Consider the following 63,942-nt stretch of genomic DNA (forward strand, 5'->3'; position numbering starts at 1 on the left):
TTTTCTCACAGCTCTGAAGGCTGGAAGTCCGAGATCAAGGCGTCAGTCGCGTTGGTTCCTTCTGAGGGCTGAGAATCTGTTCCATGCCTTTCTCCTAGCTTCTGGTGGTTTGCTGGCAGTCTGATATTCCTTGGCTTTTGCTGCATCACTCTGATCTCTGCCTTAATCTTCACATGGCGTTCTCCCTGTGTGTGTCTCTGTGCCCAAATTTCCCTTTTTATAAAGACACCAGTCATACTGCATTAGGGGCTCACCCCACTCCGGTATGACCTCCTCTTACATCTGCAATGACCCTATTTCCAAATAAGATCACGTTCTGAGGTCCTAGGGATTAGGACTTCGACGTGTGAATTTTGAGGGGACACAATTCAACCCATAACAGATGTTTAGCATGAGAAAGAAAGGAAAGGAGGGAGAGAGAGAGGGAGCAGCCCCCAACATTCAGAAGCTATCCTGGCACTCACAGCTATGTTATTCTCTTATTAGACATAAACAATCTCACAGAATACTAACCTCAGACAAGGTTATTCTGAGACCATGCTAAAATGAGACAAAGCAAAGCCACTTTATAATGTTATCTAAGCACAGACAAAAACAAGTTCACTCTGCCACCCACAAGATACCAAATATTCCCCTCTTTTGGTTAAAATGAGTGACTGCTACTCCTCTATCAATTTCAGCTTTATCCTTACTCTAGTCTTCCCTCCCCATAGATTTAAAGGTTTACTGAGATACCCAATCAAAATTTCCCTCACAAAAAAAAAAAAAAAAAAAGAGAGGGGCTTCCCTGGTGGCACAGTGGTTGAGAGTCCGCCTGACGATGCAGGGGACGCAGGTTCATGCCCCGGTCCGGGAAGATCCCACATGCCGCCGAGCGGCTAGGCCCGTGAGCCATGGCCGCTGAGCCTGCACGTCCGGAGCCTGTGCTCTGCAACGGGAGAGGCCACAACAGTGAGAGGCCCGCGTACCGCAAAAAAAAAAAAAAATTTCCCTCACTTTCTGACAGCCTCCAATCTAGAGTGAGCCCCCACTTCCTTAGACCCTCCCCCAAACCACTCAACTGAAGCCCAGATTCTGTGATCCGTTCTTTCGAACACCCTCTTACCAAGATGTCCCATGGTTCCCCACGTTCTTCTTCACTGCAATGAGTAATAAGCCCAACTTGTTTAACTACAGGTATGTTCCTGGTGGTGGGGGTCTTTGGCTAAAGAGCACTGACAAGCATCACCCCTGATCTCCACTCACTAGATGCCAATAGCACCTCTGCCCTCCCAGCCTTGACAACCAAAACTGTGCCTAGATATTGCCACATATTCCCTGGGGACTAGGGTGTGATGTGTTTGAGCAGTTAGGGGTCTTTTTCTGAGGTTTGTGTTCTCTGAGAGATGTTTGGATCTGTGTCTCAGGATGGGAAGTCTCTGGTCTGTCTCAGGGTCTCTGCCCCAATGTTTGAAAGCTCTGAGCTTTTTGGGGTGCTGTGTCGGGAATGAGTGACCTCATCATGTACCAAAATCCAGACATGAGGTGTTTGTGGCACCCCCACCATCCCTGGCCATTTCATAAAGGCAGTGAGAGGTGGGGGTCACGTGATTGGTTGTGAGCTCCTTCACATGGATTCATAGCAAGCCCAGCTTCCTCGTCTGGATCATGAAGTATAGGTGGTCGGCTTCCTTCAGAACCTGTCTTGCCCTTTGTTCTGGAGGTCACAGGGTCTCCTTTGACACTCTTTGTGGAGATCGTATTATAGGGAGGTATTTGTTGTGTCTCCTGACATCAGCCCCAGAGTGGAGACCCCTGTCTCTCAGGACGGACATTGCTCATATGGATGTTGGGGTCCATCTCCCCTCAGGCCTTGTTCACACCTAGTACTACCAGTTCACACCCAGTACACATAGGTTTTGGAGCCTGGTAGACCTTATTTCAGAGTCTGGAACCCCCAAGTCCTGGTTGGATGGTAGGAGAGTCTAATTTTTTGATCATCTTTCTAAACCTTAATTTGCTGAGGTTTTACAAGACTTCTCTGAGTCAATAGGACAATGTACAATCCACGCACCTACAGTCCCCTGACTTCTGAAAGCAGAATTCAGGGGTCAGGGGAGGGATGCAATCCAGGTAAGTGCCATCTCTGGCCAGGGGCCAATGTGGGTCTGAGATTGTCTCAGTTGGAATGTAGGAGTAACGTGCACATATCATTTACTATAAATGTATGTTGGGTTCAAGAAAGAGTAGACACTCTCCAGAATTGTGTCTCCATCTCTACGAAATCCACAATTTTACTTCAGCTGTTCTCTTGAGAACAGACATAATAGGCTGTATACCATGAGGCAAGGGTACACAGTGAGGAAAAAACATTGTTCCTTTTGTGAAAACTGTAAGTCTGGTTATAAGAGAGACAGGTTTGTGCATTTATTCAAGAGGCAGGGGCTGAGGGGGAGGGTGCAGAGGCTCAGTGAGTCAAAGAAGCCTGAAGAGAAATTTTAAAAATAGTTTGAATGAAATGAAAATGATAATAAAATTTACCAATTTGTGGATGCAGCAAAGCAGTGTTTACTTAGAGGGAAGTTTAAAAGGCATTTTGGCTTCTGCCTTGCTCTTTCTTGGATCTCTTGCTCTAGTGGAAGCCAGCCACCATGTTGTGAGGACACTCAAGCAGCCCCTTGGGGAGACACCTGTACCACAGAACTGAAGCACCTCAGCCAAAAGCCAGCACTAACTCACCAGCCATGTGAGTGATCCAACATGGAAGTGGAGCTTCTGGCCCCACTCCAGCCTTCAGATGACTGTAGCCCAAGAGACCAAAGCCAGAATGATGCAGCTAAGCTGCTCTGAGTTCCTGACTCCCCAAAACTGTGTGAGATAATTAATGTTTACCATTGTTTTAAGCTGCTAAATTTTGGGGTAACTTGTGGTGTTTCTGAGCTCTTTGAGAGTCTCTGTTCAGGGTTCCAGTTTCCTGAGTTTTTTGTAACCTGTATCCATATCTGCATGTTTTAAACATTCTGTGTTTCACATTTTTAGGTCTCTGATCTCTTTGGGTTCTCTCTCTGTGTTTTAGATCTCTGAACTATTTGAGGATCTACGTCCAAAATTAAGGGAGTTCTGGGCTGTTTTTCTGTTCATGTCTAGAATGTGATCATAACTATTTGGGATCCTTAATCCCAGGGTATGGCGTCTCTAAAATACTTTGTACTTGGGTCCAGGATTTGAAGTCTCTGAGCCCTCTAGCAGTCTGTTCTGGATATGAGGGCACTGAGGTGTTTGGGAGTCTGTGTCTCAGGTTTCACAGCCTTGAACTCTTTGAAGGACTGTGTACAGGTTTTGTTTCTTCTTTGAGTTATATGGATTTTTATGTCCTAGAAAGCGATATCACCAAGGTGACTAGAGGCTGCATCCAGGGCACTGGGTGTCAGAGCTGTTTGGGCCACTGAGTTCCTGGATATGAAGTTTCTGTGGTGTTTGAGGGTCTGTGTCCAGATACTGATATTACTGATTTTGAGGGCAGGGGGAATCTGTGTCCTAGGGCTTCAGCTCTCTAAACGGTTTATGGGTGTTATAAGGTTCCTATGCTGTTTGTGGATGTACGTCCCAAATGTGTGGGATCCCGGACATGACTGTGACTGAATGTTGCAGTATATGACGTCTCTGTTCATGGGTATATATACCAGGGTGTGAGGTATCTGAGCTCTTTGAGTGTGTGTCTCAGGTTATGATGTCTCTCTGATCTGTTTGGGTGTTTGTTTCCCAGGATGAGAGATTTCTGATTTGGTTGTGGGTGTATATTCCAGGATGTGAGTTCTCTGATCTATTTGGATGTATATGTCCAGGGCATGAGGTTTTTGCTCTGTTGTGGGTGTATGTCCAATGGTATAAGGTTTCTGATCTGCTTGAGGGTATATATCTCAGGGTATGAGACCTCTGATCTGTTTGTCATTGTATGTCACAGGATGTGAGATCTCTCTTCTTGGGTGTATGTCAAATGTATAAAGTCTCTGATCTGTTTTTGGGGTTTATGCCCTTGGATGTTAGAGCTCTGATCTCTTTGTGGGTATATGTGCCTGTGTGTGAGCTCTCTGATCTGTTTGTGGTATATGTCCCAAGATATGAGGTCTCTGAGCTCTTTGTGGATATATTTCCCTGGTTGTTATATTTCTGAGCTTTTTTGGTTGTGGTTTTCTGGGGGTATAAGTACTCTGATCTGTTGGTTAAGTGTGTGTTGCAGGATATGAGGACTATTCTATCTGAGGGTGTATGTCCCAGAGTGTGAGGTCTCTGCTGTGTTTGTGGGTGTGGGTGTGAGGTCTCTAAAGTGTTTGTGGGTATAGTTCCCCATATGTAAGTTCCTTGAACTCTTTGTGGGTGTATGTCCCACAATGTGAAATCTGTCATCTATTTCTGGGTATATGTCCCAGAATGAGGTCTCAGATCTCTCTGTCCCTGTATATGTCTCAGTATGTGAGGTCTCTCTTCATGGGTATATGTCAAGGATATGAGCTCTCTGATACTTTTGTGTTCATATGTCCCAGGGAATGAGGTCTCTGACCTGTGTTTTTTTTGGGGGGGGGTTGCATAATGTGAGTTCTCAAGTATGTTTGTGGCTGTATGACCTATGATGTAGGTGTCTGACCTCTTTGGGCATGTGTGTCCCATGGTGAAAAGTCTCTGAGCTCCTTGTTGGTATATATCCCAAGGTGTGAGGTCTCTGGTCTGTTGGGTGGTATATTTCCTAGAATGTAAGGTCTCTGATCTGTTTTGTTGCTGTACACTACTATGTAAGTCTGTCTTCCTTGGTGTATGTCAAGGTCTGTTGGTGGGTGTATTTCCCAGAGCATGAGGACTCTGATCTGTTTCTGGGTGTATGTCCCACAGTAAGAAAGTCCCTGATCTGTTTGTCCATATAAGTCTCTGTATGTAAGGTCTCTGATCTTTTCATAGCCATATCAAGAGTTTGAAGTCTTTCATCTCTTATGGTTATAATTCCGAGGTGTGATGTCTGTGTTGTGTTTGTGGCTTTATGTCTTGGAATTTTAGGTATCTGTGTTGTTTCTGCAATATCCCAGGATGTGAGGTCTCCAATCTCTTTGTGTGTGTAGGTCTCAGTTGTGAGGTCCTGATCTATTTGTGGGTATATTCACCAGAATGGGAGAGCTCTGATATGTTTGTGGATGTCTGTCGCAGAGTGAGAGGTCACTGATTTGTTTGTGCATATAGGTCCCGGGATCTGAGATCTGTGATCTTCTTGTCACTATAATTACCAGTATGTGAGGTATTGTTCATGGGTGTATGTCAAAAATGTAAGTCCTCTGATATGTTTGTGGGTTGAATGAACCTGGTTGTAAGGTTTCTTTTTCTTGTGGGTTATGTCTCAGTGTGTGAGGCTTATGAGGTCTTTTTGGGTATAGGTCCCATGGTGTGAGGTCTCTGATCAGTTTGGGGGATTATTTACTGGTTTATGACCTTCTGATGGTTATGACCTTTTTTGTCATTGTATGTTCCAGGATGTGAGGTCGGTGACTGTTTGTCATTGTATGTTCCTATATGTGAGGTCTCTTACATGGGTGTGTGTAAAAAAATGTTGTCTTTGACCTATTTGTGGTTGTGAGTCCTTGGGTGTAAGGTTGCTGATTTATGGGTTTAATTCCTAGAGTTTGACATTGCCAACTTGTTCGCAAGTATATGTCCCATCATGTGATGTCTCTTATCTTTTCAGGGGTGTATATCCCTTGACGTGAGGCTGTCATCTATTCCTCAATGTATTTCCCCAATGAGAGAGGTAAGGTCTCTCACCTGTGTAAGGGTGTATGTCCTGTGATGTGAGGCCCCTAATTTATTTGTAGGTGTATTCCCAGGATATGAGCTGTCTCCTCTCTTTTGAGTGATATATTCCAATTTGAGAGGACTCTGCTTCGTTTCTGAATGTTTTCCCCAGTATGTGGGGTCTCTGATCTGTTTTTGGTGGATACTGCAGGATTTGAGTTCTCTGGTATATTATGTATGTATGTCCCAGGTTGTGAGGTTCCTAATCTCTTTGTGGGTGTACATCACAGAATGGGGGTCTCTGATTGTTTGTGTGTGTTTATCAAGGGTGTAAGGCCTGATCTGATTGTGCATTTATGTCCCAGGATGTAAGAACCCCAGCTGTTTGTAGGCATTTGTCCCAGGATGTGAGGTCTCTGATCTGTTTGAGTATGTTTGTCCAGGGGTGAGATTTCTAATCTGTTTTAGGGTACATATCCCAGGATGTAAGGTCTCAGATCTCATTGTGGGCCTAATTCCCAGGATTTAAGGTCTCTGATCATTTGTGTGTTTCTCTACTTTTTTTTTTTTTTTTTTTTTGCGGTACGCGGGCCTCTCACTGTTGTGGCCTCCCCTGTTGCGGAGCACAGGCTCCGGACGCGCAGGCTCAGCGTCAATGGCTCACGGGCCCAGCCGCTCCGCGGCATGTGGGATCTTCCCGGACCGGGGCATGAACCCATGTCCCCTGCATTGGCAGGCGGACTCTCAACCACTGCGCCACCAGGGAAGCCCTCTCTACTTTTTAATGGGTGTACATCTCACGCTGTGAGTTCTCTGATCTGCTAGGAGGATTATTTCCCAAGATTTGAGATTTCTGATTTGTTTTTGGGTACATACCATAGCATATGAAGTCTTAGATCTCTTAGGGTGTGTACGTCCAGAGAATGTAAGGTTTGTGACCTCTCTGTGGTTGTGTTTCATGGTATGAAGTCCCTTCTCTGTTCATTCCTATGTTCCAGTATGTGATGTCTGCTCACGAATTTTTTCGGGGTTGTGGGTGTTCTGGTCTGTTTGTTTTATATTCCAGGATTTGAAGTCTCTCATCTGCTTGGTGATGAATGTCCCAGAGTGAGGTGTCTGAGCTCTTTGTGTGTGTATGTCCCAGGGAGGGAGGGCCATGATGGGTTTGTGGGTATATATTGTGAAGTTTCTGATCTGTTTAGAAGTGAATTCCAGCAAGTGATATATCTGAACTCTTTATGAGTGTATGTACCAGGCTTTGAGGACTCTCACATGTTTGTTAGTATATGTGCTGGTGTGAGAACGCTAATCTATTTCTGGGTGTACTACCCCGCACGTGAGGTCTCTGAACTGTTTTTAGGCTTATGTTGCAGGATTTGAGGTCTGTGATTTCTTATTTATTTATTTATTTATTATTTTTGGCTGCATTGGGTCTTCGTTGCTGCACGTGGGCTTTCTCTAGTTGCGGCGAGCAGGGGCTACTCTTCGTTGTGGTGTGTGGGTTTCTCATTGCGGTGGCTTCTCTTGTTGCAGAGCACGGGCTGTAGTGCATGGGCTTCAGTAGTTGCAGCACGTGGGCTCAGTAGTTGCGGCGCATGGGCTCTAGAGCGCAGGCTCAGTAGTTGCGGTGCACAGGCTTACTTGTTCCACGGCACGTGGGATCTTCCCGGACCAGGGCTCGAACCCGTGTCCCCTGCATTGGCAGGCGGATTCTTAACCACTGCGCCACCAGGGAAGTCCCTGTAATTTCTTTATGCCTATATTTTCCAGGTTTTTAGGTCCCTGATCTGTTTGTGGGTGTGTATTTCAGGTGTGAGCTCCCTGATTAGTTTGTGGATGTGTGTATCCCAAGGTATGAGTCTATGCATGTATGTCTCTGTTCAGTTGAAGACTGGCCCTCAGCGATATCCATGTCTCAATCCCTGGAGCCTGTGACTATGCTAACTTTCTGGCAGAAGGGACTTTGCCGATGCAGTTACGTTAATCACTTTAATGCTGGGAGTTTATCCTGGATTTTCCAGGTGGGCCCAGTGTAATCACTAAGGTCCTTACGTGTGGGAGGCAGGATGGTGAGAGTCAGAAATAACACTGTGACAATGCAAGCTGTCAAAGAAGGTGATGTCATGATGGAAGCAGAGTCAGAGAAGGAGATATGACACCTGAAGCAGAGAGCAAAGAGATAAGAGAGACATTTGAAGATGAAACACTGCTGGCTTTGAAGATGGAGGAAGGGGCCATGAGCCAAAGACTGCAGACAGCCTCTAAAACTGGAAAATGCAAGGAAGTGCATTCTCTCTTGGAGCCTCCTGGAGGAAGGTAGCTCTGCCAACAACTTGATTTTATCTCTGTAAGACTCAGTTTTGGGTCTCTGACCTATAGAGTTGTAAGATAATAAATTAGTGTTGTTTTACAACACTAAGATTGTAGTAATTTGTTACAGCACTGATAGGAAATGAGCACAGTGTCCCGGGTTGTGATGTCTCTATCTGGTTGTAAGTGCACATCCCAGGATGATAACTCCATCATCTGTGAATGTGCGTCTGATGGTGTGAGGGTGTGTGTCCCCAAATTTGTGGTCTCTGAGCTGTTTGTTGGTTTATGTCTCAGAATGTGAGGTCTCTAATCTGTATGTGTCCTAGGATGCTAGGTCTCTGAGCTGATTCAGGGTGTATGTCCAGTATATGAGGTCTTTTTTTGGCCTTGTGGCTTGTGGGATCTTAGTTCCCCAGATCAGGGATTGAACCCAGGTCCATGGCAGTGAAAGCACTGAGACCTAACCACTGGACTGCTGGGGAACTCCCATAGTATATGAGGTCTTTAAGATGTCTGTGGTTTGCATTCCAGGTTATTAGGTCTCTGGTGTGTTTTGGAGGTATTTCTGATGATAGTGAACTTTCTGCTTTCCTTGGTGGTACATCTACCAGAATATGAGGTCTCTAATCTGTTTAGTTATGAATATCCAAGTTGTGAGGTTTCAAAGAGCTCACTGTGAGTGTACGTCCCTTGGCCCGAATCCTCTGATCTCTTGTGAATACTTGTCCTTGTCTATGAGCTCTCTGATCTCTTTGCAGGTATATGTCACAAGATATTCGTTCTGTGATCTATTTCTGGCTCTTTTTCATAGCATGTCTGGTCTCTGACGTACTTGTGTGAGTGTACGTTGCAGGATTTGAGATCTCTGATCTAGTTGTGGGTGTCTGGTTGTATACGGTCTCTGATGTGTTCTGGAGTATATCCCGTGATGTCCCCTGTTCTGTTTGTTGGTATATTTCTCAGAGTGTGAAATCTCTGGTTTTTTTTTTTTTTTTTTTTTTGGCGGTACGCGGGCCTCTCACTGTTGTGGCCTCTCCCGCTGCGGAGCACAGCCTCCGGACGCGCAGGCTCAGCGGCCATGGCTTACGGGCCCAGCCGCTCCGCGGCACGTGGGATCTTCCCGGACCGGGGCACGAACCCGTGTCCCCTGCATCGGCAGGCGGACTCTCAACCACTGTGCCACCAGGGAAGCCCCTCTCTGATCTTTTTGAAGGCATAGGTTGCAGGGTTTCAGGTCTGTGGTCTCTTTGTGTTACATGTCCAGGTTGTGAGGTTTCTAATCTGTTTGTTGAGGTGTATCCCGGGATGTGAACTCTCTGATCTTTGTGTGTGTGTCAGGAGGGGGCGGGGTGGTATATGTCTAATGGTGTGAAGATTCAGATCTGTTTTCTGGTAAATGAACCAGGTTAGAACGACTCTGGTGTGTTTGAGGATGTTTTCCCAGGATGTGCGTTCTCTGATCTGTTTCTGAATACAGGTCCTAGGACGTGAGGTCTCAGAGCCCTTTGTGGATGTACATCCCAGGCGTGAGTTCCCTGAGCTGTTGGAGGTTGTATACCGCAGGGTGTTAGATCTCTGATGCTTTTGGTGTTATTTGCAAGCGTATGAGATTTCTGATTTATATGCTCAAACATATAACAGGATGAGAGGTTTATTATGTGTTAAAGTGTGCATATCCAAGGTATGAGGTTTCCAAGCTCTTTTTGGATGTATATCTCAGGGTTGAGGTCTCTGATCTGTTTGCAGGTATGTGCCCTAGGATTTGAGCTCTCTCATCTCCTTGTCAGTATATTCTCCAAGATGTCAAGTATCTTTAATTACTTATATGAGCTCATTACTTTATATGAGCTCTCTAACATGTTGTAGGTTCTTATTGCTGGGTTTGAGGTCTCTGAGCCATTTTTGGTTGTATTTCTCAGATGAGGTCTTTGATCCATTTGTGTGTGTATCACAGTATGTAAAGTTTTTTTTTTCTGGTCTCTTTTGTGTGTTAGTCAAGGGTGTGAGGTCTGTCTGTTTGTGGGTATGTGTCCCACAATGTACATCTCTCTGCTCTCTTTAGATATATGTCTGAGGGTAGAAGGTCTCTGATTACTTTCTAGATGTGTGACTCCGGATGAGGGATGTGAGCTATTTCTGGTGCATGCCCCAGGATTTTAGCTTTTCGAGCTTTTTGGAGGTGTGTGTTTTGTGATGTGAGGTCTCTAATTGTGTGTGTATGTCTCTGCTCTGCCGACTTAAGGCCTCCTAAAGATGTCGTAATCCTTGTCTCATGTTCTCATCCTTGGAAACTGTGAAGATGTGACCTTACGTGTTAAAAGGTACTTTGCAGATGTGATTAAATTAAGCATATTGAGATGGGGAGATTTTCTTAGGTTTTCTAGGTGGGTCCAATGTAATCCAATGAAATGAGGGCGACAGGATGGTTATTGTCAGGAACACAATGTAATGACATGGGCCAGGTCAGATACAGTGATCTTATGATGGAGATGTTTGTGGGTATGTGTCCCAGCTTGTGAAGTCCTTGAGCTGTTGTTGGGAGTATATTCTAGGATGTGACATTTCTAATTGTTTGTGCATATATGTCTGTAGTTGGGCAAATAATAGGTCCCAGCAAAGGGCATGTGACCAGGGAGCCCTAATCGGGGAGGAGATATGATGATGGAAGCAGAGTCAGAGATCAGTGAGATTTGAAGATGAAGTGATTATGGCTTTGCAGGTGTAGGAAGGGGCCAGGGACCAAGAATGCAGGCAGTTCTGGAAACTGGAAAAGGCAAGAAAATGGATTCTCCCTAGAGTCTCCAGAAGGAAGACAGCTGTGTTTGCACCTTACTTTAGGACTGTAAGACCCATTTTGGGGTTTCTGACCTACACAAATGTAATATAATAAGTAAATTTGTGTTTTTTCATGATACTAAGATTGTGGTGATTTGTTAGAACAGCAGTAAGAAACAAATACGGTGTCCCGGGTTGCAGTGTCTCTATCTGGCTGTCCGAGGATGTGAACTCCACAGTGTTTGTGAGTGTGTGTCTGATGGTGGGGGTCTCTGAACTGTGTGTGGCTGTGTGAACCAGGGCGAGAGATCTCTGACCTGTTTGAGAGTGTGTGTCCCCCTAAAATTGTGGGCTCTGAGGTTTCTGTGGGTGTACATCCCAGGACATGCGGGCTCTGGTCTGTTTGTGAGTGCATGTCCCAGGATATGAGGTCTCTGCACTGATTATTTTTTAACTTTTTCTTTTATATTGGAGTATAGTTGATGAACAGTGTTGTGTTAGTTTCAGATGTACAGCAAAGTGATTCAGTTATACATATATATGTACCTATTATTTTCCAAATTCTTTTCCCATTTAGGTTGTTCCATAATATTGAGCAGAGTTCCCTGTGCTATACAGTAGGTCTTTGTTGGTTATCCATTTTAAATATAGTACTGTGTACATGTCAATCCCACACTCACTAACTATCCCACCCCCCCACCCTTCCCCCCTGGTAACCATAAGTTTGCTCTCTAAGTCTGTCTGCACTGTTTTTGTGTGTACGTGTATGAGGTCTCTGAGATGTCTGTGAGTTATGTCTAGGTTGGTAGGTCTTGGATGTTTCACAGGTATTTCTGAAATAGGAGATTTCTGATTCATTTGGTGATGTATGTATATACATATATAGATACACATATATACATATACATATATATAAATACATATGTATATGCATATATACATACCAGGGTGAGCGGTCTCTGATCTGTTTCGGTGTGTATATCCAGGTGTGAGGTTTGAAGCTCATTATGGCTGTATTTCATAGGGCTTGAGGTCTCTGATCTTTCTGTGGGTCTGTGTCCCAAGACATGAACCCTTGGAACTCTTTGTGGGTGTTCTGTGAAGATGTCAGGTATACAGTCAGCCTCGAGGTGTTTTTCCTAGAATGTGAGGTCTCTTCTTTGATTGTGGGTGTGTGTTGCAGGACTTGAGATCTCTGATCTGTTTGTGGGTGTATGCCTTGGGATACAAGGTCTCTCTTCTGTGTGTGGGCGCATTTCTCAGATGAGGTCTCTGTTCTCTTTTTGCCTTTCTATCTCAGTATTTGTTTCTGATCTCTTTGTGTGTGTTTGTCAAGGATGTGAGATGTCTTCTATTTGTGGTTATATGTACCAGTTTGTGAGGTCCCTACCCTGTTTGTGGGTAGATGACACAGAACGTGTGCCTCACTTCTTTTTTGGATGTATGGCCAAGGTTGGGAGGTGTCTGACCTACTTGGAATTGTATGGCATGGAATGTGAGGTCTTTGAGCTACTTATGCGCATACATCTCAGGATGGGGTGTTTTTAATTGCTTGTGGAAGTATATCTGGGGTTGGTGGAATAAAGGTCCCTGAAAGCTGTCCATGTCCTAATCTCTGGAACAAGTTAAAAAGTCCTTTGTAGATGTGATTAAGTAATCATCTTGAGATGGAGGAGATTATCCTGAATTTTCCAGGTGAGCACAGTGTCATCACAAGGGTGCTTATAGGAGAGAGACAGAGCGGTCAGTCAGAGAAGCAGATGTGATGACAGAAATAGAAATCAGAGAGAGAGATTTGAAGATGAAAACGCTGCTGGCTTGAAAGTTGGAGGAAGGGGCCACGAGCTAAGAAACGCAGGCAGCTTCAGGTACTGGAAAAGGCAAGGAAACAGCTTCTCCCCGAGAGCCTCCAGGAGCAATGAAGCTCTGCCCACAACTTGAGTTTAGCCCACTGAAACCCATTTTTTGGCTTCTGACCTGTGGAAACGTAAGGTAATGAACTGGTGGTGTTTTATGATACTAAGATTGTGACTTGTTACAACAGCGATAGGAAATGAACAGTGTGCCGGGTTGTGACGTCTCTATCTGGTTGTCGGTGCACATGCCAGGATGTGAACTCCATGATCTGTTTGTGAGTGTGTGTCTGATGGTGGGAGGTCTCTGATCTGTGTGCGGGTGTATGAACCATGTTGAAAGGTCTTTGAATGTTTGAGGATGTGTGTCCCAGAACTTGTGGTCTTGTAGCTGTTTGTGGGGATATGTCTCAGAATGTGAGGTCTCCACACATTCTTTGTGTGTGCGTGTCCTAGGATGTGAGGTGTCTGAGCTGCTCTGGGGAGCACATTCCAGTATGTGAGGTCTCTGATCTGTTTCTGGTGTTTTCTTACCCTGAAAGATCTCTGACTTGATTGTGATTGTGGGTTGCAGGACTTGAGGTCTCTGATCCATTTGTGGGTCTCAGGTATCTATGACCTCAACATTGTGGAATATATCCCAGGATGTGAACTTTCTGATTTGTTTCTTATATATGACCCAGGGCTTGAGGTTTCTGATCTATTTGTGGGTATGCATTGCAGAGTTTGAAGTCTGTGGTCTTTTTGTGACTTTATGTGCAGGTTGTGAGGTCTCTAATCTGTGTGTGGATGCATATCCCAGGATTTCAGCTCCCTGATCTGTTTGATGGTGTATATCACATGGTGTGAGGCCTCTGAACTATTTGTTTGAGGTCTCTGATCTGTTTGTGGCTACATGTCCGGGTGGTGAGGTCTGTAATCCCTTTGTTGGTCTGTGTCCCAGGATGTGAATGCCCTGATCTGTTTGTGGGTAGCATCTGATGGTGTGAAATGTCTGATGTGTTCACTGGCCAGTGAACCAGAGTGTGAAGTCTCCAACCTGTAGGAGGGTGTTCTCCCAGGATCTGAGTTCTCTAGTCCATTTGCTTTTGGCTTGTCCTAGGAAGTGTTCGGTCTCTGAACTCTTTATGAATGTTCATCCCAAGGATGTGAGTTCTCTGAGCTCTTGGGGTGTGCACGTTCCAGGTTGTCAGATCTCTGAAATTTGGGGAGGATACTTCCAAGCTTATGAGATTTCTGGTTTGTTTGCTGATATATGTGTGAATCTGTGTCTATATATCTATATCTATGTCTATATCTGTATACTTACCTGATCTGAAGGTGTGTATGTCCAGGCTGTGAGGTTACTGAGCTCTCGGTGGGTCATTTCCCTTGTTTTGAAACCTCTGACCTGTTTGGGAGGATGTCCCAAAATACAAGCTCTCTGACCTTTTAATGGGCATATGTTGTAAGATCTCAGGTCTATGATTGGTTTCTGGTTCTTTTCTTCCTAGCATATGAGGTCTCTGACTTGATGGCGGGTGTATATTGCAGGATTTGAGATCTCTGATTTGGTTGTTGGTATCTATCTCAGGTTGTGAGGTCCCTGATCTGTTTGTGAGTGTTTATCACAGTATGTGAGTGCCTGATCTCTTTGTGTGGGTTTATCCAAGGTGTGAGGTCTGTTCAGTTTGCTGCTCTTTGTGGGTTTATGTCTAAGAATGTGTTTCTCTCTGCAATTTGTGTGTGTATGTCCCAGATGGTGAGTTTAATTCCAAGTGATTGAGGACTCTGAGCACTTTTGGGGTATGTGTTCCAAAATGTATGTCTCTCTGTTCTTTTTGGAGGAATATGACAGGGTGGGAGGTGTCTCATCTATTTGGAAGTGTATGACTCAGAGCGTGAGCTCTGTGAGCTGTTTGTGCATGTATGTCTTTGGTGTCTGAATAACAGCCCCCCGCCAAGAGGTCCACTTCCTAAGCCCTGGAAACTATGATTATGTTAATTTACATGGAAAAGGGGACTTTGCAGGTATGATTAATTTAGGCACCCTGAGATGAGGAGGTTATCCCAGATTACCTGGGTAGGCCCAGTGTAATCACAAGTGTCCTTATATGAGGGAAGCATGAAGGCAAGAGTCAGAGAACACAATGTCATGACAGAAGTGGAGTCAGAAAAGGTGACGTGATGACATAAGCAGAGATCAAAGAGAGATGGAGATAGAGATAGATGAATACAAAGAGAGAGACATTTGAAGATGAAACACTGCTGACTTTGAAGATGGAGGAAGGGGCCATGAGCTCGGGAATGCAGGCGGCCTATAGGAACTGGATTCTCGCTTAGGAACTCTAGAAGGAGGCCAGCTCTGCTGACACCTTGACTTTTACTTTGTAAGACTCCTTGCCAGTCTTCTGATCTGCAGAAATGTAAGATAACATATTTGTGTTGTTTTATGACAACAAGATTATGGTGATTTGTTACAGCACCAAGTCCTGAGGAGATAAAAGGCCTGCACCTTCAAGAAATGGAATAGAAGGCTTCCCTGGTGGTGCAGTGGTTGAGAGTCCGCCTGCCAGTGCAGGGGACACGGGTTCGTGCCCCGGTCCGGGAAGATCCCACATGCCGCGGAGCGGCTGGGCCCGTGAGCCATGGCCACTGAGCCTGCGCGTCCGGAGCCTGTGCTCCGCAACGGGAGAGGCCATGACAGTGAGAGGCCCGCGTACCGCAAAAAAAAAAAAAAAAAAAGAAAGCAAAAGAAATGGAATAGGGAATTTTCTGGTGGTCCAGTGGTTAGGACTCCGCGCTTTCACTGTCGAGGGCCTGGGCTCAATCCCTGGTCGGGGAACTAAGATCCCACAAGCCTCATAGTGCAGCCAAAAAATTGAAAAAAAAAGAAGTGGAATAAATGTGGCCTTCTTTTCAGAAAGAAGAAAGGAAGGAAGGGAAGGAAGGGAGGAGAGAGAGAGAGAGAGAAAGAGGGAAAGAAAGAGGGAAGGGAGGAAGGGAGGGAGGAAGGAAGGAGACGAACACAATGTCCCAGGTTGTGATGTCTCTATCTGGTTGTCAGTGCACATTCCAGGATGTGAACTCCACCATCTGTGGGTTTGTGTCTGCTGGTTGGGAGGTCTCTGATTTGTGTGCAGGTGTTTGAACCAGGATGTGAGGTCTCTGATCTCTTTGATGTTGTGTGTCCCAGAATTTGTGGGCACAGCTGTTTTGGGGCATATGTCCTAGGAGAGAAGGTCTCTGATCTGAGTTTGACCTGAGTTTGTGTACAGGTCCCAAGATGTGAGTTCTCTGAACTGTTGAGGTGTGCATGCTCAGGGTGTAAGGATTCTGAGCTCTTTGTGGGTACATTTCCCTTTGCTTGAAACCCCAGATCTGTTTCTAGGTCTAGGTCCCATTATATGAGGCTTCCTGATCTGTTTGTCTCAGTCTCATGATGTGAGGCCTCTGGTATGTTTGCTGGTGAGTGAAGCCAGGTGTATATGCCATGATGGGAATTCCCTCATCTGTTTGTGGGTACTTGTCTCTTGTCTGATAGTGTGAAGTATCTGATCTTTTTTGTTGTTGTTTTGTTTGGCTGTGCTGGGTCTTCGTTGCTGTGCATGGGCTTTCACTCATTGTGGTGAGCGGGCACTACTCTTTGTTGTGATGTGTGGGCTTCTCATTGCGGTGGTTTCTCTTGTTGCGGAGCACGGGCTCTAGGTGCGCGGGCTTCAGTAGTTGCGGCTCGCGGGCTCTAGAGCACAGGCTCAGTAGTTGTGGTGCACGGGCTTAGTTTCTCCGCGGCATGTGGGATCTTCCTGGACCAGGGCTCGAACCTGTGTCCCCTGCACTGGCAGGTGGATTCTTAACCACTGCGCCACCAGGGAAGTCCCTGAAGTGTCTGATCTTTTCACTGGGGAATGAACAAGGGTATGAGGTCTCTGATGTGTCTGAGGGTGTTTTCCCAGGAGGTGAGTTCTCTGATCTGTTTCTCAATGCATGTCACAGGATGTGAGGTCTCTGATGTTTTGTGAATGTACATCCCAGAGTGTGAGGTCTCTGAGCTGTTTGTGGGTGTTTATTCCAGGTTGTAAGATGTCTGATGCCTTACGGGGATATTTTAAGCATTTTTTACTTGTCTGTTGGCATATATGTTGTGAAGTGAAATTCTTACCTTTTAAAGTCTATGTATATCAGTATTGATATAGATATAGATAGATCGATAGAGATAGAGATAGATATATTCCAGGATGTGAGATTTCTAAGCTCATTCTGGGTGCGTATTTCAGGATGTGGGCCTCTGATCTGTTTGTGGGTGCATGTCCCATGTTGACAGCTCTCCGGTGTGCTTCTGGGTTTATTTCCGTGCACTTGTTTCTGGGAGGATCTCTGTTTGTGGGTGTGTATCCCAGGATCTGAGTTCTCCGATCTCCTTGAGCCTGTGTGCCCCAAGATTTCCGGTGTCTGTATTTATCTGGGTGCATTTACCAGCACGTGAGGTCTGTAACCTGTTTGTCAGTTCATGTTGCAAGATTGGAGGTCTCTGGTGTGGTTTGGGTTGTATTTCTCAGATCGGGTCTTTGATCTGTTTGTGCGTGTATGTCACATGTGAGTGTATCATCTCCTTGGGTGTGTTTGTAAAAGGGTACATGAGGTCTGTTCTATTTGGGGTTATATGTCCCAGTTTGTGAGGTCCCTGATCTGTTTGTGTGTATATGTCAGAGAATGTGGGCTTTCTTTCTGCTCTTTGTGTGTGTATGCCCCAGAGTCAGAGGTCTAGTGTATTTGGGGGTCCTAGAATGTGGATCCTTGATCTCTTTGTGGGTGTATATCCCAGCATGTCGGGTCCCTCTTCTCTTCGGGGGGGTGTGTCCCAGAGAGTGCATTCTCTTATGCCTTTGTGAGTTTAATTCTCAGGGTGTGAGGACTCTAAGCATTATTTGGTGAACGTTCCAGAATGTGTGGCTCTCTCATCTTTTGCATGTATGTCCCTGGGTGGAAGGTCTCTGATTTCTTTGGAGGTGAGTGGTTCCAGATGTGAATTTTTTGAGCACTTCATGGATGTATGTCCCAGGATGTGAGGTTTCTTTTTGTTTGTGCATGTATATTCTGTTTGCTCAAATAATGGATCATCAAATATGTCCTCACCCCATTCCTGGAACTTGTTAATGTGTTGTCTTACCTGGAAAAGGGGACTTGGCAGATATGTATTAGTAAGCAACCTGAGATTGGGGCAGTTATCCTGGAGTACTTAGGAGGGTCCAGTATGGTCACAGTATAATCTTTATATGAGAGAGGCAGAACCTTCAGGATCAGAGAAGACCAAGTGACTGTGCGTGTCGAGACAGGGAGGACTATGTGGTGACATAAGTAAAGTCACAAAAGGTGATGTGATGGCAGATGTTGTGAGGTCAGAGAGAGAGATTTGAAGTTACAATGCTTGGATCCTCTGACCTGTTTGTGGGCTATGCCACAAGATGTCCCGTCTGCCATCCGGTGTATTTTCTGGGTGTATTTTTCAGCTCATGGAGTATCTAACTTGATTGTGGATGGATGTTGCAGGCTTTGAAGTCTTTGTTTGTTTGTTTTGTATCCAGGCTGTGAGGTCTGTAATCTTTTTGTCAATTTACATCCCAGGACTTGAGCCCTCTGATCTATTTGTGGGTGTATCCCCCTATATATGAGGACTGATTTCCATGTGTGATTTGTAGGGTTTTTTTTGTTTTTTTTTTTTTGCGGTACGCGGGCCTCTCACTGTTGTGGCCTCTCACGTTGCGGAGCACGGGCTCCGGACGCGCAGGCTCAGCGGCCATGGCTCACGGGCCCAGCCGCTCCGCGGCATGTGGGATCTTCCCGGACCGGGGCACGAACCCGCGTCTCCTGCATCGGCAGGTGGACTCTCAACCACTGCGCCACCAGGGAAGCCTGATTTGTAGGTTTTGATGTGTCTGGTCTGTTGGTGAATGTCCAAGGATGTGAAGTCTCTGAGGTGTTTGTGGGTGTATTTCCCAATATGTGATTTTTGGGGGAGCTGTTTGTGGATGAGTATTCCAGAATGTGTGTCTCTCTCCACTTTGCGTGTTTATTTTGCTGATGCGAGGTCTCTGATCTGTTTGCTGTTTTCTTCCCAGAACCTCAGGTCACTGATATGCTTCTGGGTGTCTGTCTGAGGATGTGTTATCTGTATTCTCTTTGGGTGTAGTCGCCAGGTGTGAGGTCTCTGATTTGTTGTATGTTCCAGGATGCAAGGTTTGTAAATGGTTTGTGGGTGTTTTGCAGGATTTCATGTCTGTGATCTATTTGAGGGTGTGTGTCCTAGGATGCGAGGTTTCTGATCTGTTTCTTTCTTTCTTTGTTTGTTTCATTTTTATTTTTTTTGGCCACGCTACGCAGCTTGCAGGATCTTAGTTCCCCAACCGGGGATTGAACCTGGGCCCGGGCAGTGAAAGTGCCGAGTCCTAACCACTGGACCACCAGGGGATTCCCTCTGATCTGTTTCTGTGTGTATTTCCCAGCATGTGAGGTCAGTGAACATTTTGTCGCTATATGTCCCAGTATGTGATAGCCCTGATATCTTCATGTGTATTGTCAAGCTTTTGAGGTCTCTGATTTGTTTCTTGCTGTTCATTCCAGGATGTGAAATCCCAAACTGTTTGTTGATATGTGTCCCAGGTTGTGTGGTCTCTGATCTGCTTGTGGGCGAATGTCCCAGTGTTTGAGGTCTCTAATCTCTTTGTGGGTGAGTATTCCAGAATGTGTGTCTCTCTCCACTTTGCGTGTACATTTTGCTGTTTCCCACGATTTTAAAGTATATCTCCTGGAACGTGCCTCTCTCTGGTCTTTTTTGATGTATGTCCCAGGGTGGGCAGTATCTGATCCCTTTGTGGGTGTACATTCCGTGGTGTATGCTCTCTGTCTGATGTTTTGTGTCTCAGGGTCTGAGGTCTCTGTTGTGATTGTGGGCATCTGTCCCAAGACATAAGTTCTCTGACCTCTTTTAGGGTCTATGTCCCAGCATGAGAGGTATTTCATCTAGTTCTGTGTGTATTTCCAGCTTGCAAGGTCTATTACCTGTCTGTGGGTGTATGTCCAAGGGTGTGAAGTCTCTGATCCATGTGGGGGTCCCTGTCCCCGGCTGTCACATTTGTCTGTGGGTGTACTTCAAGACGTGAGATACCTGATCCCTAGTGGTGGTGTGTCTCAGGATGTGAGGGTCTGTTTTTGTATGTCCGTCAACAGTGTATGGTGTCTCACCTGTTTGGGACTCTGTATCCCAGGTCACACGGTTTTGACCTGTCTTTCTTTGTCCCAGCATGTGAGGTCTCAGAGGTGTTTTTTTTTTTTAACATCTTTATTGGAGTATAATTGCTTTACAATGGTGTGTTAGTTTCTGCTTTATAACAAAGTGAATCAGTTATACATATACATATGTTCCCATATCTCTTCCCTCTTGCGTCTCCCTCCCTCCCACCCTCCCTATCCCACCCCTCTAGGTGGTCACAAAGCAACAAGCTGATCTCCCTGTGCTATGCGGCTGCTTCCCACTAGCTATCTATATTACGTTTGGTAGTGTATATATGTCCATGCTACTCTCTCACCTTGTCACAGCTTACCCTTCCCCCTCCCCATATCCTCAAGTCCATGCTCTAGTAGGTCTGTGCCTTTATTCCCGTCTTACCCCTAGGTTCTTCATGACTTTTTTCTTAGATTCCATATATATGTGTTAGCATACAGTATTTGTTTTTCTCTTTCTGACTTACTTCACTCTGTATGACAGACTCTAGGTCCATCCACCTCACCACAAATAACTCAATTTCGTTTCTTTTTATGGCTGAGTAATATTCCATCGTATATATGTGCCACATCTTCTTTATCCATTCATCTGTTGATGGACACTTAGGTTGCTTCCATGACCTGGCTATTGTAAATAGAGCTGCAGTGAACATTGTGGTACATGACTCTTTTAGAATTATGGTTTTCTCAGGGTATATGCTCAGTAGTGGGATTGCTGGGTCATATGGTAGTTCTATATGTAGTTTTTTAAGGAACCTCCATACTGTTCTCCATAGTGTCAGAGGTGTTTTGGGTTTGTGTCCCAGGATTTGAGTCTCTGGTCTCTTTGTGGGTGTGAGTACCCGGTCCGTCCATTCTTTGGTGTATTTCCCAGGATATGAATGCTCTGATCTGTTTGTTAGCATGTATCCTGGCATGCGACATGTCTGTATTTTTATGTGCAAATGTTGCAGGGATTGAGGTCTGTGATCTGTTTGTGGTTATATGTCCCTGGATGCTGTTTCTCTGAAATGTTTGTGGGTGTATATCTCAGCCTGTGTGGTTTTTGATCTTTATGTGAGTATGTCACAGGATGTGAGGTCTGTTCTTTCGGGGCATGATTTCCTAGAATTTGAATTCTCTGAGCTGTTTGTATGTGTGTGTGTGTGTGTGTGTGTGTGTGTGTCCCAGGGCGTGAGTTTCCTGATCTGTTTGGGTGTGTATGTCTCACAATTTGAGGTCTCTTGAGTTGTTCAGTGTTCTGCATCCAGCATATTTTCTTTGAATTATACTTTAGAGTCTATATCCTAAGTCTCAGAAGGATTTCTGAATCCTGGATTTGGGGGTTCTGAGCTTCCTCTGGTCTACATTCCAGGGGTGAGTTCACTGAGCTGTTTGGGTGACTGTCCTAGAGTCTGTGGTCCCGTTTGGGACATATTTTCAGGTGTGAAGTCTTCTTTTCAGGAGGCCTCAGTCCCAGGGTGTGAGCTATCTGACTCATTCGAGGTTTGTTCCAGGGTCAAGTTCTCTGAGCTTTTAATGGGGGGATGGGGGTGGGTGGGTGCCGGTTAGTGGGTTTTCTGAGCTATTTGGAGGTCTTTATTCGGTGTGTGAAATCTCTCAACTCTGTAGTGGTCTCTGTGCAGAGTATGATGTCTCTGAACTACTTAGAAGTCTCTCTTTCCAGGGGAGAGGTGGCTGAGCTGTTTGGGTGTCACCCCTCTGATCCGTTTTGAGCCCATGTCCCAGGGAGTGAGCTCTCTCTGATGCTGGGGGTTTTGTCTTTGGGTGTGATTTTTCGGGGCAGTTTCAGGATCTGCTTCCAGAGTTTGAGGTCTTTCTGCTGAGGTCTTTCTACTGGTTCAGACCTCTGTGTGCCAGAGTGTGAGATCTCTGATCTCTGTATCCCTTGATATTGAGGTCCCTAACCGTTGGGGTATGTTTCCAAGGGTGAGGTAGCTCCTGTTGGGGGAGTCTCTGTCCCAGGATGTGAGGCCTCTGACTTACTAGGGGGTCTGTTTTCAGGGTTTGAGGTCTCTGAGCAGTTTAGGGTTCTGTCACCAGTTTATGATGTCTCTTGGGTGTTTGGGGGTCCGTGTCCAGGTTATTATGTTTCTGAGCTGTGTAGGGGTCTGTCTCCTAGGGTGTAAGGTTTGTCAACTCTGAGTATTTTGGTGTTGTATGTCTGACATGTGAGGTCTCTGGCCTGTTTGTGGGTCTACTTTCCAGGCTGTGAGGTTAATGAACTCTATGGGGGTTTCTGTCCCAGAATGTGAGGTGCTTGTGTGTGGGCACACGTAGCCAGGATGTGCTGTGTCTGAGCCGTTTTTGTGCCTCCATGATGCGAGGTCCCCAAGCTGTTGTGGGTCTGTGTCCCAGTTATGAGGTCTCTCTGCCATTTGTGGCAGACTTTGCCTAGGTTTGTGAGGTTTCTGGGCTGTTTGGTGATCTGTGTCCATAAAGGTCAGGTATCTGAAATCTTTCTGGATATGAGTACAAAGTGCAAATTCCCTGAGTGGTTTTGAGGTCTGAGTCCAAGGTGTGCTATTTCTCAGTCGTTTGCGGGTCTGTGATTTTTGCTGGGGATGTTAGCCTAGGATGTGAGGTTTCTAAGCTGTTTGGGGTCTGTGTCCAGGACGTGTGACCTCAGAGTTATCTGGGGTCTGTATCACAGGACCTGAAGTCTAGAAGCTGTGTAAAGGATCCATGTCCAGATCTTCGGATCTCTGAGCTCTTCTGTGAACTAGAATATGAGGCCTTTGAGCTGTTTGGGGGTCTGAGTGTTTGAAGGCTCTATTTGGGGGAAATCTGTGTTCGGTACGTGACATCTCTGAACAGGAATCTGTCGAGAGTGTGACGTTGCTGAGCTGGGTTAGGTCCCGTGTCCCAGCGGATGTGATTTTGGTGCTGTCTAGCATCATGTTCGTGTTGTGAGGTCTCTCAGCTGTCTGGTGGTCTGAGAAGAGGGTTTGAGGTCTCTGAACCATTTCTCCAGCTTTACCCAAGTTTGTAAGTTCTTTAAGAAGTTGGTGGGTCTTTATCACCAGCTGTGAAGTCTCTGAGCTTTGTGGGGGCCTGTAGTCAGAATTTCAGGTCTCTGAACTCTTTGGGTATGTATGTGGGTTGCAAAGCGTGAGGTCTCTGAAATGCTTGGTAGTCTTTCCTAGGATGCCCTGACTCAACTGTTTAGGGGTCTGTGTCAGAAGGTGTGAGGTCTCTGAACCATGTATAGATCTGTTTCCCAGAGTCGGAATTCTCTGAACTGCATCTGTTTCTGGGCTCTGAGATCTCTAAGCTCTTTGGGGTCTGTGTTCAAGACTTGAGTCTGAGTTGTTTGCGGCACTGTGTTCTAGGGAGCAAGGGCTCTGGGGTGTTTAGTGCTCTGTGTTCCAGGGTGTCTCAGCAACTTGGGGGGTCCATGTCTAAGGTATGAGGTTTTGGAATAACTTAGGGATCTGTGTTCAGAGTATGAAGTCTCTCGGGTGTTTGGGTGGTCCATGTCTGGGGTGTCACATCTCAGCTGTTTTGGGGGGGTTATCTGAGGCTGTGAGGCCTCTGGGCAGTTTGGGACTCGATGATCAGGGTGTGAAGGCTCCAAATAGCTTGGGGAGCAGTATTCCAGATTGTGAGGTATTTGAGATGTTTGTGCATCTCTAGCCCATGAATCCAATGCAGTGTATGAGGCAGCATCTGAGGTCTCGGAGTTCTTTGGAGGTCTGTGTCCCCTGGCTTCAGTGCAGCCTCAGTGATGTGGGGTTTGTGTCTAGGTATGAGATTGCTGAGCTGTAGGGAGATGTATGTCCCAGGGTGTGAGGTCCCTGAGGTTTGGGGTCAATATCCAATGTATAAGGTCTATGAGCTGTTTGGAGGCTCATGCCCTAGGTGCCCTGAGGTCTCTGAGCTGTTGAGGATTCTGTCACCTGTGTGTGAGGTCTTTGAAATATTTGGGTATGTGCCACAGCATGTGCAGTCTCTGAGCAAAACCAAAGGGCACTGGCTCACGTTCAGGTTGAGGGGTGATAAAAACAAGTACATATACTTGAAACGCCATCTCGTTGTTATCTGCTCTATACCCTGGCACGTATAGGTGCTCAATAAATATTTGCAGAAAAACCTTCCCCCAGCACACACAAACTTTTCTCTTTGAATGCAGTAGGCAGGCTTTGGGCTCAAAACTTTGAAGAGCAGGGAGGATCCAGCTAGAATTGTGTCATATTTCTGTATCTATCTCCACTGTATTTCTCTGGGTTTTTTTTATGGCCAGTGATAATGGTTTGTCCATTTAAACAGCAATGGATTTAGTTTGCTTTTTCAGTGCATTATAAAATTTAAGTATAAAGCAAGCTTATTTTAGGTCAGGATGTTATGTAGACGACGGTGCAAGTGGTGCACTGTGGGGAGTGTTAGTCAAATGGCTGAGGTTGGAGGACCGCGTTCCTGGGCGCCCCCAGCTCCCAGCCTCTCATCTCCCCAACCCCCACCTACACAAGGTCTTCAATCCCCACACCTTGGTTTGTTCAGTCAATAATTTGTTTTATTGATGCCCATCCCAGGCTGGGTAGGGCTGAGGGATATACAAGAGAAGAATCAGATTCAGTCCATGCCTGAAGGTCAGTCTGGGGTGGGGAGCACGGACACACAGACGGACATACAAACGGACACACAGATCTGGTGGCAGGGCACACAATGTCACGTAGGGACACTACACACAGGTAGTCAGGGAAGGCTTCCTAGAGAAGACCTCACAGGGGAAGCAAGGGGCGAGGCAGCCATCAGAGCCTTCACCTTTTGTACATTTGTGGGCAGGTAACTTTTGAGACCAGTGGACCCAAGGTGAGCACAAAGGGCCAGGGCTGGGAGGCAGCAGAGGCTCCCCTCGCCTCACCACACCCTCGTGGATAAACCATCCCCACCCCCATTCTTGGCCTGCGCTTTGCCTTCTGCCACATGGGCCCGTTCCTGGGATCCACCTCCATTGTTTCCAAGGCTTCCCTGAGACAATCCACATGGACCAGGTGCTCTGCCCAGTGCCTGGCACCTCATCAGCACCCCATCAATGCACATTTTGTCCTAAGTGCTATCTACAGCCTAGCCAGGTCTCAGTTCCAGCTCTGGGTACTCCCAGCAGTCGTCGCACCCCGGGTTTAGAGCTCCCAGCACCCTTTGAGCTCCTGAGAGCCCTGGGCACCTTCTATGTACTCCCAAAGGCAAAGCTCAGTCCCAGCCCACCTTAAGGGCTGGGAAAGTCTGGACTGCCTTTCACTGGCCAACAGGCCATGGGCATCCACTGTCCTTCCAGTGGCATGTGGGTGTCCACTTCTCAGACGCACAGCCCTGAAAAAGAGACCCTACGGCTCTTAGGCCGACACTAGGAGCATGCAAGCATAAGCAGGAACCAGCCTCAGACCCCAGCCTTGGAGACCCCCTTTCTTTCACTAGCACAACGTTTCTGTGGTAGGGGAGACGAGTGGGCTGGGAACCCTGGGCTCTGGTATCAGCCTGTCCTGGGGCCGCTTCCCCACACCCTTGGGGCAGTGGGGAGAGGGCCTGCAACAGACCCCTCAAGCTCCAGGCAGAAGCAGGTGCAAAAACAAACGTCTTTCTATTCTGGGTCTGGGCTGGGGCTCAGCCCTTGGACCTCCTTGCTAGGCGATGAAATCCCAACTGCAGAAAGTCCTGGTGCTGAAAAATCACTTCCGAAGGTGGGCAGGGGTAAGTGCAACCCACGGATGGGGCTGGGACAGGGAGAGGGAACTCCTGTAGTCTGTCCTCTCCATGGCCCCGCAGCACCGAGCATGGGGCAGGTGGGGGCAGGCAGAGGCAGGCAGGAGGCCCTGGCAGTCGTTCCTCAACAGGAGGGCAGCAGTGGGTGGGTGGGGTACGCATATTTAGGCCCCCATGGTCAGTCTGGCCTCAGACTTCAAAGGGCTAGAAGAGGTATTTGCGGCAGGATTCAGTCCCACACTTGCATTCAATACGGACCCGCTTCTTGGGGGAGCCGGGGAGCCCGGCCAGGCCAAAGTTGGAGTCCATGCGGGTGCTCTCCATGTCCACGGGGTCCACTGTGGAGTCATAGCCGGGGGTGGGGGGGTACTTGTTAGATAGAAGGCCTAGATGAAGTAGTCCCACTGCCCTTTTTACCACGGGACCCAGGGATCTTAGGGGCTGGGAGCAGGTCTGAGGTCTGGGTCAGGAAGGGGTCATGGGGTTGGTGGTTTCAGGCAAGGGCCAGGGCTTAGCACTAGATGGGTGTTCAGGTATTAGGAAGATGGCCAGGGATTGGGGGTTCTTGGAGGAGGGGTGTCAGGGAGCTGTCAGGGGCAACCAAGAGGGTTGTGTCAGGCAGGGGTTAGGAATGGAGGGTCACCTGGGCATCCAGAGGGGCATCTGAACTCTCCTGCCAAAGATCCCCCCTCGAGTGTCTCAGAGGTGGCTAGTTGGTCAAGAAGGGGACTGGTTGGAGGCCACAAGGGTGTCCAGAGGCTTAGAATGAGGAAGGCCAAAGGGGGTTAGGAGAGGAGAGGGTTGGGGGACTGGGGAAATTCAGACAAGATTGGAGTCAGGAGGAGTGTCATAACTGTTGAGCCAAACATCCTCCCCCGGGAGCCCTGGGAGAAGGTGGCATGAGTGTATCAGAATTGGGGTCCAGTGGCTGGGAATGAAGGGACCCCCCAAAGGGTAGGCAGGGGTCCAGGAGTCCAGATATGAGACTGGGAGTAAGAGCATCTTAAAGTTCCTTGGGGAAGGGTCCTTGTGCCCCACGTCATCGTGTGTCCCTGCCCGCGGTCCCCTGCCACCCCCACCTTGCATGTTGTAATCGAAGGTAAGCTCCTCGCCTGCCCGGATGGTTCTTGTGGCAAAGAAAGCAATGCGGGGCAGCCGCTCATCAAGGTTGTCTATGAAGACGTTGTACACCTGGAGGTTGGGGTCACACTGGGCAAAAAAGAACAGTGGGAGGGTGAGGAGGGGCCCAGCCTGCTCCTCCCGACCCCCCGCCCGCCTTCGGGGTACCCACACTGTGGTTGACAAAATGGGAGATGTTGCCGTAATAGGCGGCGTCCACGGTGTACACATCCTCCACGTAGTCCAGGTCGAAGAGGTAGGTGGCGCCCTGGCGGTCGTAGATCTGGCCCCGCCGCTCTGCCTCCTCTGAGGTAATGATCTGAGGAGAAGGCCACAGGGGAGGGGAGGTTGGCCAAGAAGGTTCAGGAAAGCCAGCACAGCTCCCGACCCCCTAGCATGGCCCCCCCTGGAGGAGAACAAGGGAGCAAGGAGGCACCCGCACCCTGCGGCTGGCTCAGCGGGGCTGGGCGGTGTGTACACATGCGAGGCAGTGACGCACAGGGTGTGTCAGCCCTTCTCAGGCCTCTGGAGGGCACTGGGAGTCTCAACGGTAGGCGGAGGGCGGCCACAAGGTCCAGGAGTGACAGACAGAGGTCCCCATAGTGAGAGACCCATAGTAGGACATAGTGAGGGGACCCAGATCAAGGGTGAGAAAGAAAAAGACCCAGTACTCAACAGAGAGGGGTGGGGAGAGTGGGGGTGAGAGACGCTGACTGATCCAGGGCGAGAGAGCCTGAGGCGCTGCAGGATCCAGCTCTAGAGAACCGAGCCAGTGCAGGGCGGTGCAGACAGCAAAAGGAACATGGAGAGTAAGCTGAAGAGAGAGGCCTGGGAAAAGGGAGACTGAGTGAATGAGAAAGGGACTCAGAAGAGAGAGCTAGAGGCAGAGAGTTAGAAACAGACAGAATCTTAATGCAAAAGATCCAGGTCCAGTAAAAAGGCCCAAGACCCCAAGGAGTCTGAGATCACAAAAAAGAGACCAAGGCCAAAAACTCAAGAGATGGAAGAGGAAAGAAAGGGGACCAGAGCACAGAGTAGAGCACCTCGCTCAGCCCTGACACCGCACACTGCCAACAACTGGTATTTAAGACAGCAGTAGGCATTTCCTCCTCCCCAGATGGGTCCCCATCTGTCCTAGTAACTGGACCATTATCCTAGCCCAGCCTGTCCATGCCTCCCAAATGCTGGTGACGGATTCCTCACCCCAGCCCCTGCCACACCCCATGCCTCCTCTCCATCCCTCATGTCCCCTCTTCTGGGCCCATGCCTCTGGGTGAGGTCCCACGGTAGCCAAGATTGCCCCCTCCTCAGCCTGGGTGCCCCTAGACCAGGGCCGGCCTCGTTCTCCACTCCCAGGTTTCTGCCCGGCCCTCAGACACAAGTGCCAGTACAGTACACAGCAGACACACAGCAGATGCCCGTTATTTGTATCCTGCTTTCTAGCTCGGAGACCTGACCTCTGTCCAGCAGTGGTCCTATAGGCAACTCAGGCACTCTCTTCTCGCCACACCCCTTATTCCTTCCTTCTCCCTTCATCAGAGACCCACTGCCCACCACCACCCTCCTGCCACACTGGGCATAAGCCCAAGACCCACCCGGGCCTCCTTCCTTGCTCATCCTCAAGCCAGCCAGTGACCTTGCTCTTCCTACTTCTGGTCTTGACCAGCCTCCGTTTTCTCTAGCCTCCTCCCTGCCTCCTCCACCATCACCTCCAGCCTCTGCTCCGTGCTGAATGCCAATCAACAACCCCCTTAGAAGACCAAGGCCTATCCCTCAGGCCGCACTGCTCACTGCCCCATACTCCAGCTCCATTCCTTGAGGAACCTGGTTCCCCCATACCCTCAATTTTTGTTTGTTCACTCATTCATTCAGTGGATTTTCATGAGGCCTACCCTGTGCCTGGTCCCAGTACTCAGGGGTTACAGTTGGGTGGGGGAGACACAGGAACCAGGCTTGGTCCTGGCCCTCAGGGGTCAATTTGGTGGGGAAGTCACAGGGACCAGGTCCAGTCTGGCCCTCGTGGGTCACAGTCTGGTAACACAGATGGACTCAGACACCCACAGTGCTTAGATTTTAAGGGGCAGTGGAAAAAAGATACACCATCAAAGCAAACTGCAGATCACACAAGGGCTTTGACCAGATTGAAAAGTGGGGACTCTCCTGAGGGACAAAACAGGAGCCACAGAAGCATTTTGAGGAAGAGTACATCAAGGTCAGTTTCCCTCCACCTCCCAGAGAACACATACTCTTCCTTGTGACATCAGCTCCCAAAGATGTCACTTCTCTGTGCAGCCTTCCTGAAGCTCCCAATCCCCACCCACCGCTGCCTTCAGAAGCCTGGGATCAAAGGACAGCCTCTCCTGGGCTCATGAGCATACTGGGTGGTGTCTGGGCCAGCTTTTCCCTTTGGGCCCCTCCCCAACCAGAGGGAATGCCCACCTCCTCCCCAGTCTCCATCTTCCTGCCTGTTCTGCCCCTACCTGCTCCCCCAGTCTCCCCAGGAGTGAGTCACACTGCAAACCCTGCAGGGCACAAACGGTTCCTTCTCTCTGTCTTCTTTTCATTCCCACTCTGTAAGGGGTGGTCCACCCTGAAAACTTGAGAACAAATCAGTCCATTTCCCTGCTCCCCAGCAATTCTCTGGAGTGACTGGGGAAGACAGATGGGCTAGAAGCTGGCAGCCGGGAAAGGGTTTTGATGGGAATGGGAACCAGAAGACTCAGAGTCCAGTTGCTGCTCTGCCCTGTCCCGGATATGGGATCCTGAATGTTCTCTCCCTGCCCGTTTCCTCAGCCAAACCCCCCTCCCAAATCCAAAAAACAACACTCCACCAGCTTTGGCAGCACACCAGTTTTAGACATTTGGGCCTTTTTTACCCACTTTACTAGCTTGGTGACTGAGCACTTTACTATACCTCTCTGGGCCTCAGTTTTCTCATCTGTCGAATGGAGATGACAGTGACAATCATCCCAACCTGATAGGGGTGTTGTCAAAATCCAACAAGATCAGAGATGTGAGAGGGATTTCTGTTTGTTTTTGTGTTAGGAGTGGTTATGAGTACCGTAGCTTGTCAAAATCTAACAGGCTCCCTGATTTTGTGCGCCCTTTCCCAAGAAAGGAAAAACTGCTGCTAATTAAATGATGATATGCCATCATTTAATTAAACTAAAGCGAGACTCACTTTCATTTCAGAGTTGTTAAAATATGAAGAAAGTGCGTGTTTCAGAATTGATAAAACAGGCTATGTTCTCTGCTGGGTGAGGGTGGAGATGTTCTGACAGAACGTGGAAGGGCAGCTCACGTGGAGGGGCTGTCAGTGCAGAGGTGGAGAGTGAACGGAGGTCCAGATTGGAGGAGGACAGTGTGGTGAACGGGTCGGGGATATGCCCTTGATAACACCCGGTAGGACAGCACTGCAGGGTCCCCAGAAACCGCCATGTTTACAGCGTGGAGGAGTAAGGACACTAAGGAAGAATGGTGGGAAAAGTATTGGGCCCAGGGGACCTTGGGGTGCCAGTGAGATGAAGACTCTTCCTCCTCCTTGCCTGTCAGGATTCTCCTGTGCTGTTGACAGCTCCTCCAAAGACTGTCAGTGCAGTGAAGCTAGGGATACCCACTGCTCTGGACTTCCTCTACGACTGTTGACTCCTGTGGGTATGGACACCTCATCCCCTGCACTGCTAACATAGCTCTGGGGTGTGACATCTCTTCCACACTGTCACTGTCCCTCTAAGGTCTGGACATCTCCACCAGAGTGTCAGGGCGCTGAGGGTGTGGACACTTCCTCCAGGCTGTCAGAGTCTCTTAGGTGTAGACCTGAGCTCCTTCAGACTGTCACTATCCCTCTGGAGTGAGGACACTTCACTTTCCTGAGTGTCAGGGCAGTGTGGGTGTGGACACTTCCTAAGTCAGACCGCCAGGGTCCTCTGGAGAGCCTGCTCTCTTCCTCAGGTCGTTCTGGGACATGGACACCTCTTCCTACAGATTGTCAGGACCCGCCCCCTTCTCTAGACTGTCAGGAACCCTCTGGGCTGTGGTCACCTCCTCCTTCCTCTAGACTGTCAGGTCCTTCAACATGTGGACATTTCCTCCACCCGACCACTGGGATTATCTGGGGTGTGGACATCTCCTTGTCCAGACTGTCAGGGTCCTCTGCAGTGTGGACTGCTCTGCTTCTAGACGGTCTCTGCCCCGCTCCCAGCCCCGGGGGCTATGACCCTCTCTACTTTACAGTTCCTCAGAGCAGGAGCCTCTCCTCTTCATCAGTGTTATCACTACAGTGTAGACATCCTCAGGTGTGCATCCCTTAGGCCAATTCTGTCACTTCCCAGCCATGTCATACCCCTAAGAGACCCACAGAAATACGGAGGTGTTTGGGGTTGTCATCGTGACAAGGCACACTCATGGATTTAAATGGTCAAGGTCCAGGGATGTTAAATGTTCCCCAATGCATGAGACGGTCCTACGTAACAAAGAACTGCCCCACTCCAAATGCCCACCACGTCCCATCTTAGAAGATGACACTTGCTGTTGCAGATACTTGCTAGTTATTCACCCAAATCCCTTTTCGTTTTCCACTTGGGCATATGGCTGAATCACACTTCACAGCTGCTTTGCACTGAGGTAAGGCCAGTGACTCAGTTCCAGCCAGTAGGTGCGGGCAGACATGATATGCACCACGTCCAGGCCTGGCCTCTTAGAAATCTCCCCTTCTGCAAACCCCAGCCTACTTGCCAGGCAATGCTGAGGATCAGAGGCGACTCTAAGGCATGGCACAGGCACAAGAGGGAAAGAACCTAGGTGGCCACGCCATCGTGTGGAAGGATACGACCCAAATGCCCACACTGGTAGAGCAAACGGACTTATAGCATGCAAAGCCATTAAGATGTGGGGCTCGTCTGGTCCAGCGGCTAGCCTGCTGGACACAGCCCGCCTTTCCCCAGTGTCCTGCGCGGCTAAAAGAGGAGGTAGCCAACCTCCCCAAGGCATGTCTATGTCCTACTCCAGACTGTGTTCCTTTTGTGCAGATAAGTAAAAGGTGCTCCTTCTGGGTAGACACAGCTTGGTGATAAGCTGGACCCTCGTGAAATGAGAAGAGGAAGTGCCTTTTCAGGTGACGCAATCCTGTGCAGACCACACGGCCTGTTAAAAGGAACGCTGCCTGGATTTCAGTTCCCGCTTTCCTCTTTGCTAGGTACCCTTATGAAGTCAACCCAGTCTGGAGGTATTTCAACGTGCCTTTACCAATTTGGAATACTCGCCCCTGCCAGGATGTCCCTCTCACACTCAGGTTAACCCCTTCAACACCTTTCCCACAGGGAAAGCAGGGAAGCTGCAGGCACACAGTGGGGAGAGCTGGGCGCGCACGGTGGGAACACACGTGGGGAGAGCTGCGCACAGCCCCGTCTCCCTACCTCTCCCACGTACTCCATGACGAAGCTGTTCTTGCGGATCTTCTCCAGCGTGCGGACACCCCAGCCACGTCCATCATCCGTGCGGAAGATGCAGAGGTCATAGCGGATGCCCTTCTGTACCACGCGGTTGGGGCAGTCATAGCCACAGCGGCAGCGGGAGTTGCACTCGTAGATGGGCAGCCCGGCTCGCAGGCGCACCTGGCCCTGGTCATTGTAGGCAAACTTGTGCAGCGATGCCCCAGGGCAACAGCCTCCAGCAGGTGCCCACAAACAGTCTTGGCACTCGCAGCCCACAGCCACCTGGTTGAGGGTGATGCCCTCACCAACACGGTACTCGTTGATGTACACGAAGGCCCGTGGGGGGCCATCCAGGTCCACCTCGTTCTCCACGGTGATGCGTCCCAGGTGGCTGCGCTTGGCGTTGAGCTCCTGCTCCCAGCGCCGGAGCGCCCGCCTCTGCTTGGCCTTCTGCACCAGGTAGTTGGCCAGGCTTGGGTCCAGGTGCCGGGGTGGCTTTGACCGGTGGTGCCGCCGGAGCAGCTCCCTTTCCAAGTCCTTGTGAAACTGCTTGAGAATGCGCACACACTTGAGATTCTGCCGTGGCTCCCAGGTGCTCTCTGAGTCTGGGTACCCACGCCATTTTACCAGGTAATACTCCTGTTCCTGGGGGGTGGGGTGGGGAGGGATGAGGTCACTGTAAGTGACAGACGAGACCCTTGGGCCAGCCCTCATGGGACTTCCATCCCAACGCCTGTGGACAACACCCAAACTGTTCCCCCCGTTTCCTGGAATGACTCTGTGCAGTGGTTAAAAAGCATGGGCTCTAGAGTGAGGTTCACTGGGTTCAAATCCCTCGCTCCCGCTTACTATCTGTCTAAATCCCAACTTTTAATTTAATCTCCCAAACATATTCCCTCCTGCTAGCTGTTCAGCCCAGCTCTCCAAGTCATCCTTGACTCCTTTTTCTCACACTCGCCACATCCACTCTCAGGAAATCCTGTCAGCCCTGCCTTCAAGCTACATCCAGAATCCTACACTTCACACCTCTGTCACCGTCACCACCGTCATCGCTCGCCTGGAGTGCAGCAGCAGCCTCCTCACCTGTCCCCCTGCTTCCACCCTTGCCCCTACAGTCTGTTCTCCACACAGCAGCCAGAGGGATCTTTTCTTGCTGAGCGGCAGCTATAGGATAGAGTTTAACTACACAGATTCTACAACTAGACAAATCCTGAAACTGCCGCTCCCTAGCAGTGTAAACTTAGGCAGTTATTTAACCTTGCTGGGCCTGTTTCTTCATCTGTAAATAAGAAAAAAAAAGCTGACATTTTTCTAGCATTCGTTATGTAGCAGGTACTGTTCTAAGCAACTTACATGTATTAACTAATCTAACCCTCACAACTCTATATGAGGTAGATACTACTAATTATACCCATTTTATAGATGAGGAAAATTAAGTACAGAGAATTTGGGTAAGTATCCCAGGGTTACAGAGCCAGGATCTGAACCCAAGCATGCTGGCTCCAGGCTGCTCTCTCAACCATCCTGCCATTACCTCCTCTGGCAACAATAACAGTTCCCATTTTGCAATGTTGCTGGCAGGATTAAATGAGTTTCTGAAAGGATGTGCCTGGCAGGCAAAGTGCTCAAAACCATTAGCTGTCATTATCTCCACTACTGGGCTCAACATCTCAATCTTTGCAATTGGTTTGTATTCCTAGGGAGGTGGGAGGAGAGATTTATCTGGGGATTCATTCTGGCTCCTGCCCCTCTCGGAAAGCCACTTAGTTTTCCCACCTGTAAAATGGAGATGATAAGAGGGCCTACTAATCCTATTTTTTTAAGATCAGAGGAGAAAATTACTTTTGGAAACAGATGTGGGTAATTGGGGGTAAGGGGGCAGGAAGCCAGCTTCCTTGAGTCACCCCTGCCCCGGCCATGGTCACCCCAGACTCACGCGGATCTTTTTGTAATCGCACAGGTACTCGACTTCAAAGTCATAGAGATTCCTCTTGGAGATGCCAAGGGCAGGGCAGGAGAGTTTGGCCAGGCGGCACAGGTCCTGTAGCTGATTCCAAGAAGACTTGCAACACACACTGCAGCCTAGAACAAAGGGGGCCATGAAGGAACTATTGCTGGGCATCCTGGCAAGGCCAGGGGTCAAAGAGGACCCCAAATCTTCCCTGGGACTTCCAAAGGACTACCTCAGAGTCAGTGAAATTTAATCCACAGGCCTTCCCAATGCTAAGATCCTTCTACAACAAGAATGTGCCACTCCCATCTACCCCAATGCTCACTGTCCAAGGCTTTCCCTGGAGCAGCAGACTTCCAAGTGGGATCTGCTGCATGGATTGTCCTAAAGGAATCTATTCCGAGAGCTTCCAGCTCCCTCTGTACCATTCCTTAAACTGCCTGCAAACCTGCCTGGAGTTCAAGACCTAATCATCCTTCTCCCCACTTTGCAAAAGAAAGAGAACAACCCCCTCCATCTCAGTAGGGTGCATTTCTCCAAGGTGTGTGGGTAGGGATGGGATTAAAACCTCCAGGGCACCAAACAAAGGCGTAACTAGAAAGACTGGTCCATAATCCTTTATCTGAAGCTCCTGGGGCCAGATGTTTTGGAATCCAAATTTCTTTTTTAGATTTTACAAGTGCAGTTCTAGGTATATCCCATACATTCCCTAACACACCCCTAGTGTGGTCAGGACATCAAGACATAATCAAATACATTAATAGTTCTGTAGCAAAAGTCTGAATTGTCACAAACATAGGAGAAATAAAGCTGCAAGATAGTGGCACTGAACAGTCCCTCCATCTAGCCTAGTTTTACCACTGAATGATACCAAATTTAAGTTTTCAGGGCTTTTTGGATTTCAGAATTATGAATAAGAGATTGTGGAGTGGTATTAGATTACAGGAAGCTTCCCCAAATGGTTAGTGCAGGTGCCTTAAACCCACAAGGTATATTTTTTCACACTGCATTTTGATTTTCTCTGTCTCATCCACATTTCTGTGAAGGGTAAAGCTGGCCCAAAGGGGTGTGCTCTGAATTCAAGAACAGACAGAACAATATAGGTTAGTGACAGCAATTATTTTAAATATACCTGGAATGTTTTGGGGGGCTACCAAAAGTTTTCAGGACACACAGATTTTTTTACTTAAAAAGGCTTCTTTCGGTTCAAGGCATGTTCTTAATTACTGTGCTTTAGAAGCCATTTTATCAAATCATTTCACAAAACGCTTATTCCAAATATAATCAGTCAGTCCTTATCCTATTTCATCTTTTAAAAATGTTTAATATTTTCTACCTTCCATTACAAAAACCAAACGTTTAAACTCATGATGAAATACTCTAGATGTCAACCTACAAATGTACAAGAGCTTTGCAAAATTATTACGTGTGCATTTCCCCCCCCCTCCACTTAGGCAGGCCTAGTGGAGACTCGGCCTGTACCCACGCCTTCCTTTCCCTGTGATGCCTCTCCCTTTCAAACCCTTAACTTGCTTTTGAAGCCCCGCTAACGTGGTCCCAACTCACATCAGCTGCTGTCTCCGCACTGACCACAGATGGACTCTCCTACCCTCAGAGCTCCCCCTCACACCTGTGGAACCCATCCTCCCCGCAGCTTCCCTCACCCAGAGGGGCCCACCTTCCCCAACACACTGAGTCACCCCTCCTTCCCCGCGCATGGGGGAGTCCAGCTCTCCCATTAGGGAAGCCCCCTTCCCCTCTTCCTGGGCGAGCCCTCTCTGCCGCAAACCCCTCCCCCACCACGCTGCGAGGAGATACCCTCCCCCAGAAGAGTCCCCCGTCCCCTAACTCTGAAAAGGAGGTCCGTCCCCTTCCCTCCCCTCCCCTTCCGGCGTCTCGCGTGGACACCAAGAGGGTAACGGTCACCGGCGACCAATTTTCCCGCGCGCGGGCGCGGCCTCCCAGACAAACCCCCGTGCGTGCGCGCGCCGTCCGGTCGCGACCTGCGGCGCGCGCGCCCCTCCCGTGTCCCCACTTAGCCCCTTGCCCGCCGCGTTCCGAGGCACGCGCCCCCTCCCCTCAGCCCCGCCCAGCCCCGCGCGCCAGGCCCGCGCGCCCCGAGCTCCAGCCTTTCGGCGCCGAGCTTCCGGCTCCCGACCCCGTGGCCTCGGACGCCGGGGCCCCGAGCCAGCGACGCCACCCCTCCAGCCCACCCGGCCCGGCCAGCGGGCCCGCGTCGCTGCCGCCACTGCTTCACCTTTTAAATTTTCCGCCATCTTTCCCCACGGCTAACTACATTCGGGCCTAACCGGCCTCGCGAGAGGAGAGCTCGCGCGGGCGTGGCCGAGAACGCGCAGCCTATTGGCCGCGCCGCGCCGCGAGCAGCGCCCGCGCGGACCAACCGGCGAGCCGTGACCGGATCCCTCCCCGCCTCCCGGCTCGGTCCAGAAGGCGGGTGCTCGCCGGCGCTTTCCCAGAGTGCGTCTGGGAGGCGGAGGCGGAGGCGGCGGCGGCGGCAGCGGCAGCGGCAGCTGAGGTTGCCGGAGGTCCTGCCCGTAAGCCGGTCTGTCTGTCACACTGTCAGCCAATCACGTTGTCAGCCAGCTGCACTGGGGGATTCTCCGTCCTGTCAGACCCCCAATTACCGCCGTCAGTCCGTCACCACATTTTAACCCCAAGCAGGCCGTGACTCCCCAGGTGGATTACCTCTACATACAGCTTGCTCAGTCAGTCGCCCGACTCAAATCAGACAATCACCACGACCACTGTCTCATCAGACCTCCGCCCCCCATTCACGCTGTCAGTCTGTCAATAGCAGCATCCACTCGTGCCCTCGGGCCAGCTGCGAGGCCCTCAAGGCAGACACACGGCTCTGACAACAGCTACGCTACTCGCTGCTCGTCAGCCAGCCTGTCATTCCCTTAGACTGTCCCTTCATCGCACCGACAGTCGGTCCAGCAGCCGGGCTCTCTATCTACCCTGGCTCTGGGAGTAGCTCCGAATCCCCTGGGGAGAATCATCTCACCACCGCCCAGGAAGCCACAGCAACCAGCCGGGCCCTCGGGCTGGCTGTGATTATGTCAGGACAGGCTGTCATTGTCAGCATCTAATGTAGCCCTGGCCAGTCACGCTCTCCACTGTCAGTTGGTCACTCTGTAATTCCCTCAGGTTCCTCCTCATTCACACCATGATCAGGCACTTTATTCCCTCAGAGCACGTAGTCACAGCAGCTAAAGCCTCCAGGCAACCTGTCAGTCGTCAACAATCTGTCATTTCTCAGGCAAGGCATGCCCCCCATTGGTCGGTCAGTCAGCAGCCTCTGACCCCGGGGCCCTCTTGGGGTGGCTGTGATTCTATCCGTGGAAAGCCATGGGGTCAGGCAGCTATACTCATCTTTCAGTGGGTCAGCTGGTCTGTGACTCGTTCAGTCTGCCCCTCATATCAGTCAGCCAGGTAGCCATTCTCAGCATCCGACTGGCCACACGGTCTGTCGAGCATGCTGTGATTTGGTCAGGATAGACAGTCAGTCACCAGATACAGTTGCCTATCAGGCGGCCACAGATCTGTCCATCAGTCAGCCTGAAATTCCCTCAGGGTAGATCTCCTTTACACATCGCCAGACAGTGTAACATCCAGACAGCCCCTCGGGCTGGGTGTGATTCCTAGCAAGTCAGCCATTTGCAACATCCCGCCACCGAGGCAGGCAGCAACAGCGTGGATCATCAGTCAGCCAGCCTGTAAGTCCCTCAGGAGGCTGCCCATCTTTTGAACCATCAGGTCACCAGCCCCAGCCTGTCCCAGGCGGGCTGTAATTCAGTTCGATTTTCAGTAGCTCACAGTGTCAGGAAACTGCACTGTCATTTCCTCAAATTGCCCCTCTCCCTGTCAGTCCATGAGTTATGTAGTCAACCAAACGGTTATACAGTTAACCAAACGGTTATTCTGTGCCTGCCAGTCCAGCTGTGCACCGGTTGGAGAAATGGCTGGTCAGGCTGAGGTTCCATTAGTCCCTGCTTGCCGTGAGTGGAACAGTTAACAGTGAAGTCCCACCATAGATTCCCCTTCCCTCCCTTATTCCTTCTAGAACAGAGTCCGATGCTGGTCCTCACATGCCCCCAGTCTCCCCCGGCAGGCAGGACCCTCCCAATCCCAGGAGTCCAGGAGGCTTGTCCAACCCATGAAAGTGGTTTAAGGCACGACCTCTTTCTGCCTGAATCTGGGGGAAAATGTAGAGGTTTATGGGTATTGGGAAGCATCCCTTGGTCTTCCCCAAACAGTACAGTGTAGTGGGTAAAGGCTTGGATTCTAGAGCCCAAGTACCTGGGTTCAATCCCAGCTCCACCATTTACTAAAGTGTGTGACCTTAGGCAGTTTCTGCATCTGTAAAACCTCGGATGAATGACCTTGGGTGGGCATCTCCTACTCATCTAGAAAATGAATCTTTCTGGGGCTTCCCTGGTGGCGCAGTGGTTAAGAATCCGCCTGCCAGTGCAGAGGACACAGGTTTGAGCCCTGGTCTGGGAAGATCCCACATGCCGTGGAGCAACTAAACCCGTGCCCCACGACTACTGAGCCTGCACTCTGGAGCCCGTGAGCCACAACTACTGAGCCCACGTGCCACAACTACTGAGCCCACGTGCCACAACTACTGAGCCCACGTGCCACAACTACTGAAGCCCGCGTGCCTAGAGCCTGTGCTCTGCAACAAGAGAAGCCACTGCAATGAGAAGCCTGTGCACTGCAATGAAGAGTAGCCCCTGCTCGCCGCAACTAGAGAAAGCCCGCGCACAGCAACGAAGACCCAACCCAGTCAAAAATAAAATAAATACAATAAACAAATTTATAAAAAAAAAAGAAAATGAATCTTTCGGATTAGCACCTTTTCAAGAGACCTCAAAGTAAGAGGCTACCCTGTTATTACTGTGTCCTACTCCCAGCCACTGGTCTGTTCATTCAGGATTAATTTAGTGCCTAACTGTGTATACTTCATCTCCCAGTGTGAGGCCAATACAAGGTTTTATCCATTCCAAGCTGCACAAGTTTGACCTGCTTTTAATGTAAACCTCATATGGACTGTACCACACATACAGAAAAGCTCATAGACCATGGGTGACCCATGTCATGAGTTTCACAAGTGAACATACATGTGGAGCCAGAATGCAGGTTAAGGAACAACATCACCAGCCAGGGCTCCAGAAGCATTTAATTTTTTAACATCTCTGGAATCAGGCTGTGTCTTACAAGCGCTGATGGGTCATAATTTAATTGGCAGTACTTTTTTGTCTTTCTTAGCGATACATAGAATAACGATGCATTTTGTAATCAATGGTGACTCAAGATCAGGGACACCCAGTAATAACAACAGTAACAACAGCAGTAGCAGCATCTGATGCTTATAGATGCCTACAAGGAGGCAGGAACTTTGCAGACACCATCTACTTTAATTTTTATCTTCATTTTAAGGGCTGAGGAAACTGAGTCCCAGGGAGGTCAAGCAACTCACCCACAGTCAACTCTTTTACCACAGGTCTGTGCTTGCTCTAGCCTGTGCTCCTGGGGCTTCAGAGGTTGTGTGATGTAAGGTCTTTTCCAGGACAAAGCCCGCCCAAGGGGTTACAGAACTCTGGGTTTGGCGAGGGGAGGTGGGGGAGAAGTGATATGATAGGCCCTTCCTAGACTCAGTGCTCACCACGGGAACCGACCAGGGTTGGGTGGGTAGTGGAGTAGGGGATGAAGAGTAATGAAAGAATTAAAGGGAACCTGAGGCTCCCCCTTCTCCAGCTTCCACGGCTGCGGGAGAATTCTTAAGGGGCAAAGCCAGCTCCACTCCCCACACCTCTGCCCTCCCCTAAACCCTCAAGCTGCCCTTGGATGGTTCAGAAATTCTTCCACTAGTCTTGCAGATGGAAGAAGTCTGCCCTCTTTGAATTCCTCCTCACCTTTATCTTCCTCCCTGCTTTCTTCTTCCTCTAAAGGTAGGAAATCTGAGATCTTGAATCCACCAGGTTTCAGAAATGGGAAGGAGTAGGCACCTCTATTCTAGGCTTTGATGTACAAGAGTTTCTAATTACTCCTTTGGAAACAGCTTTAAACACCACGGACAGTTTTGAGTTGTGCTTTTTTTTTTTTTTTTCCTGGAGAGAAAGTTCTAGAGGACGAGGGTGACCCAGTGGGATCCCAGTTGGAAAAGGTTACATATTGTTGCCCCCATTGTATAGATGAGGAAACTGAGGCTCAGAGGTGAGACATCTTGCCCGGGTTCTAGAGCAGATCTATCTGATTATTAAGTCTTTGCTTCTTCCATTGCCATTGGCCAGGACTTGGTTTGCACTGGGAACTGGGCAGAACCAAATTTTAAAATTGAGAGGGAGATCCTGCCCATCAGGATCGTAGTGTGTGAGTTGTGTGCATGGAGAATGGGGAAGTCTGACCATTGAGTACTCTCTTGATCTAATATTATGTTGATTGAACGTTTTTTTAAAAAAAAATAAGTAAGCGATTGAACAAATAACTCTCTCACTCATTCACCACACTCAGCCTCACACCAAGCTTTTTCCCACCTCAGGGCCTTTGCACTGGCTGTTCCCTCTGCCTGGAATGCCCTTCTCCCCAAATATTCACATGGTTGATTCCTCTCTCTTTAGATCCAGAATAACGGTCACCTCCTCCAAGTGGCTTTCCTTGAACATTTCATCTTAATGTCACTTCCCCTCAGCACATCATAGCACTTATCATGATCTATAACTATCTTTTTAAAAAATTAATTAATTTTATTTTTTGGCTGTGTTGGGTCTTTGTTGCTGCATGCAGGCTTTCTCTTGTTGGGGCGAGTGGGGGCTACTCTTCGTTGCCATGCGCAGACTTCTCATTGTGGTGGCTTCTCTTGTTGAGGAGCACCGGCTCTAGGTGCGCAGGCTTCAGTAGTTGTGGCACGCGGGCTCAGTAGTTGTGGCTCGTGGGCTCTAGAGTGCAGGCCCAATAGTTGTGGAGCACGGGTTTAGTTGCTCCGCGGCATGTGGGATCTTCCTGGACCAGGGCTCGAACCCGTGTCCCCTGCATTGGCCGGCGGATTCTTAACCACTGCACCACCAGGGAAGTCCTATAATTATCTTTTGTTTCGATTTAATTCCTTGTTTCTTGTGTGTCTTCTGCCCTAGAATGTTGACCTCACAAGACCAAGAATTTTTGTTGTTTTTTCCCCACTGCCCTATCCCTAGCCCCTAAAGTAGTTCCTGGCAATAAATATCTGTGGAAAGAAAGAAGGGCAGAAGGAAACAAAGAAGTACAGGCTAAATGACCGAGGGAATAAATGAATGTATACCTATAAGGTTAAATAAATGAAATGGGAATAAAAGGGACTTTGGGGAAAAAGGACCCCAAATTCCCACATTTGGAATATAAAGGAAGTAAGATTTAAAGAAACAAAATGACAGTTATTTTATTTTTGTTTAAAAATCCTTGAGTGAGGAGAACTGAGAAATTTTGTATAAAAAGGTCCCCTACTATTGCTAGGGTGAGTGTTGGGGGGGCAGTCAGAGATAACAGCATTGAAGGGGTGGGTGGAGAAGAAACAGGGCTTAGGGGCCTGGAAGCTGAGAGTGGAGGGTGGCGAGCAGGGCTGCCAAGGGAGCGAGCACAGAACAGTGGGGGTGGTGGTGACTCAGTCGTCCCATTCATCATCCTCATCGTCATCGCCAGCCTGGTCCTCCCCTTCGTCTAGAGGGAGAGAGAGAGTGGAACTCAGGATGGGCAGGAGGGTTCAAAAGCCCTAGGGAGGGGGGTTACTAGGGCCTGGGAGGTTGGGGCTCAAGACCCTGGGGGACTGAGATCTCATGCTTGGAAATTAGATCTGGGGCCTGTGTGTTGGATGAAGAAGGGACCCCCTCAGAGGAGGGAGATTTAGGGGCAAGGTAGGGACTATAGCTGGGGTCTGGGTTCTAGTTGGAGTCGAGGTTAATATTATTGTCAAAAATGTGTGGTTAGTTGGGATATTATTGTCATACAAAGGGTTGATTTTAACAGACTTATCACTTAATGGGGTGGATTTAAATATTAGCAAAGGTGGAGGAAATTACAATATTATGGTTTCATAATGGGTTAAGGTTAACCCTGTTGACACGGAATGGGGTTAATGATGATGTCATGGTCAAAAGATGAGGTTCGTTATGATATTGTCATGTAATGGATTCATGTTTATCTTGTGAACAGACTCTGGGGTTGATGTTAGTATTATTGTCAAAGTTGGAGTTAATTATATTATTGTTACATAATAGGTTGAGGTTAATATTATCCTCATATAATTGTCATATAATGACAATATTGTTGACACATTAAGGGATTAATGTCAACATTATTGTAAAAGATTGGGTTGGTTATAATATTATCACATAATGTGTTAAGGTTAATCTGTTGACACATGGAGTTAGAGTCAATATGATGGTCAAAGATGGGGGCTCCTTATTATCATCACATAGCGGCTAATGTTAATACTATTGAACATATGGGATTAATGTTAATACTATTGTCAAAGATAGATAGAGTTAATCATATTACTGTTACATAATGACAGTTAACATTGTAGAAAAAGAGACTGATAAAAGATTCATGTTCATGCTCTCATCAACATATGGGCTAATGTTACTATTGATGGTGGCTGTTAGGGGTGTTTTTAGGCTGACACTAGCTGGGAACCAGGGTCGGGGTCCTGGCAGGATGGGCTCCGAATGCCAGGCTCGCAGGGGAGGGGGGGCTCTCACCCGAGGAGTGGATGGCTCTGCTTCTTTTCTGCATCACGTGCATCAGGGCCCCCACCAGCCCCTCGGAGCTCTGAGGTGGCGGTTGCAGCGCTGAGCTCTCTGGGGCCCCAGGGGTCTGCAGCAAGCAGGGTCCAGCACACAAGGCTCAGGGCCTGTGAGAGAAGCGCTTCTCCCCGCCCCTCATCATCCTTTCTCCTCCCACACACTCCAGTCTCCCCACCAACCTCCCAACCCTATCACTCAACCCCCAAATCCTGGGACCCCCATCAGTCTCGGCCCTGGCCCCCTAATATCCTGACTTGTGCAGCACACCCCAGAGTCCCAGTCCCCCAATCCTCCATCACGCCGGCCCTCACCTTGTTCAGCTGAATTCCCTGCCGGATTTGATCCAAAAGCGCCCCCCGACCCCCACCAGGGGCCAGGCCCCCCACAAGCCCCAGAGAAGGAGGGGGTGGGGGAGCGATCGGTCCGACCCCAGAGCTGGGTGGTGGCGGTGGTGGTGGTGGTGGCGGAGGCAGGGGCGGCCCCCCAGCTCCAGGGGGGGGAGGGGGCGGTGGTACAGAGCGTCCAGTGGCTGGAGGGGGTGGTGGCGGAGGGCCCCCTCGGCCCGGGGGTGGGGGTCCCCGGGGAGTTGGCGGGGGAGGAGCACCTCCCGAAGGTACAGGGGGTAGTGGGCCAGAGCGACCCTTGTTACTCCCCACAGCTGGGGGCCGGGGGGGCTGGTTCCCTCCTCGGGATGGCGGTGGGGGCGGTGGAAGCGGCTCTGAGGGGGAAAGATAACACAGAGCTATTATTATAGTTTTCTTTAGAGCCTCAGTTTTGCTCATTTGTAAAATGGGTACCCTAACCGACCAACTCCCAATTTGAGCGGTATAGGGGTTTCCATGAGGACTGAGTGCCTGCAATGTATCTCTTAGAGATCAGCTACCAGGGTTGGAGAAGAAGGGGGTGTCCAGAAAGAAGGGGGCTCACCCTGGCGCCTCATCTCCTTCCGCACAGCCTCCAGCCCACCCTGGTTCTCAATGAAGTCATAGATAAATTTGGAGGTCTCCGCGTCAGTGAGCTGGGCCTCACTGATTCCAGCCCTGGAGAACAGGCTCCGCAGATCTGGGTCCAGATTGTTCACCTGCCCAGGAGGTAAAAGGCCGGGGCAGGGGTGTGAGAATAAGGTGGAGAGGGAAGGGGCACAGATTATCATGGGGTCCACCCCAGAGAGGGATCTAAGAGGGGTGTGGGAAGGGCGGGGTCTGGGGAGTAGGTCTGGAGCAGTGGACTATGGAAAGGTAGGTGGGAGTTGAGTGGGGTCCAGGGGACTTTGGAGTTACTCACGTCAAATCCATTCTGGGGGTCCCACCCCACGTGGCTGACATGTCTGGGGGAGGTGAGGAGACCCCAGTGAAGCCCCACGGCCCTTCCTTCCCTCTCTTCCTAGTGAAGCCCTCTTGCCCTCTCCTGCCCAGAGGGACTCTGAGGGGCCAGAATTAATGTATGAGTCTTAAGTGAATGAAGGAGTGAGAGCAGTAGTTATGGAACTAGAAGGGGTCCATAGTTTGTGGTACCCATCTGTCCGCCCAGCCCTCTTTCCACCATCCATCCACCCATCTATTTGCCCACGTAGCCATTCACATTCACCTGTTGGACCATTGATCTATATACATTTGTCTCCCCACTCATCTGTCCACACACATCTATTTACCCATTTGTCCACCAATCTGTCCTAACCCACACTTGTCCATCCACCCATCCATCTACCCATGTGCCCATCTTTCCATCCATTCACTCACTTGACTACCCATTCAACCACACACTTCTGTCCATTTACCCATTGAACTGTCCATTCATCCACATATCTGGCCACCTATCCATCCCCATCCACCTTGTCTGTGAACAAATCAGCCTATATACCCATCAGACCACATACTCATCCACTCACCCATCCATCTACCTACCCATTTCCCATTTACCCATCCATTCATTCTCCAATCCACCCATTCATTCATTCATCCAATTATCCATCTACCCACCGATCCACTCACCCACCAGCCCACCCAGGGTGGGACTAGGGTGGGACTAGCTTGAGGTGAGTGAGGAGCAAAATTTCAGGAGGCACTCACTCTCTGAGTCATGAATCGTAGTTGCATGGCCCGGAGAGTGACTGCCTCTGTAAAAGTTGGGAACCTTGGTGCCTTTGGTGCCTCTCCCTAGTCCCCGGCTTTGAACCCACCCACCTACCCATCCACTCATCTACCTACTCCCCCACCCATCCATCCATTTTCCCATCCTTCCATCCACTCAACTATCCTCCTATCCACCTGCTCATCTGCTCCCCCACCCCCAGGATCCGTGGGCCCACTGGGGAGAGACTCTCACTTGAATCCACTGGGTGCACCAATATCAGCCTTGCTGATCTTTTTCCTCCCTGAGCGTTTCTTATCACCTGGACCAGGCCCAGGTGCAGGGAGCCCACGGTATCGTGAATTCGTGATGTCTGGGTTCTGGATGTCCACTGTCACCAGCCCCAGGGACAGTGAGCCAGCTGCTGGGCCTGTGGGGAAAAATGGGTGACTGGGCCACTGACCCATTTACCTACCAACCAGAGCATAGGAGCAAGAGACAGGAAGATGGTTGAGGGAATCTGTGTGTTTGATGGTCATGGAGGGAGTGGATGAGGGGTCCAGATAGGGTTTATGGAGAAGCGGCTGGGTGGGTGCCACAAACCATCCATACATTCACTGATTAATTAATTAATTTATTTACTCATGCTTATCACTTAAGTACTGACTCATTTATTCACTGGCTCATTGACTAATTTGTTAAATTATTTGTTCACTCATTCAATAGTTACTTTCTTCACCGATTGAAATGTTATGTCACTTATTCATTTATTCACTGCCGAATTCATTCAATCACTCATTCATTAATTAATTTACTCAATCATCCATCCACCTATTCATCCATTTATCCACATACCCACTCACCTATACATCTCTACACCCACTTATACATCTATCTATATTTTCATCCTTCCATCAATTCATGCCCCCGTTCAACCATCTTTCCGCCACCAATCCATCCACCCACACATTCACCCACTTATCGCTGCACCCACCCACCTACTCATCCATCCACCCACTCCCCACCTGTGTATCCATTCACCCCACCACCACCTGCCCATGTAGAGACACAGGAAAGAATAGCACTCACCCCCTTGGTCTCCACCTGGGTGTGGGGGCAGGGGTGGGAGCCCTCCTCTTCTCTCTGGGAAGACGGAATGGGTAGAGAGCTATCGCAACCCTGCCACAGGCTCCTGGGCTAGCCCCTTCTTACTCTTCCTTGCACTAGAGGACTCACCTTCATTGGCTGGCACTGGTGGAGGGGGGAGCTGGCGCCTGTCTGTGGAGAGACAGGTGGACTTGGAACCAGAACCATGAGAGGGGCTTTTCCAGCTCCCTACTCTTGCGCTCACTTCTGCTCAACCTCTTTTCCTCCCCCAAGGCCTCCTCACCTCCACTTTGCCTCTGATTTCGTTTTTGTATCTTCTCCTGCACCAGGGTCCGGAAGGCCTGGGCCTCACCCTCATCTGCGAAGTTCAGCCCCGCTTGGCAGTCCTGCACGTGCGTGGGGGGGTCAGAGGCCTTCCAGGCCCCCCCCACATTTCCCGTCTCCTCCCTGCACCCCAACTGAGGCCCAGGGGTTAGGTGGTCACTTACATCTCCAGCGAAGGTGTGGAAAAAGGGGGTGGGAGTGGAGTAGACCAGCTGTGAGTACAGCTCCTGTTCCCAGAGCAGCCGGCCAGCCTGGAGAAGTGGGGAACACACTGGCACTGAGGCGTGCCCTGGGTGGCAGGCCTCTGTTTTCTGGACAGGGAACATGGTATACAAACTTGGGGCCCAGGGGTCTGATTTGGAGATTTCCAGCTCTGCATCGGAGAGTTGGGGGTCTAGGTGTCAGATGTGGAGGGTTGGGGTACAGTATGGGAATCAGACACTTCAGTGAGAGATTTGGATTTGGGGTCCAGGGCCCTAGATGTGGAACTTGGGGGCTTGAATTTGAGGATTTTGGACTCTAGTCCTAGGAAACTGAGCCCATTCGTAGAATCATCCCAAATCCCCCCTTTTATGGGGGCCTTCATTTGGGCAGGTAGGGCTCCAGTATTAGGAGTTGGGGTTGAGATTTGAGGTTCAGACATATAGACTTGGGAGGTTTTTTTGGAGGCGGGTTTAGCCAACGTATGTGCAATTTGAGGTTTGTGGAGCAGAGTTATGGCTTAGGGGTTTGGTCAATATTTTATGGCCCTGGGATCTTGATGTGGTCCTACTGGATCTACCTTTATGGTTTAGAAGGATGAATTTGGGGTTTATGCTTAGAGAGTTTAGGTTGAGGAGTTGTGGAACAGATTTATGACTTAGGAGCTAGGCAGAATTCTGGAGTTCAGGAGTTTTGATGGGCGATTTCTGAGACCCAAAATGTTGAGTTTCGAACAGATTGGAGGTTCAGGTAAAAATACAGTACTCATTTTTTTGGAGTTTGTGGAACAGATCAGACTTAGGAGGTATACTAATATTGGGGGTTATAGATCTTGACATGAAGACTCTGGGGTCAGTCATCGCGGACTTAGAAAGACAAACCAGAGGTTGACATTTGGATGAAGTCTTTGGTTCTGGGGCTCAGGGGTTCATTGATCTGCCTGAGGGCTCAGGGCTATGGACACAGCTCCGAGTTTGTCGGTTGAAAACTGGGTTGTCTGTCCAGTGGGGGGCGGGGGTCACCTGAAGGCCGTAAAGGCGAATGAAGTAAGACTTCTGGGGGTTATCCTTCACGAAGCACACAGCCCCACAATGTTCCTTGGTCCAGTGCTCGGCTCCACGGGGCAGTGCCAGGTACAGCTGAACAACCGCGGTGGCCAGCGTCTGGGAGGGGAGAGCAGGACTCAGTGGAATCTGGTCAGGGGCAGCCAGAGGGTCTGGGAACCAGACCTGGTCCTTCCTTGCCCATGGCTGTCATGGCTCTGAAGGAAGAGCTGCAGCCAGAGGGAAACTGAATGAACATCGAGATCTTCCTGGGATTGGTGAATGGGGGTAAGTGGATTCTAGGAGAGATGATGGAGAGGAAGAGGAGGAGGGGAAGAAAGAGAAAGAGAGGAGGATGGGGAAGATGAGGAGAGAGGAAGGAGGGGAAAGGAGGAGGGGGGAGGATGGGGAAGATGAAGAGGCGGAAGAGGAGGAGGAGAGGAAGAAGAGGAAAGGGAGACAGGGAGGGCCAGGAGATCCCAAGCTCACCCAGCATTTCCGTCCGAGCATCTCAAAGAGTCGCTGGTTCTCATGGTCCTGGAGGAGGGTGGAGGGTATGTTCTGCTGAACCCCGGGTCCTCCACGGCCCCCAGGCCTGCCTCCCGAAGGGCCCCCACTCATGGTGCCTCCTGCCCTTGTCCTCTCCGGCTAGGCTCTGAGTGCAGGGTAAGAAGAGGAACTTTCGCAGCGAGCAGGGGAACAGGAAGTGCAAAAAACCACAAGGGAAACAAGTCCTCCAGGGGCCCCTCGGTGGGCCTGGCCTCCTCCTCCTCCCTTAGACTGGGGCCCTCCTCCATTTGACTGGTTAGACCCATGTTTTGGACCAGCTCATGTCCTCCTTTTTTCTTACTGTCTGGGGCCCATCTCCCTCTAACTAGCTCGGGCCCTCCTCCCCCTGGTTGGCTGGCAGCAAGAGCTAGGCCACTGCAGCATTTTTGCAGTGTGGCGGGGAGCAGTCATGGGCTGGGCGGCCTCCTTCCTCCCCAAAGCATCTAGTTAGTCTGGGCCCGAGGTCCAAGGCCCCTAGCGCTAAAGGGTTGCTGTGCTAAAGCTTTTCCTTTAATTACACAGCGAGCGCCTGGGATCCCACCCCTCTCCTGAGACCCCAACAACTTGCTCGCACCCAGCTCATCTTCCCCATCCCTACCCCTGCCTCCCTGCAGCTCCCAAATTACTTGCTGCTTATCATCCCCTTTTTGTAAGAAACGGATTTTATAGCATATATAAATGCCTAAACAACATTTTGTTTAGTTGCTGTTGCCTTTGAACTTTTGAAAGTATGTGATATTTGGAGACTTGTCTTTCTCCCCACTCAACATTCTATTTTTATCTAACAAACATTCATGTAGCACTGAACGTGTGTGCCAGGCACTGTTCTGAAATATTGACTCATTTAAATACTGACTCATTGAAATCCTCACATCAGCCCGGGGGACACACACAATTTTTACCGTGCCCATTTGATGAAGGGAAACTGAGGCACAGAGTGGTTAAATGATTTCCCCAGTAGCTCCTAGCTAGCAAGTGGTAGAGCCCAGATTGCATGCCAGGCAGGCTGGGTACAGAGTGTGCACTTTTCGTCAGGATGCTCCACGCCTGCTCTGTTACTAAGATTCATATTTTCCTGTTACTGCTATATAGTATTCTATTGTGTTACTGTACAATTTGTTCATATTCTCCTGTTAACAGACATCTGAGCTGTTTCTGGCTTTTGTGGTTGGCAGCAAGGCTGCTGTGTTCCCTCCTGTATGCATCTCCTGGTCCACGTAGGCATGCACACTCAGGAGGGGAATTGGGGCGTTGTAGGGTTTGCGTAGTTCTAACTTTGACAGACTGTTTCCCCAAGTGAAGGCCAGCTCGGTCCCCACTCCTCTCTGGGCCTGTTGCCTGTTTGGAGACGTGAAGTTCTCAGGTACACATACAGCAGCTTGGGGGAGCTGAGCATGTCTGGGGTGTGCCTGGCATTCCCAGGTACCTGAAGGGAAACAGTACATCTCAAGGCAGGACCCACAGTCCTACCTGGAAACCTGTATGGCTCCCACACCTGCAGGCGCCAAGCTTCTCTCCTAAGCCTAGGCTCAAGGCCCCTTCTGGTGTGGCAATTCCAACCTCCCTCCCTCCTTCCTCTGTTCACAACCCAGCGAATGGTGCTCCCAACTTACCAGGTGATTTCATACCTCCCGGCCTGGAGCCCCTTCTAGCCTGTTCATTAGGGCAAGGTCCTGCTTTTTCCTTAAGAAGCCACTGCATTCATTCATGTTGACACTGTTCATTGAGCTCTCACTGTGTGCCAGGCGTCTCTCCAGTATCTGGCACTAACTAGACACTCAATAAATGTTTCTTGAAGGAATGAATGAGGGATTAATGTCTAATTTGATTTAGTGTTTTCTGATCTTTATCTAAGTGCCTCACACTTATGTACTCATTTCATGGGCACAGACGACCCCCTGAGGTAAGCACTCCAGCTATCTACATTTTACTGATAGGGAAGCTGAGGCCCAGAGAAGCTTAGCTAACTTGCCTGAGGTCACACAGCTTGTGAGTGGTGGAGCTGAGGCCAATTATGTGAGAAATGGTTCCTAAACTGTTAAATGCCACATGGGGCCCCAGATAAAATTCTTCTGCTCCTTTTCTGTCTTTTGTTCTCCTTCTTTCTCCGCTCCTAGATCTGTCCCCTTTAAGTCTACATCAGGGGGCTTTAAACCTCTGCTACATTTGCTGGTTATTTTGTAAATTAACATTTAAAAGTTGTATATTTCCTGTTCTTACTTCTAAGGAGCAGACAGGTTTAAAACTTATATTTTTCTCCAAATGAAAAACCTAAAGTAGATTTTTATTATTTTAGTCCCTAATAGAATGAGTTTCCCCACCCTGGAAAACAGTGATTTATTCATCATTTTACAATCATTTTTCATCTTATGCAGATTATTGAATTGCTCTGGTGACCTGCACTAATAATTTGGAGCTGGTTTATTTTACTTTTATTTGTTCCCATCAACTCTTGCTTTTCTGTACTGGATGACAGTATTTGGTGAGGTGATGACCTCAAAGGTAATTTGCTCTCCTGGGCCTTCAAATAGATTAAAAAAGAACAAAAACCCTAATCTAGCTTTTCCGGTTGTTCTCAGCAGGAGAGTGGATTGAATACTTACAAGTCAGCCCACCACAGAGGGGAGCAAAAGTTTTAACGTACTTCTTAGTAATCCAGCGAATACCCAGGAACCCCCAAGAACCAGGATATGCCTAATAACTTACACCCACCTGATGCTCCCCCATCACCTCTCTCTGCCAACCCCCAGGGATCACCAGACAGAGAGTCATTTCCTGTTTATATCTTGTGCTTATTTTGCTTTATTTTGAGGGGATATTGCTTACAAGATTCTGACTGCCATGCCTCAAGTCCTGAGTAGGTAATAAGACATTGTCGGTTATAAGACATGTCTTCCACACCCCAGTCACTGCCACGCGATTGAACCCACGGAGGAGATATAGGAATGGGCAGGGTCCTGCTGAAATTGCGCACAACTGAGATTGGGACTTGAACCCACAGGCTGGGACTCGAACCCAGCCAAAACCCAGATTGGGACTTGAACCCACTGTCTTTTAATTGAGATCACACACCTGGTCTCAGAACTTAATGAAGCTCAGGTTCTTGATGTCTCCTTACAGAAAGAATTCAGTGAGAGACAAAGTGATAGGTAAGAAGTGGATTTATTTAGAGAGAAACACACTCCACAGACAGAATGCGGTCCATCTCAAAAGGCAGGAACGGCCTTAGGAGAAGCACTCCACAGAGTGTGGGCCATCTCAGAAGGCGAGAGGCCCCAAAATACAGCGTGGTTAGTTTTTATGGGCTGGGTGATTTCATAGGCTAATGAGTGGGAGGATTATTCCAACTGTTTGGGGGAAGGGGCGGGGATTTCCAGGAATTGGGCCACCACCCATTTTTGACCTTTTATGGTCAGCTTTGGAACTGTCATGGCGCTGATGGATGTGTCATTTAGTGTATGCTAACGTATTACAATGAGCATATAATGAGGCTCAAGGTCTACTGGAAGTTGAATCTTCCACCATCTTGCACCTAGTCGGTTCTACTCAGTTTTTGTCATGTCCTATGGCTATGCCATTCTTTTAAAAGTTATGTCCTGCTCCTTTCCCTCCTGTTTCACTACCGCTGTCCTCAAAGGCCAAACTGAGGCCAAGGTGGCAAAATTTCCTTTGCCATGCCATCCTTCTCCTCCCCCTTCCTTCCTGCCCCTCGTGGTCCTCCCTACCCCTGACTGAGGGGTGCTTCCTGGGGACAGGCCTAAGGAAACAGCAGTTCCCAACCCTTGGACCCAATGCTCCCTTTTCATAAGAAACATTTTGGGAGGCCTCTTTTTACCATCCAGGAATGACAATCGTGGATGTTACGAGTCTTGGTGGTGTGGAGCTGTCCCCCAGCAACTCAAGCCCCTGCCTATTCAATGCCAAAGCACCTCCATCATTGTGATAACCAAAGTCTGCCTACCAGGAATTCCCCAAACACACTTCCAGGGCAGGCAGGAACTGGACCCTCGTCTGCCTTGTTCATTGCCATACCTCCACCACCTAGCATAAGACCCTGCATGCAAAAGCTCAATCAATATTTGTTGAATAATCGTTGTACGGTCTAGATATCTATGCTGTGATTTACTGCCCTCTTCCCACTGGGCTCCCCTGTCCTCTCTTCACCTCCCTGCATGGGGAAAGAGGGAAGAAAAACAGCTCAGAGTGTGCAGGGGCCAGCCCCTCCCACAGAGATGTCTACACTGTTCACTGATGCTATGGGCAAATGGGTGCTTTAGGGGCCCTCAGGAGAGGGGCTGATTTCTAGTCCTGGTCAGGATGGAGTGAGGACAGGGTGGGCACAGAAAAGCAGAGACGACTGTAGAGATAAGAATTGCTCAGTGGCTAGAACCAGATTCTGGAGCCCTACAGCCTGGCTCTGGCTCTGGCACTTACCAGCTGTTTAAAGTCTTGTAACCCCTCAGTGCCTCAGTTCTCTCACCCATAAAGTGGAGATAATAATAGTAGTGACTGTTGGGAAGATTAAATGAGATAATTCATGTGATGAGGGCAGAGCTTAATACGTTATAATTTTGCATTGTTGTTTGTTTTCATGGAATAGCTGAGTAACTTGGATGAATTAACTATCCTTCCCTCAGTCTAGCATTCTCCCCACTCCTGCACCAATCCTCTCCTCCCCCTCCTCCATCAGACGTTCAGGTCCCACCACCATCGGTGGATGGTCAGAGACTGAACACGGCCACCTTCCCACTGCCCTTTCTCTACTTTTCCTTGCTGCAAAGTCCATCTCAGAGATCCATTGTGTGGGCCCAGCTAGACTCTTCCAGGGCCGTGACATGTTCCTGGAGACCTCCCTGCCAACCTCGGACGTCCCACCCACCACATGTTTCCTGCCCTACTCCTCCCACCTGCACGGGAAAACACTGTGCCAGCCAGCTCTCTCCTTCCCTTCTAGGTTTGTGCTGCTAACCTCGGACCAGCCGGGGAGCTAAAGGTCCCCTCCTGGTCCCTACACTGCTCACAACCTCAAAGTCATCACCAACTTTCCCTAAATGGGTACTCCCTACCCCCTACCCCGATCTGTGACCCCAAGTGTCTACTTCCCAGTCTGTAACACCAGAAGGATACACACCCGAATGTGTGTGACTCTAAGAGTTTCAACTTTCCGGTCAGTGGGTCCCAAGGGCCGCCCACTTCCTTGACTGTGTGAGCCCAAGACTGTTAACGGGGCAGTCTGGAATGGACCACTGCGGGCGTGGGGAGGAACGCAAAATGGAACTGTCGCCCAGGATCATACCACTGCGGAGGGGGTGGCCATCTTGCAACATACCATTTTGTTTGTGGGGGAGGGATACGACGGCTGCCTCATTCCCTAATGGAGAGGGGAGTGTCACAATTCTGCTTGTCCCAAGATGATTCCCACCTGCTTCGGGCGAGCCTCACTCTGTGGTCTCACCCTCAGCCTTCTCACATCTGCCATCTTAACCACTTTCACCACCCCCTCGATTCCTTAATTTCGAAGCAGCTCGCAACGCACCGAAGCCGGCAATTGGCTCACAGGTGGGGAAAGCAGGAGACCGCCGTGGCCTCTGATTGGTCGATGACCGAGTTCTCGTCCTTGTTGTTCTTTGAAGCTACGCGAGTTTGGAGAATAACATAGTCCCGCCTCCGCTCCCTTGCTCCGGGCTCCCATTGGTCATGGGTTCGAGGCATGCGCAGTAGATGCCCGTCCAGTGTTCTGGGCCAATTAAGCCGGGCTTTGGGGATTTCGGGTGGTGGTTTTGAATACAGCCTCAGAAGTTCAGATTGTTCAAGTGTAGGAGGGGCAGAAGGTGGAGTTTACTGTTGGGGTTTACTAAGATCATACATCAGGGCGAGGCGCCTCGTGCACTGGGCGTTAACAATCGTAAACTCTGTAACTCAGCCGCTAGGGTTTTCATGCCTGTGCCGTGGTTCTTCGTTCATTTATTCTATAGTTTACTCAAAATAAAAAGCGTTCTTTGAGTTAGGGTTTTAGGAAAACTCTCAAAAGTTACTTTATTTTTTTAATTAAAAATTTTTTTAATTTTTAAATAAATTTATTTTATTTATTTGTTTTTGGCTGCATTGGGCCTTTGTTGCCGCGTGCAGGCTTTCTCTAGTTGCAGTGAGCTACTCTTCGTTGCAGTGCACGGGCTTCTCATTGCGGTGGCTTCTCTTATTGCGGAGCATGGTCTCTAGGTGCACCGGCTCAGTAGTTGTGGCTCACGGGCTCAGTAGTTGTGGCTCACGGGCTCAGTAGTTGTGGCGCACGGGCTTAGTTGCTCCGTCATATGCGGGATCTTCCTGGACCAGGGCTCAAACCCGTATCCCCTGCATTGGCAGGCGGATTCTTAACCACTGTGCCACCAGGGAAGCCCCTCAGAAGTTACTTTAATAAAATTAAATCCTGCCGCAGTAGGACAGGCACCGTGGGGTGTCTGGCTCTCCCAAGACCGTAAATCGCAGAGTGAACATCTTGTGGTCTTCGAATACGATGTACTAAAATTATTAATTTTACTGACAAAACAGGTACAAAGCTTACAGCAGTTAAAAGCCCTAACTGGCGAGGCCTTTGACAAAACGTGTTTAAGAGAATAAACACTTTACCCAGTATTCAATGTGCAAAGTGATGGTTTTGGAGCATTAGGCCTGCTCAGATGGGACAGGATTGCTATGATTGACATGTGTTATTTAATATACATCATAGGCAATATAGCCAGTTACCGATTTTAAAGTCTGCAACTTTTACATTATATATGTAAATTAAAATACAAATATAGATTACATGAATTATAAAAAATATGAATAAATACATGAGTCATAGGGATATAGATATAGATGATATAGATGGAGCAGTGGGGCCCCTGTTCACTGCCCTGAGTCGGTCACATGCTGAAAGGGAGGGGACCGTGTTTTGGGGTTTTTTTAATTTATTATTATTTTTTGCCGTGCCGCGGCACTTGTGGGATCTTAGTGCCCGACCAGGGATTGAACCCGGGCCATCCGCAGTGAAAGTGTGGAGTCCTAACCATTGGACCGCCGGGGAATTCCCTGGAGGAGACTGCTGATAATTTAACACAGTGCCCCAAATTTTAGGAAGGCTGATCCCTGAGTCCCCTGCTTTCACCAGATAGGACAAGTTTCCCTTAATTCGCTTGGAAATTCCAAGTCTATGCCCAGCACTGCCTCCACTGCTGAAAACACAAGCTGGCCTTTGTATCAGCTGTGATCCTAGGCAGATTGTTATTTTAAGTGTGTACATGGGCACTTGGGGTGCTGGGTAGAACAAATCAAAGGGTTGGTTAAAGTGTAGGCCCTTGGTCATTACTAAATGTTTCTTTCTGATGGTGGCTGTATTTGTAACATACATACTTCAGTTTAGTATCTCCACTCAGGGGCCATAGATAGAGAGGGGTGAATTGTTTTTGTTTGGGATCTTGCCCTAATGGTTATAGTATGGTATAACCCAACATGCAATAAGCTATATAGTCTCTATTACAGAAATATACCCCGAAGTGATACAATTAAAGAAGACAGAGGGAAACAGAAGAAGATCTTTAGCTTATGAATAAAAAGATGAGCCTATTGAATAAAATAAAAGGCTTTTTTAAAAAAACCTCCAAAAATATGGCTTGCACTGTATGTCTGGAGCCCTTTAAATTATACAGATTTCATCATCATCAACTTGTTTATACCCTGATTACAGGCAACTTGAAGAGAAAAAGAATTTTTTTTTAATCTGCTAAGTTTGGCAATTATGGGAGAACCCACTGTGTGTGTTTATAATCTTATAATCACTAGAGCTTTCAGAAAATTGGGTGATAAAGATGTACATATGCATAGTGTTAGCATAGCTTGTGTGAGTGCTACAAGTTGGACAGGAAGCTTTAAAAACTTCTTTGAGGGACTTCCCTGGTGATCCAGTGGTAAAGAATCCGCCTTACAATGCAGGAGACGCAGGTTCCATCCCTGGTCAGGGAACTAAGATCCCACATGCCGCGGGGCAACTAAGCCCGCGCGCCACAACTACTGAGCTCGAGCGCCTAGACGACAGCCCACGTGCTGCAAACTACAGAGCCCACATGCCCTGGAGCCTGCGCGCCACAACTAGAGAAGAGAAAATCCTCACGCCACAACTAGAAAGAAGCCTGCACACCACCATGAAGAGCCCCCATGCCACAACTAAGACCAGACACAGCCAAAAATAAATCTTTAAAAAAAAAAATATATATATATAGTAAAAACTTCTTTGTTGCCAACAATGGTCTTTTGAAATCAAAGTAAAATCTTTTTTTTTTTTTTTTTTTGGCCGCTGTGCACGTCATTCGAGATCTTAGTTCCCCGACCAGGGATCGAATCTGTACCCCCCTGCAGTGGAAGCGCAGAGTCTTAACTACTGGACTGCCAGGGAAGTTCCCACAAAATCTTTTAAAGAAATGAAACTTTTTGATTTTCTTTGATTTATGACTGAAAGTTATTTTGTCAATGTTTAAGAGTATTTAGGCAGCTGGGGGGGGCAAGCTACACGATGGAATGGGGCAGCAAGACGCAGGCCCAGGACATTCTGGGGAGCAGGGATTAAAAAAAGAGAAAAATATTCATCCTTTCCAAGCTTTTTTCCCCTGATAATTAGTAACAGTCTTATCAAAGACAGATGAACTCCTTATGTAAAATTTTGATTATAAAAAAATTATAGCAGTGCCGGGTATTCGGCAATGAGTGAGGCCAGTTACCAAACAGAATCTCTCCTCCCTCCCCAAATCTCTGAATACCTGCTTGTGATATCCCTGAAGGTCCTAATGGTTTGGATTTCATAAAGGGTAACAGTAGATGCCAGGCTACAGTGCAGTTAGTGGCTAGACAGCTTCTGAGCCTCATCCCAAAGGTTTATTCTCCCAAAAGAAATAAACCTTGTACTCAAATCAAAACAAGTAAATGGAGTAAAATATCTTGTAATGTGTTTATAACTAAATGCATTGCATAGATTGTTTGCAAAGATGATGTTATGGACCCAATTGTGTCCCTCCAAAATTCATATATTGAAGTCCTAACCCCTAGTGTGACTGTATTTGGAGATGGGGCCTTTAAAGAGGTAATTAAGGTTAAATGAGGTCATAAGGATGGACCCTAATCCAATATAACTGGTGTTTTTATAAGAAGAGGAAGAGACACCAGAGATGCATGCGCACAGAGAAAAGTCCACATGAGGACACAATGAGGAGGCAACCAACTTTCAACCAAGGAGAGAGGCCTCAGGAACCAAACCTGCCAACATCTTAATCTTGGACTTCCAACCTCAACTGAAAAAATACATTTCTGTTGTTTAAGCCCAATAGTCCGTGGTACTCCATTAGGATAGCCCGAACAGATTAATACAGATGGCCGCAAACGTTCCTCCCCTGTCTGTAGCTGAGTCCCCTGGCAATGTGACTTTGCAGCTCCCCATCCAGAGGTGGAGTCTATTTCCTCACCCCTTGAACCTGGGCTGGCTTTGTGACTTGCTTTGGCCAACAGAATGCAACAGAACTCCCATTATGTGAAATCTAGAGCCTAGGCCTCAAGAGACCTTGCAGCTTCTGCCTGGGCCCTAGTACAGTGCTGCCCTGAGCCCTCCATGCAAGGAAGCTGGTCGGGAGGATGAGAGGGAGTGTGAAAGAGAACCAAAGCACCCCTGCTGACAGTGGCACCAACTGCCACACATGTGAGCAAGGCCATTGGAACTTCCGGCCCAGACGATCCTTCAGTTGACTGTAGCCACATGATTGAGCAGAGAGATATCCAAGAGTGGAACCACCAGCTGATCCCAGCTCAGACTGCCTACCTACAGGATTGTGGGCGAATACACTGTTGTAATTCTAAGTCACTAAGTTTTGCAGTCCTTTGCTTTGCAGCAGTAACTAAGCTGACACAGCATTCTTCTCTCCCTGCCTAGCGCTGAGTGAACCTGAACATATTCCTAAAGGGAAAACGTTTTTTGGGCAGCCAAAGGGCCAATTCTTTTCCTTTCTTTCTTTTTTTTTTTTTTTGCGGTACATGGGCCTCTCACTGTTGTGGCCTCTCCCGTTGCGGAGCACAGGCTCGGGACGCGCAGGCTCAGCGGCCATGGCTCACGGGCCTAGCCGCTCCGCGGCATGTGGGATCCTCCCGGACCGGGGCACGAACCCGTGTCCCCTGCATCGGCAGGTGGACTCTCAACCACTGCGCCACCAGGGAAGCCCTCTTTTTTTAGAAAAATATCTTTATTGGAGTATAATTGCTTTACAATGTTTTGTTAATTTCTGCTGTACAACAAAGTGAATCAGCTGTATGTATGCATATATCCCCATATCCACTCCCTCTTGAGCCTCGCTCCCACCCTCCCTATCCCACCCCTCTAAGTGGTCACAAAGCACCGAGCTGATCTCCCTGTGCTATGCGGCTGCTTCCCACTAGCCACCCATTTTACACTTGGCAGTGTATATATGTCAATGCTACTCTCTCACTTCATCCCAGCTTCCCCTTCACGTCCTGTGTCCTCAGGTCCATTCTCTATGTCTGCGCGAAGGACCAATTCTTGTCCATAAGCCAGGGAACTCCCACACGGAGGTAGAGAAGACACTCCAGCCCCATGTCTGGGAGCCCCATTATGACACTCAACACTTGTCCACTTCAATTCTCTTTCCCCAGATTCAGAGTCCGTAGCCTTTGCTGTCTTTGAAATTGTGGTAATAACTACTGGAAATTCAAAAAAGAAAAAGTTTTTTTTTTAAAGCAATTATGAGCCTTCAACCAAAGAAGTGTCACTGCAAGGTTTATATCTATATTTATGTCACTTTTTATTTTATTTTATTTATTTTTAAATTTTTTGGCTGCGTTTGGTCTTCGTTGCTATGCGCGGGCTTCTCATTGCGGTGGCTTCTCTTGTTGCAGATCAGGGGCTCTAGGGCACAGGCTCAGTAGTTGGGGCACGTTGGCTTAGTTGCTCTGCGGCATGTGGAATCTTCCCAGACCAGGGATCGAACCCATGTCCTCTGCATTGGCAAGTGGATTCTTAACCACTGTGCCACCAGGGAAGTCCCCTCTATCTCATATTTTGATTAAGCTTTGAATAGGTTTGTTTTTGATCAACATAAAGGCTTACATGCTAACAATACTGCCTTGAGATATTAGCTCTCAAATTCCAGCCTTTAGTTTCCTCAAAGTTATCCCCTGTGGTCAAGTGACATTTTTCATTCAGGAAAGTGGTATCACAGCAATCCTTCTAAACCTTCATTGAAATAGGAAACTGAAACACATCCCCACTTGGCAGAGGGAAAGCTTAACCACAAGGCTGAGAAATCTCCAGAAACTCAGCTAACGAGCTGAAAAGGCTTCTGACAAGCTATGTGACCTTTATATGGCCCTTCTTCAGACAAACACATGTGTATATACTTTATATGAACACTCACACAGACAAGTGCATGCGTGCTTGTGAGGACTGTTAAAACCACAGATTGGTCAGGGGCCTCAAGGTGAAAAGCCTAATTATGTGGACTGATCAAAGTAATTTGGTAGGCAACACCCCACCCTAGAGAGCCACTTATTCTTTTAAAATAATTCAGTGAGGTTTTCACACAAGAGTTTGGGATTCGATCTTAGGCAGGAGAGGAACACCTGTAAAATTTATAGAATGTATTAGATCTGCCTAATCAAAATTCATTTACTCAACAAACATTTTTATTGAGGTATAATTGACATATAACATGATATTATTTTCAGGTGTACAACATAATTATTGGTTATTTGTATACATTGCAAAATGATAACCACAATAAGTCTAGTTACCATCTGTCACCACATAAAATTACAAAATGTTTTTTCTTGTGATGAGAACTTTTAAGATTTAACTTCTAGCAACTTTCAAATATGCAATACAATATTATTGATTTTAGTCACCATTCTGTACATTACATCCCCATGACTTATTTATTTTATAACTGGAAGTTTATACCTCTTGACCTCCTTCATCCACCTTCCCAACCCCCAGTCCCTCTGGCAACCACCAATCTGTTCTCTGTATCTGTGAGTTTAGTTTAGTTTGATTTGGTTGTTCGTTTTGTTTTTCAGATTCCACATGTAAGGGAAATCATACAATATTTGTCTTTCTCTGTCTGACTTTTTTCACTTAGCATAATACCCTTAAATTAAGGTCCATCCATGTTGTTGCAAATGGCAAAATTTCATTCATTTTTATGGCTGAGTAATATTCCATTGTGTATATATACCACAACTTCTTTATCCATTCATCCATAGATGGACACCTAGATTGTTTCCATGTCTTGGCTATTGCAAACAATGCTGCAGTGAACATAGGGGTGCATATATCTTTTCAAATCAGTGTTTTCGAATTTTTTGGATAAATACCCAAAAGTGGAACTGCTGGATCACATGGTAGTTCTATTTTTAATTTTTGAGAAACCTCTATACTATTTTCCATAGTGGCTGCACCAATTTACATTCCCACCAACAGTGCACAAGGGTTCCCTTTTCTCCACATCCTCACCAACACGTGTTCTTTCTTCTCGTATTTTTCTTTTCTTTAATTATTTATTTATTTATTTTTGGCTGGCCATGCAGCATGCAGAATCTTAGTTCCCCGACCAGGGATCAAATCCCTGCCCCCTGCAGTGGAAGCACAGAGTCTTAACCACTGGACAGCCAGGGAAGTCCCTCTTTCTTGTCTTTTTGATGATGGCCATTCTGACAGATGTGAGTGAGGTGGTATCTCATTGTGGTTTTGATTTGCATTTCCCTGATGATTAGTGATGTTGAGCGTCTTTTCATGTGCCTGTTGGCCATCTGTATGTCTTCTTTAGAAAAATGTCTGTTGGGCTTCCCTGGTGGCTCAGTGGTTAAGAATCCGCCAGCCAATGCAGGGGACACGGGTTTGAACCCTGGTCCGGGAAGATCCCACATGCCGTGGAGCAGCTAAGCCCATGCACCACAACTGAGTCTGCTCTCTGGAGCCTGCAAGCCACAACTACTGGGCCCACGTGCCACAGCTGCTGAGGCCTGCATGCCTGGAGCCCATGCTCCGCAACAAGAGAAGCCACCGCAATGAGAAGCCCATGCACTACAACGAGGAGTAGCCCCCGCTCACCACAACTAGAGAAAGCCAGTGCACAGCAACAAACACCCAATGCAGCCAAAAATAAATAAAAATAAAATCAATTTTTTTTAAAAAAAGAAAAATGTCTATTCAGATCCTCTGCCCATTTTTTAATTGGATTGTTTGGAATTTTGCTATGGAGTTGTATGAATTCTTTATATATTTGGATATTAACCCTTTATTGGATGTATAATTTGCAAATATTTTCTCCCATTCCATAGGTTGATTTTTCATTTGTTGATGGTTTTCTTTATTGTGCAGAAGCTTTTTAGTTTGATGTAGTCCCACTTGTTTATTTTTGCTTTTGGAGTCAGATCCAAAAAATCATCTCCAAGACTGATATCAAGGACTTACTGTCTTTGTTTTCTTCTAGGAGTTTTATGGTTTCAGATCTTACATTCAAGTCTTCAATCCATTTTGAGTTAATTTTTGTGTGTGGTGTTAGATATTGGTCTAGTTTCATCTTTTACATGTGGCAGTCCAGTTTTCCCAACACAATGTATTGAAAAGACTGTCCTTACCCCATTATATATTCTTGGCTCCTTTGTCATGAATTAATTGACCATATATGCATGGGTTTATTTCTGGGCTCTCTATTCTGTTCCATCGATCTCTGTGTCTGTTTTTATACCATGATCAAGTTAGTTAACACACTCGTCACCTCACAGAGTTACTGTTTGTGTGTATGTGTGTGTGGTGAGAACACTTAAAATCTACTCTCTTAGCAAATTTCAAGTGTACAATACAGTATTGTTACTATAGTCACCACACTGTACATTAGATCTCTAGAACTTATTCATCTCATAACTGGATGTTTGTACCCTTTGATCAACATCTCCCCATTTTTCCCAATGCCCCCTCCCCCCCCAGCCCCTAGCAACCACTATCTCATTCTAAAGACATCATTACAGCATTGTGTCTTTTAAAATCCAGTTAACTATGTTTCCCAAACTCGGCTAACTCAGCAAAAATGAGGGATTTCTCAGTCTCAATAACTTGGTTCTATTTTGGACACAGAACTGAACATTTCCCTGCTTGAGTAAATCTGATCTTCTCACTTCCACACAGGGAAATTTAGGACCCTAAACACCAAATCTGCCCTTTTATTAGAACATGAAGCTGCTGCCAATGATGGGAGGTGACAACTAAGCCAACCAGAGCACCATCAGCTGCCCTTTCCCCGGCCTCAGTGTAGAAATTTCTTGAGTGTGCCCCTGCAGCCATGAATTGGAACTTTCAGGATCAATTTCCTTTTTGGCCTAATACATCATTTTCAAAACAAAATTATTTGGCGTCTGATGGCCTGCAACTGTAGTAACCACCTACTGGTTTGGTCTGTTGTCATTGATAGCTGAACTCTTGACGTCTTCTTGGTTCACCCTTAGTTGACTCGAGTTTTCAGAGCCAAAGTGAATTGGATCTCAAACTGAATCCTTGCCCCCAGACAAAAGCTCTGTCCCTGCTTTAATACAGGGGACTGACCTGATGAATTACTCAGGCATCTCTACTCCCTGAGAGGTCTCTTGAATATCTACTGTTCAAGGTGTTCTGCCAGAGGCTTTACATACATTCTCTCCTTTAACCATCACAACCAGTCCACAAGGTAGCTACTTTTGTCTGCATTTTACTAAGGAGGAAACTGAAATTCAGAGAATTTAGGTGACCTGTTTGTTCAAGGCCACACAACCAGCACAAATAAAGCTGAGTGGTGTCTTCTAAAATTCGGTCCCCTGTTCCCCTATCCCCTCACCTCACTCATCTATCAAACTCCTATTCATCCTTCGGATTTTAGCTGAGGCACCTCTTTCCACAGGACTCCTTCCCTGACACCCCTAGCTCAGGTTCTGTGCCTCTCCTGTGGGCTCCTGTGGCCCCTGGACTTACCCCATCATCCCTCCTCTGTAATCCGTAAGTGGCCAAGAGACTTGTGGCTTGACTTTACAGTTTCAAGCGTGTAGGAGATGTTCAAGAAATAGCTTTGGGATGAGTAAATAAATGAATGCATGAACGGTGCACTCCCCAGGTTTCCACAAAACCTCATAGTCTCCCATAACCCACAGTAAGCCCAGCGCTGAGCCCTCTGGGGTGGGGAACAAAAATGAATGAGTCCCGCCCTTGTGGTTTCTTTGCTAGTTGAAGAGACAATCCAGAAAACAATGATTGGTAATGCAGTGTCCTCTGAGCTAGAGGAGAGGGTGCGGTGGATGGAGGGCAACTGAGGCAGGAAGATCAACTGATGTCATTGGCGAGGAGACAAATAAAGTTTGGTTCATCCAAATTAGTTTCTCGATCCAAATATGAGAACAATCACATGAATATAAATTATGAACTGGGGAATCAAGCCTGATACCTTCATAGTCAGATGCGGATGGATAGGCTAAATGCACTCTTACCTGTGAGTGATGTATTATCTACAGGTAGGTATTATTACAAGTGATGTAATATTTGTCAGTAATTCCGGGGCATTTTGCATGCCACTTGTCCCCTTCTCCCTGCTCTCACCTTCTCAAGCCCTAGTCTTCCATAGAACCTGCCCTCCT

At 48.3% G+C, this 63,942-nt stretch overlaps 2 protein-coding genes across 4 annotated transcripts; both read right to left on the reverse strand.

The window, feature by feature from the left end:
- Window positions 1-24,446: 24,446 nt before the first annotated feature.
- On the reverse strand, window positions 24,447-37,910 carry SUV39H1 (SUV39H1 histone lysine methyltransferase). 3 transcript variants are annotated; one of them, XM_022563826.3, is made up of 6 exons: window positions 36,418-37,910; window positions 34,146-34,291; window positions 32,192-32,854; window positions 26,950-27,096; window positions 26,738-26,867; window positions 24,447-25,996 (listed from the first exon to the last, which is right to left on the reverse strand). In XM_022563826.3, exons 1-6 carry the CDS (start codon window positions 36,434-36,436, stop codon window positions 25,863-25,865), a joined length of 1,239 nt encoding a protein of 412 aa, XP_022419534.1. In that variant the 5' UTR covers window positions 36,437-37,910; the 3' UTR covers window positions 24,447-25,862. The 3 variants fall into 3 exon arrangements, with proteins under 3 accessions (XP_022419534.1, XP_022419533.1, XP_089760711.1); XM_022563825.3 differs by lacking the exon at window positions 36,418-37,910 and having other exon boundaries at window positions 34,146-35,936; XM_089904585.1 differs by lacking the exons at window positions 24,447-25,996; window positions 36,418-37,910 and adding an exon at window positions 26,003-26,417 and having other exon boundaries at window positions 34,146-35,948.
- A 3,662-nt stretch (window positions 37,911-41,572) lies between these two features.
- Window positions 41,573-48,357, reverse strand: WAS (WASP actin nucleation promoting factor). Its single transcript, XM_022563776.1, has 12 exons — window positions 48,196-48,357; window positions 47,686-47,826; window positions 46,627-46,713; window positions 46,422-46,524; window positions 46,268-46,309; window positions 46,121-46,174; window positions 45,287-45,461; window positions 44,246-44,288; window positions 43,889-44,042; window positions 43,273-43,679; window positions 42,917-43,031; window positions 41,573-41,876 (listed from the first exon to the last, which is right to left on the reverse strand). Exons 1-12 carry the CDS (start codon window positions 48,325-48,327, stop codon window positions 41,821-41,823), a joined length of 1,509 nt encoding a protein of 502 aa, XP_022419484.1. The 5' UTR covers window positions 48,328-48,357; the 3' UTR covers window positions 41,573-41,820.
- Between the last annotated feature and the right edge of the window lie 15,585 nt (window positions 48,358-63,942).

This window comes from Delphinapterus leucas, chromosome X (genome assembly GCF_059928025.1).
Source record: "Delphinapterus leucas isolate spDelLeu-1000000601 "Yukka" chromosome X, BTC_Dleu_Yukka2, whole genome shotgun sequence".
In the NCBI taxonomy this organism is placed as follows: domain Eukaryota; kingdom Metazoa; phylum Chordata; class Mammalia; order Artiodactyla; family Monodontidae; genus Delphinapterus; species Delphinapterus leucas.

Coding starts and splice junctions, on each gene's coding strand:
- SUV39H1 (XM_022563825.3), bottom strand. CDS start 34,331: ATGCCCAGCAATAGTTCCTTCATGGCCCCCTTTGTTCTAGGCTGCAGT. Junction 26,868..26,949: donor CCCATTTTGTCAACCACAGT/GTGGGTACCCCG, acceptor TTTTTTGCCCAG/TGTGACCCCAACCTCCAGGT. Junction 25,997..26,737: donor CTTCGATTACAACATGCAAG/GTGGGGGTGGCA, acceptor ATGACTCCACAG/TGGACCCCGTGGACATGGAG.
- WAS (XM_022563776.1), bottom strand. CDS start 48,327: ATGAGTGGGGGCCCTTCGGGAGGCAGGCCTGGGGGCCGTGGAGGACCC. Junction 46,714..47,685: donor TTCGCCTTTACGGCCTTCAG/GTGACCCCCGCC, acceptor CCACTTCTCCAG/GCTGGCCGGCTGCTCTGGGA. Junction 44,289..45,286: donor GGTGCACCCAGTGGATTCAA/GTGAGAGTCTCT, acceptor CACCTCCCCCAG/ACATGTCAGCCACGTGGGGT.